Source organism: Gossypium raimondii, chromosome 6 (genome assembly GCF_025698545.1).
Source record: "Gossypium raimondii isolate GPD5lz chromosome 6, ASM2569854v1, whole genome shotgun sequence".
In the NCBI taxonomy this organism is placed as follows: Eukaryota; Viridiplantae; Streptophyta; class Magnoliopsida; order Malvales; family Malvaceae; genus Gossypium; species Gossypium raimondii.
This window is the reverse complement of record NC_068570.1, coordinates 37,176,563-37,248,651: the sequence shown is the minus strand read 5'-3', so window position 1 is coordinate 37,248,651 and position 72,089 is coordinate 37,176,563. Positions and strand designations below refer to the sequence as shown.

The window sequence follows — 72,089 nt, the reverse complement described above, 5'->3', positions numbered from 1 at the left end:
ATATCAAGATTGGGTGGAAATTGAGGAAAATAGTAAATTACTGAAATGTCCCTGAATTTTGGTATTTCTGTGATTTAGCAAGCTCGTGTAACTTGAATTATATTCTTAGATGATTGAAATATATATATTCGAATGAGAAATTGATTTGAATTGTGAACATGAGAAATTGTGAATTGAATGAAATGGAAATGAAGCTTTGAATTACATGAGTAAATATCAGGTCTCGTAGGCCCTATTTGTTATGAATATAATATTTCGAGGATATGTTGTAAAGAATTATAAAAGCATGTTTATAATTTAAAAGTTTTAATTCGGATGAAATTTTGTAACTCGGTTCAATACGTATGCAAATGTATGTCTTCTAGTAATGCCTCGTACCCTATTCCGGCGTCGAATACGGGTAAGGGGTGTTACAATGTGACATCGCCAGATTCGGTCATAGCATTTAGACCGGGTTTGGGGTGTTACATTTAGTGGTATCAGAGCATGGTTTAGTCAGTTCTTGGACTAACATAGTGTATGTGAGTTTAGCTATACATGCCATATTATTACTCGTGATAATGTAATATCTTCTGACTCCAATGAAATTGTTTTATAAGACAGAGATGACTTCTAATCGAGTTTTTTCCAATAATGCTAAAAAAAATTATGTTGAGGTGATTGAATGTGTTTATGATGAAATGAAATTTAGAAAGGTATGAATAGAAAATTCATGATAAGTATGTGTTAACGTGTGAAGTAAGACAACCATGAGTTGAGAAATGTAGAAACGTAGAATAAAATGAAAGTTTATATGATGATATGCTCATCCGCGTTTGCTTGGCGCGCATATGATGTTATGTGCTCAACATATTTGATTAAGTAAATATGGTAAGTAAATATACACAAATAGATGGAATGTATGTTTATGTACACTTGCTTGAATAAGTGTAATCAGTATGTTTATATGATAGAATATTATGTTTAATTGTTAAATTAGAAATAATATGATGTTTGTTTTATGTCTTTTCTATTGAACCATGAATATTATAATAGTATGAAAATTGAATTGAAAGATCAAATTGAGTAGAACACAAGAATTAGTACTTTTGTTTAATGATATATGATGAATTGACAGAAAAGACCATGGTTGGACAGTGGCAACATATGATATGTGATTTCCGTATAAGACCATATCTGGGATATGGCATCGCCGTGCGATCTCGTATAAGACCATGTCTAGGAAATGGCATCGACATCAATATGTAAGCCAGTGTAAGACCATGTCTGGGACATGGAATTGACATTATTGAAATTATGAGAGGTCCCATGTAAGACCATGTCTGGGACATGGCATTGGCACCGAGATGAGAGGTCCCATGTAAGACCATGTTTGGGACATGGCGTTGGCACCGAGATGAGAGGTCCCATGTAAGACCATGTCTGGGACATGGCGTTGGTACCGAGATGAGAGGTCCCATGTAAGACCATGTCTGGGACATGGCGTTGGCACCGAGATGAGAGGTCCCATGTAAGACCATGTCTGGGACATGGCGTTGGCATCGAGATGAGAGATCCCATGTAAGACCATGTCTGGGACATGGCATTGGCTCCGAGATAAGAGGTCCCCCGTAAGACCATGTCTGGGACATGGCATGGGCACCGATATGAGAACTCCCATGTAAGACCATATCTGGGATATGGCATTGGCAGTATAGGAAACATCCCATGTAAGATTATGTCTGGGACATAGCTTTGGCGTGTTATATTCAGATAAGAGACCTGAGTATCCTTAGTATTCCAAGTAATTTAACGGGCTAGTAAAGAAACTATCTTACATGAAAGTTCAGGTAAAAGTATGATAAATAGATTCAGGTGAGTATAAGGATTAAGAATATTTCAGTTATCAGTTGAGAAAAGAATTTCAATAAGGAAGGAGTAAGTTATAATCATGAGTTGTTTAAGCAAGCAAGTAAGTAAACAAGTAAGAGAGTAAATAAAGAATAAGTTAAATTTGATGAGACAAAATATTCAGGTATGATACCTAAAAGAATGTATGTATTAATTGGAAGTTTTTTTTAGTGAATGGAATAAAGTGAGGTTCGTGATAACAGAATTAGTCAGAGAAATGATAATTAAATGGTAAAGATGTATGTGTGTGAAGGTTACAATCGAAATGAACATGATGATCTTTTCTAGATATTATATATATTCTTTTATTCTCAGAGATATGTATGTGTAATTGTTCAGGTCTAATAGAGTTCTTATATTGTGAGAATGTTAGCTAATTATAATGTTAGACGAAAGCCCTGTTGGTCTGGTCGGTTTATGACGGGTTATTGTTCTATTTTGCATGCATATTTAGAAAGTGTATTGTTTTGCTACAAGAAATATTGTGCTGATGACTAAATTGCAAAACATGTAAATGTGATATGTGAAGTACATGATATGGATTATTACTAAATTACGGATGAATAATGAATTTTGAAATATAATACATGTATTAAAGGTAGAGAAGATATAAATATACGGATTATTGGTACAAGAATTAAATTGTAAAACATGTAAAAACATTATGAGAAAAGTGTAAAATTGATATGCATGCATGAAATAACTTGCCCAAGTAGATGAGATTAGAACTATTAGGATATTAAGGGAGTTTAGCGTGCTCTATGATTATTAGCACATCTATGTTCTCAGTATAATACTTTAGTGCGTTCTGTTTAATAGTGCATAATAATGCACCTCTGTATCAGTTTCGTATATCCTAAGTATTCTATTTAATCTACTGGACCTTTGTTAAAAAAGATAAATAATTTTCGTTACAAGGTAAATATTTACCTTTGATTCAGTTTGAAATATTGAATTAAAATAAATTGTGAAATGAAAGGATAGAGAATGAATACAAATACTAAGCTAGATAAATATGTACGAAGGAACTATAGAATGATAGAGATGGCTTTAAGAAAACTAAATGAAGAAAGGACTTCTAGTTATGAAGAAAGAGAGGAAATAAGAACTCAATAGTAAAAAGAAGAATATTATTGAAAAGGAAGTACAAAATGATATAAAACTAGAAATATTAGCGATAAGAATGGATAGAAAAGGATAATTGAAAGAATATAGAAATGATGAAGTTCATGATCAAAATAAAATAAGGAAATTTCGAGGACGAAATTTATTTTAAAGGGAGAGAAATGTAATACCGAAAATTACTACAAGAAGAAAGTAAGATAATATTATTGATATAGTAAAATAAGGAAAAATGATAAAAGGGTAATATTGAGTTATGTCAACATTGGGAAGTATATTATGACATATTAATTCAAGAAAGGATTAAATTGCAAAAGTGAGAAAAGTTTTGTTGCCCAAGAGTAAATACTCAAAATTTGAGTGGTTAAAGTGTAAATACGAAAAATTTGAAGGACCAATAGTGTAAATATTTTAAGGGTGGAATAATCTAGAAACTAAGGAAAATGGATGAATTAGGCCCAAATTGAAAAGGTGAAGAATTTTGATGGACTAAATTGTAATTTTACCAAATTACGTGATGACTCAAGGATGGAATTTCAAAAGATTATAAAGGGCAAAATGGTCAAATAGAGAGAGAGAATTCTAGAAGGTAATGATGATGTTTGTGATATTTTTAATTAAATATTTAGATAAATGTTATGTAATTAATATTTTATTAAGAATTTTAGTATTATTTTATTATTAAATGATTAATATAAAAGGGAGGAAAGATGATGAAAATTATCATCTTTCCATGCAACCAACGTTAGAAGAGAAGAGAAGAAAGAAAGTTTTGCTTTCTTTACAATTTGGTCCTTTCACCAAAAATTCACTATTTTCACCTAGAAATCAAAAGAATTTCCATAGCTTCCAAGAGAGAAAAATAGTAAGGAGATAATGGGGAGCTAGAATGTCAAGTTAGATTCAAGAAATAGAAGCTGGAGGAGAGAGAAAATCAAGTTAAAGATTGAAATCAATAGCACAATGAAAGAACATCAAGATTTCAATATATTTTTAAGTTTGTTATTGTTGAAAAAGCATGGAAATTATGTTATAGTAGAGTTTTCTTAAATAATGTCTTATGCTCTGGATATATTAGTGAAGGGAAATAAGTAAAATGATGGGAAATATTATAGAGAAAGGGAATTAGGGAGTTATAAACTTATTAATCAACATCTTGCACTAAAACAGTTTTGGAAAGAGAGTAGGTTAACTTTCAAAAAATCACCATAAATTGTGGAAATTGAATTAGAGGATGAAAAAATATGGAATTAAATCTTATTAAGTATAGTTTCTCATAGAAGAAACAGTGTAAGTAATTGACTTGTAAATCATGAGATATAATAAATTTTGTAAGACAATGTCGATTGAATTCGGGTTCCCCTATTTGGACTTTGGAAAATCATCAAAATTGAATAAAAATAATTAGAGGATTAAATTTATATTTTAAAATCTTGAATGATTATATTTTCTATAGAAACAAACAAAAACATCATCCAAATTCTGTACAAAGAGAAAATTAATTTTTAGTGAAGAGGGGTCAGAACTATCAAATAGTGAAACAGGGGAAACTTTAAAGAATAAACTGTACTTTTTAGCTAAACCAAAATTATGAAAATCTTATGGTAAGAAGATTTGTGAGTCTAGTTTCATAGGAATTTAGCGGATCTTAATTTGAAGTTTCGTAGCTCAAGATATAAATAATTTAGTGACTATGACTCAAGTGGACAGCTTTCAATTAATATATAAATAAATGGTGGAATTATATATAATGTTACATATAAGCATATTATACATTAAGGATGTGGAATGGAGAGGAGGAGGAGGAAAATAAATGATTATTCAACTAGCATGAGTTCTCATTAAAAATGACCAATTTGCATGTTTTAGGTTCAATGACTAGATTGAATAAAAGTAATATTTTAAGGGTAAATTGGTAAAAATGTCAAAAAGTGACCAAATTGCATGAAATGAATTGTTTAATTATTTAAATTAATAAATTTAATGAAATATTAATTTATATCAAGATTGGGTGGAAATCCGAGGTTGGTATTTCTGCAATTTAGCTTGGTAAGTTCGTGTAACTTGAATTATATTCTTAGATGATTGAAATATATATATTGGATTGAGAAATTGATTTGAATTGTGAACATGAGAAATTGTGAATTGAATGAAATGGAAATGAAACTTTGAATTACATGAGTAAATATCGGGTCTCGTAGGCCCTATTTGTTATGAATATAATATTTCGAGGATATGTTGTAAAGAATTATAAAAGCACGTTAATAATTAAAAGTTTTAATTCGGATGAAATTTTGTAACTTGGTTTAATATGTATGAAAATTTATGTCTTCTAGTAATGCCTCGTACCCTATTCCGGCGTTGAATACGGGTAAGGTGTGTTACAATGTGACATCGCCAGATTCGGTCATAACGTTTAGACCGGGTTTGGGGTGTTACAATTGTGATCCCATGTTCAATAATTACCTGAGAAGTTAAGTTAACGGGGTAAGCTTAACAAGCTTAGTGTGAGACAAAACAAGTATTAAGCATTCATATAGGCAATTTCATAGAGGTACCAATAGCACAATCAAATATTATGAATAATAATTTCAAATGCACATGATCGTGAAAACTGCACATGTGAGATCCTACCCATACAATCCGCTATACACCACTAGTTCCCCAGAACCCGTCTGCAAAACTCCAACGTATGTGAGCAAAATTCGATGTGGTAAAACCACCAATAATCAATAATGCAATGAAATTGCCAAATAAATAATGTGATATATTCACCAATCCAGTCGATACTCCAAATGCAGTGCACTGACTAAAAATATATGCGAACTTAATATGCCGCTAGTAGTCCACGAAATTCCTCTGTCAACAACAAAGTCTCATCCCAATGCACATGCAATATGTCATACAAATTCATACATGATCATATTTCAATACTTTTCACATTTATTCGAAATGTTCAACATGTCCACAATAATCACGTACTTTCAAAAAAAGGAAGCAGTGTTCAAATTTGAAAATTACCATTGAGATGGTATCTATCAATATCATTCAATTCACATACTTTACGCATTTCATTGTGCACCAATAGCAACCTCACGTATATATGTATCATAGTAAATATTTCATGCATTTAAATCATGCACAAACCTAATATCTCAACATTTCATACCATTCAATCAAACATTTTAATATCACATAATATAATTATGCATAACAATCTTAATTACATATTCATACAGTCAAACTAGCAATTTTGTCAACACATCAATCTTTTAAGGCTCAAACATACCTGGTTCGGCCACTCGCAAAACTAATATTTTGGCTACTATGCCAAACCAATCAGCAAGCTAATTTATCAAATATAACATGACATTTATCATTATCAAACAAATTTTACAAGTTTAAGATCCATACCTTATTTTTCGTTTTCTCGCAACACCCTAGTGAATCTTTCAATTTTCCATAATAAATCTTTATACAATCCTAAACCAAAATTTCAGTGTAAATTTAATGAATTTACCACTTAACCAACTCCAAATTACCCACTTATGGGTTCAGACCAATTGTCGAATTAATAACTATTTTATGAATTCAATTAATTTGACTCCTTAACTTGTATCGATGAGAACCGTACGTACGATTGTTCTTCAGCTTTACGATCGATTTGGGGAGTTTGGGTCAGCACCTAATTCCATAATATACTAGAAATTCAGTAGTTGATAATTATTAAATTTCTTCAATTAATCAATCCATAACATTTACCCTACAACTATGTCGAAACAACAATTAATTTTACATTTAACTGCACTTACGCTTCCTGATTTGTGAGTTTCGAATGCCCAAACGGTCAAGAACGGTTTTCCCTAATAGACATGGGTTTAATAACTGATTACGAGGATTCAAGAACACAAATTAAGGCTAGAATTAATTGGTCAAGATTCAAAGAAACAAAACAGGCCCATATACTACACATATGCACATGCACCACCACCCATGGTGGCCGAAATTCGGGCTGAATTTTAAAATGGTTTGAGACCTCATTGAAATTTGGAAAAATACCTTTAAAGACATTTAAAGTCCCCTAAATTTCAGATCTAGAATTTTAGGTTTTTAATGGACAAGATTAATTAAAAAATTGAAGAGAAAGTAAACTTTTCACAAGCTAGTTGAGAGAAACGGCAATGACACTTCCTAGGCGATGTTTGGAATCGCTCTTGGAGTTAAAAATTTTAGATTTTGGGCTGATTTTATTGAGGAAAAATTTCATCAATATAGTAAAGGAGATGGTGCACAATCTGGATGAAAAAAGAAGAAGATGATGGTAAAAGGAAAGGTGAAAACCTCCATCTATTTTATTGTAGTCTTCTCCCCATATAGAGAATATTTAACCTCCATCTATTTAATCTATTTTTGGTTCTCCAATTTAAAGAATGATTTTTCATTAGTAAGATTATAATTAATCTTGCATACCTGCTCCCATTATAATTAATTAAATAATAATTTGAAAACCTTAAATTAATTATCAAGTCATTTCTATACTCAGTGAGAAAACAAATACATTTGTGGATACAGGCCATTTCTTAAACTTCACCATTTCCATTCATTTTTTTTTCATTTGGTCCTACATGCAATTCATTTATGGTTTTAACGAGCTAGCAAAGAGACTGATTGAACATATATAATTAAAGATCAAACAATTTATAATTAAGTTCTAGCTTTTCGCCTATTAATTGTAAACTTATTTATTGACGAAGTCACTCTACTATAGTATCGTGAATAAGCTCTTCCTAATCACATATCATTTTGAAAGCTACTTAATAAGTGCACGTCTAATGACCTTGTCAAGTGTGTTTCCCTCATAGGATATCCTTAATCTCTTTGGGATAAATTTGCCTCCTAATATTTCCTATTTTCTCTCATGGAAACCATTACATATTTCTTCATGAAAAGTCAATTACTATTAGATAGTAATTAAGTCATTTATCACAAAGACAAATGACTAGTGGTCACATTTACTTTTTATTTATCATGCAATACCAATGAGAGGATATATTTACCCATTAGTTGGGCTATGAATTCCACTATTGTAAAATGTTGCTACATACTATCAAAATTGTATACCCAACGCATTAGCTTTTTGTAACACCCCGAATTTTGGGCCTAGAAAAAATAGGTTTTGAACAAGGGAACAATTAGGAGACTGCACATAAATATTTAGTTGTGCAAGGAAGTGACATAAATGAATGTCTGCTTTAGTGGTTAAGTGATTTAGGAGTGTTTGGAAGTGTCTGAGAAGACAGGGGTTCAAGCCTTAACTTATGCAAAATTTTTTATTTTGAGTGAATAGAATCCTTGGATCTAGATAGTAGGTTCTTAAATTATTGTTGTTAAAATATGATACGAAGGAGTAGTGGTAAGGGGCGTGTGGAGTGTACTTGGGGTCTAAGGTTTGAGTGGTGGCGCATCAAAAAAGAGAGTATTTATTTTGCTGCCTAATTCGTGTGGGTGGTAGAGTTGGATTGAAATACTGCTTAATGGAGTTTGAACTGGTCAAAGAGAGAATTGAAGAGGGATATTTGAAGAGATTTTAGGAGAAAAATGTGGGATTGAGGGAATATCTTATTTTAATTAAATTTTTTCCTAAATTCAGTTTCATCTTTTTCCTAGAATCCCTCCAACAATTCTTACGTTACTCTCTGCCTCCTCTACCATCTTTCCTTTTTGTTTTTTTCCTATGCCTCCATAGCCGAATTCTGTCCATTTTTTTTACCCATATCTTTTTTTCGTTTTCTCTTGACTTCAATCTCCCTATGTTGCTGCCAAAATCTCTTCTCTTCTCTATTGGCAATTGCTTCTCCTTGTTTCTACCGAAACTCCCCTCCATTCTTTCTTTTCCTTCGATTTCTTCCTTAAACGGTCTTTTGTCTTTTCAACTTTGGCTGCGTCGGTGGGTAAGTCTTTTGGTAAGAGGGCTATGTCTCACTTGATTTGGAGAAGTTTTCATTTTTTATTTATTTTTTGGAGGTTCCTAACTCTCTATTGTCTCGAATTTTGTTTTGGCAGCAACAAATCGTAATGAACAGGGTTTTGCTACGGGATAGTTGTTTTCATCTTTCAGAACGGTTGGGGTAAGCAATATATTTAGAGATCGTTTGTTGTTGGCTTAATGGCAGTAGTTTAAGTCATGATTGATTTTGGCATGGGATTGTCGTTCTCAGGTTCTATTCACATCAGGAGCGTTTGCGTAAAAAAATAGTGTCAGGTGTGTAAACACCCCACTGTATCTGTAGAGCGGTAAAAGTCAAAAAGCCGAAAAGCTGAAAATACAGCGTTTGCGATCGCTCGTGTGGTAAGCCAAACCGATGAACCATGGGCGATAGATTATAGAGGTCTCCATGAGCATTTTCATGGGCTTAGGTCGTAATGGGCCATGTTGGGCCGAAATGGGCCGTGTGGGCTCAATGGGCTTGTGGGCCCCATACGGATGAAATCCATGATTTGTGGCAAATACTGGATTGGGCTATGTAGATCTCATAGCTGTGGCGAACTCTGGGTTGAACGGACCACACAAGCGTACTTGGGCCGAGTAATGGTCCTTGGGCCCATTTTCACTGTTATGACCATTTAGGCTACCTGATCGCTTGAGGCGACTACGGACCTTTCAAGAGGTCGATATCTGCACCGAAACCCTAAAATAGGTAAAATGACCAAAATACCCTTATAGGATAAAATGATCGAAATACCCCCATAAGGTAGAATGACCGAAATACCCTCATAGGGTAGAATGACCTAAATACCCCATAGGGTAAAATGATCGAAATACCCCAATAGGGTAAAATGACCGAAATACCCCTAGGAGATGAAATGACTGTTATGGCCTTTTGTTATGACTGATTTGCTCTATAATATGTATGACTGTGGTTGAGCATGACATTTTGCATACACGTACGATATTATGTCACGACATATTACATGGGTATGGGTTGTTATATTTGGAGGAAGTGTACCGCACTGATAAGTTTGCACGGGTCGCCCAAGACAATTGTGGACCTACTGATGGGTATATGCCGTCTATTTTACTGGCTGGTTTGCTGTGATATTGGTGTGTTGGCTGGGTGGGTCGATTTTATCCCCACATGGTGTGTTGGCTGGATTGGGATGGATTGCATTATTGCACTGTACCGATACTGTATTGGGCTAAGGCCTACATTGTTACTATATTAGGCTAAGGCCACATTGTTACTGTATTAGGCTAGACCCACGTTGTTACTGTATTGAATTAAGGCCCACACTGTACTGTTACTGAATAGGGCTCAAGCCCAGACTGTCACTGCTTGTTGTATATCGATTGATTGATAGGGGATTACACATTGATTTTTGTAAACTCACTCTTTCCTTTTAACCATGCAGGTAATCCTCAGTCTTAGGCGATTTGGTGCTGCGAGGGACTCGGAAGTGGCCACACAACTGCAGTAATTCTACATTTGCTTTCATTTAAATTTAATGTTTATGTTGGGTTTTGTTTATGTAATAAGGTCTTTAAGTTTGTTTAAATTTTTAATTGGGTTCTTGCTTACTTATTTTAAAGTGCTAGTTTAGGATATGATGAATTTTTAAAATAATTATTGTTTTCAAAGACATGAAATTTAAACATTAGAGTTTTCAAAAGCTTCCACGATTTTAGATCAACCTTTTATATCAAAAGCAGAAAACAAGGCAAACGTTTTGGCTAGATGATTTGTTAAATAATAATTACAGAGTTTTTAAACCTAGAAACAAACTTTTACCAATGAGTCCATTCTTTCGAAAAACACTTCAATGTGACACGCCAGATCTGACCTTAACGTCCAGGCCGAGTTTGGGGTGTTGCACTTTTGGTTCCTAATCTATTTGAACTTAGCCTTTTACTACATCAAAGTATATAAGTCACACATACATAGTTCATTATCCACTCAGGATTAGGGTATCTCACACTATGAACATCATAAGTGAATAAATAAATAAATAGATCTATGAACTATTCTACTTGGAACCTGTTTGATGTACTGTTAATCTAGTCAGTCAAATCTATGTCTCTATATTTCAAGGGCCATTAACTCTGATGCTTAAGACAATTGGACTTGATAGATGACATATTAGTCTTTCAATCCGTTTGCTTAATTATGATTAGACTAAGAACATGTTTAGATTTATCTACTAATATAAGTTATCTTTTCGTATTATAATTCGACCACGTAATACCACTTAGTATTAATTAAATGTTAGATAACCAATGAGTCAATATTTGCTTCCATTTTTCTTTGTCTGCAAAAACATTATGGACAACACACAAAAGGTATTAATGTAATTAATGGATATTATATTAAACTAACTTGTTTGAAAAATAGAAGCATACTTAGACTAAGATACTACACTAAGGGCACTAGATCCCAAAAAATTTGTATTTTCATATTTAAATATTATTATTCTATTAATACTTGTTCGATTGAAATACTTGTTATTCTCTCTATAAATAGAGACTACGGGCTAAGTTAAAAATACACATTAAATACGTTAATATTCTCTCAAAATATAGAAGGATTATTTTCCCAAATAAATTCTATATTTTGACAATAATTCGTCTTCCGGTTACTAGCACCTTTTGAAGTTAATGATAGCAGAGAAGAACGAGTTGGTGAAAGCCAAGAACACTTTAGTCTCCTTCGTACAAAACATAAGTATGACTTATGTAAATAGATTTATGGCTATAAACATCACAACTAGTCAATTTTGAAAGAAAACAATACACTAATTCGTTGTTTTAGAATTGTTTTTTCCAACATAATCTTGTAGTCTTGTCCTCAAAGAAAGAAAATTTTACCTCCATCTATTTAATCACTACACCAAAACAGGCTTTTAGCGGTGTTTGGATAAAAAAACGCCGTTAAAGATCGAGCATTAGCGGCGCTTTTTGGAAAACGCCGTTAAAGATCTAGCATTAGCGGCGCATTATAAAAAACACTGCTAAAAGTAAGCATTATCGGCGTTTTCCAGAAAGCGCCGAAAAAAACCTAAGCCCAACGAGGCCGTTTTCTGAGGTTTCGGGGATTTAGTGGCGTTTTTAATAAAGCGCCGCTAATGCTCAGGGATTTAGCGGCGTTTTTGGAAAAGCGCCGCTAATGCTCGGGGCTATAGCGGCATTTTTGAGGAGGCGTCGCTAATGCTTGGGGCTTTAGCGGCGTTTTTGAGGAGGCGCCACTAATGCTCAAGGCTTTAACGGCGTTTTTTGAGAAAGCGCCGCTAATGCTCTAGTTTTAACGGCGTTTTCTAAAAAGCGCCACTAATGCTCAGGGATTTAAAATAATTTAAAATATTTGTTAAAAATGGAAAAATTAAAATACTATTATTTAAAATAATTTTAAAGTTTTTTGCATACATTACTTATTTTTAATTTATATATTAAATAATTTCTTATATAATCATAAAAGAGATAGTATTAATTTTAAAATATTGAATTAATTATCACTATAGTTTAGGGTTTTTGGTTTAGAGTATATGATTTAGAGTTTAAGGTTTAGGTGATACCATTTTAAGGTTTATGGATTATGGGTTTAGGGTTATAGTTTATTAGTTTGATATTTTGAAATTTAAAAAATTCATTTGGTAGACATGTAACAAAGACATTTACAAAAAAATTGTAATAGAAGAATTAAATTCATTGAAATAAAAATAAGGGTAAACTACACCCAATGTCACTATACAATTAGTGGATTTACATTTTGATCACTCAACTGCAAAAAAGTTACAAAATAGCCACTTAACTCTTTGAAAGTTTTCATGCAAATCAGCAGAATATTAAATTTTTTCCTTTATAAAGTCCGGCTAGTGAGTTCCAAGTAATGATTTGATAATTAGTATGGTGGATCAATACCCATTGTCAAGTAGAAGAATATACCTTAGATCCAAGTTGATCTGATAGTTGGTGTCAGAGATCAAAGAAAAAGTTGGTTGGATATTGGTTTGCAGGTTCATAATGTTCAAAGCTGTTTCATGAAAAAATTGAATTGTAGAAAAGGAGAAAAAGATTGGTACAGGTGACGCGAACAAAGAAGGTTATACAATAATGATTTTCAATCCCAGTGTTCTTTTTATAACTTCATTGCTTGTCTTATAGCAACAGATAGTAATTCAGGATCAATTAAAGCTTCAATGAAGATATTGAGCTACAATGTTCGGTTTATGGAAGATTTAGAGTTTCACAAGAGGATGAAAGCTATTGGTGACCTTATTCAACTTCATTCCCCTGATATCATTTGTTTTCAAGAGGTTACTCCGATGGTTTAGGTATTATGGTTTATGGTTTAAAGGTTGGGGTTTAAGGTTTAAGAGTTAGGGGTTAGGATTTATGTTTTATAATTTAGGGGTTAGGGGATAGGGGTTAAGGGTTAAGGGTTAAGGGTTTAGGGTTTAGGTTTTAGATTAATTAGTGTTTTTTAATTTATATATTAAATAATTTCTTTTATAATTGCAAAAGAGATAATATTAATTTTAATATATTAACATTATGATTATAGTTTAAATTATTTAAGAGATAATAGATAAACTTTATATATATATTAAATGGCTTAGGATTTAAGGTTTACTTGATATTTGTTAAATGATGAAATTTTATATAATTAATTAATGCTTTTGTATTTAAAAATATTTAATATAAACCATTTGATGTATTTAAATATTAGATTATAAAAAATTGATAAATAAATAAATAAAGTAACAGATTGATATGGATAAGTAATTATCTATTTTGGATAGGACCAAATTATAACAAATAAAAATGAAATACAAAAACTAAAAATTATAATTTTATCTAATTCTTTTAAATATTACTTAAAATTTAAAAAGTTATTTATTTAAAATTTATATGAAAGATACAATAATTTAATATAAAAATTGTAAAAAAGTTGAGCGTTAGCGGCGTTTATGAAAAAAATGCCGCAAAAGGTATACAATAGCGGCGTTTTTTGTCCAAGCGTCGTTAAAAGTCGAGCAATAGTGACGTTTTTTTCAAAACGCCACGAATATTTTTTGCGAAATGACGTCGTTTTGTATTTATATTTTTTTATCCCAAAATTTCAAATGAAATATTTTCTTTTTTTCCCCCTTTTTCCCAAAATCGATTCCCCCCACCCCCAGAAATCCCGCCTGAAATCTCTTCTTCTTTTTTCCCCATTTTATTTTTTCCCAAACTATATTGTTGCAAACTCGTAAGAAGATTCAAAAGAAATTGAAGATAAGAGGATACAGCTTGAAGACGGATGGTCTTGATGAGATTCTCTCCTTCGTCAATCGCTTCCAAGATGCTGAAGATGAGGCTATTGATCTCCTCCTCGACTAGCTCGATCACCAATCCTGTAATTTTCTTTATTTATGCTTTTCTAGGGTTTTCTTTATATTTTTAATATTCTATTAGTATTTTTTTAATTGTAAGCAGTGAATTCTTCCATAATCGACAAGGAGGCGGTGCACCAAGTAGTCAGTCTTCTATTGGATGCTGGAGCAGCTGAGGAAGAGATCTGTTTGTATATGCGGATGTAATTCTTGCAGAAATCTCCTTGTTGGAAATCCAGAGACTTAATTCGTTACGGAACACTTTGATAATTAGTAAAAGCAAGTAAGGAGGGAAAGACTAATGCTGGCTTTTTTTGTTTCTGACCACCTAAAATTTCATCCATGATCCTCAGTCAACGTTTGTTTCTATGTCTATACACCACTGTGTTACAATCTCCTTGGATAGTATTATTTTTCTAAAAAAGTATTGTAATCCTTATAACATCCATTCTATAGCTTTCTGTCTAATATGTTGGTCAGTTTCCTTTCTTTAGATCATGATTTATAAATGAAAAGCAATTCATTCTTGCTGAGGTGTGCTGATTTTCAGTGTTTGTTTACAAACCCTGGTTTTGATATATGGGGCATCAGTTAATTTGAATGTAAAGAAAACGGATCAACATAGGAAGTTTAAGACTTGTACTAGAGTTCTATTGGAGGTCTTGTAGATTCATTGATTTTAGATGATAAGAGTTGGACGCAGCTTGTAGAAGCTGCAGTTGAGAATGTTGATATTTTCTGGCTGATATTCTATCATTCTTACGATGAGAAGTCTGTTCCTGTCAGTATCATACATTTCATGCTACAGTCTAGCAGTAAACCATATATGCAAGCTAGTGATCAAGCCTATGTCAGTACTGTAGACACCTCTATTTGGAGGTTGCTAGAACTACATTGACAAATTGTTGATTGTCATCTGCTACAACTGCAAGAATAGAAATGTTTGTTTCTTGCACTGCATTTAATATTGGTTAAATTTGTCAAGTTGTCATTTAAAGCTTGTATTTCTTTGTCACTATATATTTCTACTTTCTCTTTTGTCACTTAGGTATAAAATTTCGGAGGAGCTTGGAGATGGTACCTGTGGTAGTGTGTTCAAAGCCTTCAATATAGAAACATTTGAGATTGTAAGGAACTTGATCCAGTAGTTGCTTTTTTTATCTTTCTGTTTACATAACTACATGATTTATTTTATTTATCATTAAGATATGTTCTTCTCATTTGTTCCTCATGTATGGTAGAACTTAATTTAATGATTAATATTATATACTTTGCTACAGTTAAAAAAATTCCTTTGACATGTAGGAAATTTAACTTAAGTCTTGTACCTCACCTATTTAAGTTAATTTAATGACTAATGTTGTATGCTTAGCTTCACTTCGAAGTTTTCTTTTAACATGAGGAAAGTCAGCACAAGTCTTATGTGATGATTGAAATGACCTCAATGCCTTGGAGATAGCAAATGATGAAATATAGGATCAATTTTGACCTCAATGCCTTGGAGATAGCAAATGATGAATATAGGATCAAATTTGAAGTCACTTTCTGAACCATTATGTGAATTCTTTGTTTTGAATTGGTCAGTCTTTCATGCACCTACTGCTAATTTCTGGAGGTTACTTTAAAGCTTATATCTGATTTCCTGTATACCTTTTTCTATATGTATATATATTTGAAATGAGATCCTGTTCGATTTCAACAATACAGTTTATGGTTGGACAGCTATCCTCTTTCTCTGCCTTATATCTGTCTTATTTTTATGTGTTGAAACTGCTTTGATCTTTCTTTTTATTGTATGTTAGACGGAGAAAGCAATTCTCAAACAACCCAAGGTGTTTTTAAGGTGAACTAGCTTATTCCATTGTTATATATGTTTTACTTTGTTGCTAATTCATCTTACTCAGACCATTGTTATAGAATGTGAAAAGCCAATGAAGCAAGGAGTTCTCACTACTGGACGTGTTCGTCTTCTGCTTCACAGAGGTCTGTGGACTTTGAAATATTTTTCAAAGGTATTAATTTTTCTCTTTTTCTTTTCTTCTTCGCTGAGTTTTTGAATTCTTCCTGTCTTTTCTTTTCTGTGAATCTGATGGAATGCAAGTGGTATTGGTCATGTAATTATGATTAGAAATATTTCTTGTGAATTGGATATTGAGGTGATTTTTCTCTGGTTTTTTATAGCTGAAAGTTTGGATTTAATTGGAATTAGGGTTTTTCTTTTAATCTTAAAATAATTTTAGTTAAAGAAAATCAGTATTTCATTTGTTAAGGAAGATTTTCGATGTTTAAATTTGGAATAGGATTTTCAAATTCTAGTTATTAAAAGGCCATGACTCTATTTTTTTTTGCTTGATTCTTTTTATTCATGGTTTTAAAATAAATCTTATTTTTTTAATTTTCAGTGTGTGGTTTTTCATTAATCTTAAGTTGCCTCTCGGGTTTAATCTCAAAATCCCTGAAATTCATTTGGTTTCTCGATGAATTTCTATATGTAAATTCTCCTGTTGCCTTGTAAATTCAGAATCTTTCTTATTTGTATGATTTAGGAACTCTGATTGCTGTTACTGTATTTTTATGATTTAGGAACTCTGATTTATACTTGATTAATGGTAGCTCGCTCAATTATTAAATAATTTCATAGGGAACTTTGGTTGGAACTTGGACACATCAAATTACAAATTTACAAGTTTGTTTCTAGTAGCACATGTGGATAATATAATTGCCGTAATTAAGTTCATGCACTTATAAAACCTTTGTATGGGTTGTTTCTCTCTCTTTTCCCTCCCAGCTTATGACTTGCAGTCTGTTTTGCCTACAAGAACATCTCTTTATCTTCTATAACAAACTGCTCACATTAATATTTTGATATTTTTTTGGTGATGATTACAGGCTATATATTATCTGGAAAAGGGGGAATCTGTTTTTGTGGCGACACATACATCTGCTGGAAAGACAGTTGTAGCAGAATATGCATTTGCTTTGGCATCAAAATTACATTAGTTATTTTGGTTTTTTGCTTGTAAATCTATAGATTTTTTGATTTTTTGTTAGCTGGAGATGTGACAAATTGCTCACATTGATTAAGAACCTCAGGCCATATCTTTTTTATTTTCAAGTTTCTGAATTTCTATGCTGAATTTGGTTTAGTTTCAAGATTTTTGATAAGTTTTCATGTTATGCAGCATTGCACTAGAGCTGTGTATACTGCTCCAATTAAAACAATCAGCAACCAGATGTATAGAGATTTCTGTGGGAAGTTTGATGTTGGCCTTCTCACAGGTGATGTTAGTTTGAGACCAGAGGCTTCTTGTCTCATCATGACAACTGAATTGTTAAGGTCAATGCTTTATATAGGTGCAGATATTATTCGCGATATTGAATGGGTGAAGGGGTTGCTTTTTGTAGCATTACTTTACATAGTAGTTTCATTACTTTTTCTGCTGAACGCTCTTGTTAGTTCTTTTGTCTCATTTGTGAACATGATATTTAAAATGTTTCTTTCTATTGTGACTATATGAATGTAGGTTATATTTGATGAGGTGCACTATGTGAATGATGTTCAAAGATGAGGTGCACATTTATTACCTTGCAATGTGTATAGTCATAGGCAGATTCAACTAGTTAGTTTGTTTCTCATATATATTATTTATTTTAGTTTTGATTCTAAATTTTTATTTTTATTTTAATATTTACGACAACTTGAGTTCTAACTTTTGAATTTTAATTGTGTTATTAACTTATTATTTTAAATTCTAAAACTAAATTCATTAATTTTATATTTAGTTTTAAAGTTAAAATTTCATAGAAAATTTAATTTAAATAATATTTTTATTTATCCTTGAAAGTATATTTAAAGTTTAAATTTAAAAATAAAACATAATATAATATTTATCATAAAAATAAATATTATTTGACTAAAATAATTTTTTAAATGTTAAGTTTTTAGTGGCGTTTTTGCGAAAAGTGTCGGTAAAGGTTTGTTCTATAGCGGCGTTTGTGGGAAAAGCGCCGCTAAAGGTCTCGAGCTAAAGCGGCGTTTGTGGGAAAAGCGTCACTAAAGGTCTCAAGCTATAGCGGCGTTTATGGAAAAAGCGCCGCTAAAGGTCTCGAGCTGTAGCTGCGTCTATGGAAAAAGCGCCTCTAAAGGTCTTGATCTATAGCGGCGTTTGTGGGAAAAGCGCCGCTAAAGGTCTTGATCTATAGCGGCGTTTGTGGAGAAAGCGCCGCTAAAGGTCCTGATCTATAGCGGCGTTGATAATAGCGGCATTTTTTGCGGCGCTTTCAAAAACGCCACTAAAGGCATAAAAAACGCCGCTAAAAGCCTGTTTTGGTGTAGTGAACCGGTTTTTAATTCTCCAATTTAAGGAATGAGTTTTCAATAGTAAGATTAGAATTAATCTTACATACTTGTTCCATTTGTCCAACATAGTCTTGTAGGTCTCCATGAGATCTCCATTGGGCTTTACCTTTAACATCATTAACTTTAACTAAAAAAAAAACGATGATGAGATCAAGATTTTGAAATAAAAAATATAAAGATTCAATGTCTCAAAATTGAAAGTATAGTAACTAAATTTTAAAATTTGAAAGAGTATAAAAACATTTGGCATATTTAAGATTATAAATTATGTACAACAGATGATGCATAAAATACAAATCCGAATAATGAAACAATGTATCAAGTAGCTTAAAATGGATTAAAATGGCATATAAATGTTTTTTTAAAAATTGAAACTAAAAAGCAAGTAATGAATCCTCAAATGGTTGGGGCAGCCATTGTAAATAGAGATTAGAGGTTAGAAAATGGAGATGCAACCATAGTAGATGCAGTTCAAGTTATCTGCACCATTGGGAGTCCACGGTCATTTATTTATTTTTTCTAAAATAGATATTATTATTTGCCTTTGGAGTTAATACTTCTAATATATATAACTTTAGTAAAAAATGGAAGATATTATTCTTTGGATTAAAATTTATGCGCAATGGAAATCAAGTTTTAAAATACTATTTATACCATGTGGGAGTCTAAGCTCATTTAATTGATATTATCTGTACAACTTTTATCAATTTAGCTTTTACTGTTTAAAAGTACATAAATAATTTTAATAAATTTTAAAATTAATTTTCATATTTGAAATAAAAACATAAAATTTTAAAATTAATAAATTTAAAAAATTAAAATCATATTTTAAAAAAATAAAATTATAATAAGTAAACTCTTTAAAATTAAAAATATAATTTAAAAAATTAAAAATTAAAATTTTGACATGACAAGCCATCGGAAACTCAAACTGTCATATCGGCTACTAATTTAGGATTATAAGGATTCCATGTCTCTTTGACACAATTATTGCATCTTAGTCACCCCAAATTGTCAACTGTTTGGGGTTTTCATGCACAATCCATATTAGTCTAGTAATTAAATAATTTTTATATTATTCTAGTAAATAATTTTTCTATATTATTGAAGAAAAAAAGCTAAAAAGAAAAGTCACAAATATGAATATATATGGAAATTTTAAATTTTATATAATATAAATTATTAATGTATCACAACTATATTTATCTATATTTACTATTATTAAATATTTTATTAAATTAGTTACGTGAACTAACTAGATACAAATTTAATTAGAAAAAATTAAAACAATTCTTTAAAAAAGAAATACTAGTATACGACTGTAAGAAATTTTTGTTATTGTTCTATATAAAATTTATAAAAATAATTTATTCTCAAAATAAAACTTAAAAAAAATTGCATATCATAGAACTTAAACATAGAATACCAAGATCAGTGTTAGTGCCATAATTTAGTAAAATATTAAACCCCTTAAAATGGTTATAACATGAGAAAAAACGCAAAGTTCGAATATAATTATACGTGACATGTTCCGCAAACGGGAATTTGAGGTAGCGAAGATGCCTGCCAGCGTGGTATATTTGATAATGCTCAAAATTTTGTCATAGAAGATGGGAATTTGCTGATGGGCCGTTAGTCAAATGAGCCTATTGATCTGTCCGCCTAAGTTACCGGCTGGAAATTGTAATAGACCTTTAGCTTTCAAATTTAACTCAGCTGCCTGTTCAAATGACAAATTATTTACCAGCAAAGGTTTATAACAATCAACAAAATCTTATCAACGCTTCCAAGTATTTTGGCTTTGTAACTGAGAGTGATCAATGGCTGCTTTCTCATCAATGAATGGAGGTTGCTTTGGTGCTGGAAGATTTTCTATCTCACTACTAAGCATCGAAGTCACCGTTGACATGGTTGGCCTATCTTTCGCAAAGTTTTGCACACATAGTAGTCCAACATGTATGGATTTCAGGATTTCCCTGTCAAAACTTGAATCTGATATAGCTGGATCTATGAAGGCCAAGATGTTGTCCTCATTCCACAGTTTCCATGCCTGATATCAATTGATTCAACTGTTAGGCATATTCGATTATTATTGGGATTCAATCAAGTTTTACTGCAACTTACGTATCCCAAAAGGCTCAATGAATGCTCATCCTCATGAAAACTTGAGTTTCTTCTTCCACTGATAATCTCTAATGTCAATACCCCAAAGCTAAACACATCAGATTTTTCTGAAAATTGTCCTCTCATTGCATATTCGGGTGCCATATAACCGCTGTGAATTTCATCAATCAAATGCAAAAATGGTTAATCTTGCTTGAAGAGTGGTGTTTTTTAAAATTTTTACACTTGGTTAAGAAACAATAGCTTACTATGTACCAAATATCCTTTTAGTAGTGGCTTGGCTTTCATTGTCAAAAAAAATCTTTGCTAACCCAAAATCTGAAATTTTAGGGTTTAGTTCTTCATCTAATAAAATATTATTTGCTTTTAAGTCTCTATGTACAATTCGTAATCTTGAATCCCTGTGAAGATATAAAAGACCTCGACTGATCCCTTCTATAATGTTGAAACGCTTTCTCCAATCAAGAAGTTTTGCATTTTGTGAATCTAACACAATTTCACTCAAAATAATAACAAAACAACATTAGTATGCATTTCGTAATGGATTATGGGATTAATGTGACAATTGAAAATGATAGAGAAAAGGCTGCGAACAAGCTCTAACCAAAGAGTAAAATATCCAAGCTCTTGTTTGGCATGTACTCATATACTAACATCTTCTCTTCCCCATCAATGCAGCTTCCGAGAAGCCTCACGAGATTCCGGTGTTGAAGTTGAGAAATCACAGTCGCCTCGTTCGTGAATTCTTCTATCCCTTGTCTAGATGCTCTTGAAAGTCTTTTCACTGCTACTTCCTGCCCATCTCGAAGCTTTCCCTAGAAGCAGGGGCGAAGCCAAAATAAATTTTTAGGGGGGACGAATGAAATTTTAATTTTTTATAGTCTATATCTTTATAATTTTTAAAAGATTAAACTGAATTTTTATAATTTTAGGGGGGCCGAAGTACAATTTTACCTTTATTAATTTAATTTTTTTAAATTTTAAGGACTTAAATAATAATTTTACATTTTAAGGGGTCGGGCCCTGCAAGCCCCTAAATTCGCAGAAGGACGAATTAACTTAACAACTATAAAAGTCAACGGATGAATACATTGTAATAGCCATTACCTTGTAAACTACACCAAAACCACCGTTGCCAAGCTTATTGGCAGGATCGAAGTTGTTTGTTGCAGCCGCCAGGTTCTCAAAATCTAACACTTGAAGCTCTTGAAGTTGGACTCCTCTTTGGCATTTCCTCGAAACATTGCGAGACAAAATTCCTGGACATCTTTCCTCTTCACATTGTCCCTTCATTACTGAATCAAAATGCAGTTATCAACAGTGCATAGTTAGGTAACTTTTTCCCAAGAAGCTAAAAGTGGTATATACCTTTATTCAGAAGTCTCCTTCCAATGAATAATATGATAATAATCATAAGTGTTACTAGAATTGTTGCTACCATGGCAATTACTTCTATAACTCTACTTTTCTCTGTAAACTCAAACATGGTATAAACGAGATGGAACTTAAAAATACAACTGCTTTGTCAACTTATAATTTACTCTTACGTGAGCTTGTTGACTTATAGGGGGCGATTTTGGTGGTTAGTAGCCCAATGGTTGAATTTTCGTTTTCTAAAAAATTAAGGCTGTCATTGACTTTTGATAACATCAATGTACTTTCTTTGTCACTTCAATCTTGCTGCCCAAATAAAGGATTGTCGGCTATTTCAATATACCTTTTGGCTTGTGAACGATTTTGATTAAATACGGAATAAAACTCTCTCAATACCATATTTTCTATTAACTAGGCTCCATACCAAAACTTTATTTGAAAAAAGATAGAAGGCTTAAGCACTTACCCGACTATTATTCGCCATTTCAATAAACCTTCATATATGCTGTTGTTGGGAATTCCTATTAATTAAAGTTTTACATCACTTCTTCAATTGACATAGTCTGACTTGAGTGTCATTTGACTTTGGTTGATTGAGTCAAACAAGGAAATTATCAAGGACAAATCGACCAAGTTGTTTTTATCACTACATTTAGAAATCCAGTTAGCTTTGCTTTTCGTGTACTATATAATTACCAAAAATGGTGTTTAAATTTACTATAACATGCCTAACACCCTAAAATGATAATAGTATTATTTCGAGATTCGCATGTATTAGAATTTTGACAGTAAATAAAATAGGAATCATGAGTATTAGTAGAGAAGATAGTTAAATATTGTAGGAAATTAAAAACACTTTTGAATTAAGAGAAATTAATTCGAGGTACTGACTAAATCACAATCGCCAAAAGAGTTGGGAAAAAGTGTGAAAATTTCAAGTACAAATGATTGAATTAGATTGATGGGAAAAAAAGGAAGGATTAGAAGTGCAATTTAACCAAGAGAGTGTTATGAATTATGGATGAGATTGAAATTAATTGTGGGTCACTAGAAGTATATGATGACGTTTAGACTTTTTTAATTAAATATTATTAATAATTTAAAATATTAAATCAAATAGATTTAATTTGTAGAAACATATAGAGACTTCCCCATCATCACCATTCTTCACGTCACCCTCTATCTCCTTTTTTAGTCAGTTTCTGTTTTGTTTCATTTTAGTCCTTTCTACCATTTTCAACCACCTCAAGCTTAAAAACTTCAAATTCTTCAAATGGATTCTTAGTGAAATCAATAGAGCAACCTCATAGTATGCTTAGTTTCTTGTAATGTTAACTAGTGATCACTTTGGAGGAGAGAAAAAGTGAAGTTAAGGATTTGGGTAAAAGTTCAAGGTAAGGATGATGAGGTTTCTGTAAGTATTCCATGTTTATTTCATTAAAAATGAATGGAAATGATACGTGATTATTGTTTTGATATTAAATCATGCATATGTGTGCTATGTTAATGAAGAGAAAGAGAAGAGAGGTGATCAACAAGGTCTTTATAAGGTCTTTATAAGGGGAAAGAAGTACCAAAAGAGTGAAGGAAGAAGAAAGAAGCTCATCCAAGCACTTGGTTGTAAGTACTTCAAGAATTTTACTTTACCTAACTTAACCTAAGTGTAAGTCAAATTAAAATGGTTATATGATTAATTTATATGTGAATATGTCAATATTATATATAAAAGTTGATGAATGAGTAATGAAAATATGAATTGGATTTTAATTACAAAATGAATAGATTTGGTATATTGAAATAGTAGTAAAATAAATAAATTGTAAAGTGTACAAAGTTAGACGTGAACTAAAATATTGAGAAATAGGGTTTGAATGAAGTGTGATGTAATAGCGAATAGAGAAAATGTGATATTATAGTGGAGTTATAGAGTATGGTGAATTTTAATGTTAATAAGGACTAAATTGTAAAAGGTGTAAAGTTTAAATTGTCTTTAATGGTTGAGTAAATGTAATGAATTTAAAGTATAAATGTCCATATAGACAAGATGTGAACAAGTAGGATATAGATGACATGTCATTAGGAAATTTTCATGCGTGCTAGTGATAGTGGCACTTTAATGCAATTCAGTGATTTTGCATTTCGGTGTTAGTGAAAGTGACACTTTGGAGCAGTTCACTAATTTTACACTTCTATATAAGATAGTGTATGCACATTTTTGAAAATGATTCTATCACACCCCAAAATTGGGCCTAGAAGTTTTGAGGGTAAAATAGGGATTTTAACTCTAGTGAGCTCGGGAATTTCGTTAGCATGGTATTAAAAATGTTTGTCTATGAAAATTTTGAAATTAAAATAATTTTTGAAAATAATTTTCAAAAGACTTTCAAATTTGAAATAAGGACTAATTTGTAAAAGGGTCTAAATTATGAGTTTTAAAAGACAATTAAACCAAAATTTAATTTTCACCCTATTTTCCCCTTTCATCTTTATAAAACCCATGTTAGTCTTTTCTCCATATTTTTCTTTTGTCATCCATTGCATTCCAAAGCTCCTCTCATTCAATTTTGATCCCCAAACTTAATTCCTTAAATTTCTATCATTCACCAAGCCATAAATCTCCATAGTATTTCAAGAAAAACATCTAAGAACACCATAGATTTCTCCATTGAATTTTTGGGTTTTTCGAGTTTTCGATTAAACGTTCAATTTTTTGTCAACTAAGGTAAAGATTTGATTCCTTAATAGGTTTTGATGTTATTTGATCCTTTAAATTGAGTTTTTAACTATTAAATCGCATGTTTTAAATAAAAGCCGAAAATTAGGTCGTTAATGGTGGATTTCGAGAATTTGGGTAAAAATGTAGATTTAAAGAGGTTTTCAATTAGTTTTAACTTGATTAGAAGGTTTCTAAACTTACTTTAAAGTTTTGCTAAAGATTTCCAAAGTTTTAATAAATTTTCATGAAAATTGCCATGAACATGTTGAAAATTTCGATACCAGGAATTGGGTATTTTGAGTAGTTTAAAGGTTCAGAATCAGTCATAGGTGAATAATTAGATGATCAGAATCAGTTTTAGGTAAAAATATTAAGTATAGACCGAGATAATTAAAATTCAAGTTTGTTGTGTCGAAGGTTTTGATTACAAGAGAATTTAGTTGAATCTGGTGTTTTAATTATTTGTAGTGAGTCTTTGGCTAATTGTTGAGTGTGTATATTGTTTGGTTATTATGCGTGAAGTATCGGAATAATTGGAGCCTTCTACTTGCAAGGCGGAAGGTAAGGAAAAGCTAGTTCAAGCTTTCGGTAATTAGGTGAAAGCGTGATCGGTGAGTGTTCGGAATTTTTACTTGTAGACACAATTATTAGTGTTAATTGGGAACTTAGGAATAGCCTAAACCCCTATCCTAAATTTTGAGTGTAAACTTTTTATTCCCCTTGCCTTATTTTGGAAAATTTTGTGATTATGTGAATAATTGTGGATTAATTATTATGGTACGATATTGTGATATGAGACATGTGTGATGACTATTGTGAATTGTGTTGTGTTGTGGGCATGATATACATGTCAGATGACAGTAATAATGATATGCTAATAATGCAAATATGTAGCGAAAGCGAGCATAATTTCGGTAAGTATATATGTGTTGAATTATGGAATATGATATTATTATGACAAGTAATATGTGATAGTACTTGTATGCGATGTATGATGTACTAATTGTAATGCACACATATGTGGTAGGATATGTGATGGCTCAATGAGCATTATTGTGGCACTTAAAGTGCAAGTAAATGTGAATCCGATAAGAATGCATTGTGTAAAAGTTGTGATGTAAATTGGTGAATATGAACAGAGATGATGTACATTAAATTAGAAATTAAAAATGTGTAATTATTGATATTTTGACCTTGTGATCTCTTGAAACCGTTGGATATAGTTGGCATGTCCTAAGATTGTGAGTACACACCTATATGTATTATGTTTTTGGGCATTGAGGCCCTGGGACAAGTTAGAGAGATAAGGGAATGTGAGCTAAGCTCCATTCAACGGGACTTGTTTGGTGTGTTACAAAGTGTTAGCTTTCTGCTTCATTTTTGGGATATGTTCGACTCAATAAGTCATTTGGTGTGTTGGAGATCCGTGTATCCGATGTGTGGTGGTAGAGCCCGCCTTTATGTTTCATAGCTCAAATTTCAAATTATAGTTTAAATGTCATCTTATATATTATGATAATACGATGTGAGACGAATGCATAAACATATGAATAATATGCTAAATGAGTTTATTTAAGTTTCATGAAAATGTTAGTATGTTCTCATGGTAAATTGTGTATGTAATTGTAGTTTAGGTCGTTACCATTTAACATGTGAATGCATGTGAATATATAAGCTAGACTTGTGAGTTATAAAAGAATGTATACATTTTAGTCTTAATGAATTATTGTAAAATCAGTTATTTGAATATGAGTTGAATGTAGTCGTACGTGAGAGTATATGCTAGTTTTATGGTTTAATGAAGTGTGAATATGTTATCGTGACATGATTAGAATATGGTTGTGAACATATTGTAGTATGCTCTTGTTTAACCTTTGATGTTCTGTATACTTTGTGGTTATTTTGATATTCACTGAGCTTGTTTAAGCTCACTCGATCTCTCTAACCATTGAAAATATTTAGCGTTTGTGGTGTGGGCAGTGTGGGGATACCAAGGAAGTGATCCAAGTTAGGGTTTAGTATTTGCGTAGATGGTATTAATATTATTTTTTTAAACTGTGGGGATAAGATAATGTGGTTAGACTTTGATTGATTATTATTGTCGTCCTCATGATATTTTATGGGTTTAGTTCTCTAGCACTTTTGATGGATGTTATAATTATTTCATTGATATTGTTCTGGTTTAAATATTTGCTATGTTTAAGTGCCACTAACTGTATGTATGGTCAATGGACGAAGAATAATGTGGTAGAATTGTTGCATGAACTTTGGCATAATGTTTGGATTACTTTCATAGCTTATTTGTTCGCTTACTCTGACATGTTTTTGGTGATTGAATCATTTTTGTAGTCATTTTGGTGATTACTTGATAAGGTAAAAGTTACATGTTGAGTAGTATTATTTTGAATGGATTATATGCCTTAAACTGCTGATAACTCTTGAATAGAGTTATATTTCAAACCTCTAAGCCTGATTAAATGCTTTTACTTAAGTAAATATATTTGCATTTTTTAGGTTATTTTTTAGGACATTGTATAGTAACACTTGGATTGTGCCTTAAATGTCATTTCATGTTAATTTTACTATTGAGAAAAAAGGAATTGGTTGTTGTATGCAGGAGGTTCAGGAAAGATGAAGAAAAGGAGAAAAAGGAGGAAGAGAATGAAAGAAGTGAAATATTACCATGGCAAAAGGTTGGATGGATTGCCAATACAAATGCCATGGCAATTCCAGGAAAATGATGATGCAGCACTCAGTCCTCATCACTCTCAGCCAGCTATACGTGCACCAGATAAATCCACTTGAAAAAGAGGGAGAAAAGTGTAAGCTGAGAGAGGGAGACCAACCAAATAAAAGAGGAAAGAGAAAAGAAAGAAAAGAAGAGGATTTTTGGAGGGGGATTTGGAGAGCAGTTTTCTCTCTGGAAAAACTCGTGAAAAATTTCAGAGAAAAGGGAGAGGGTAACAGCTTAAGAAGAGACATAAGGAAAAGGATGAGCAATCAGCCCTGGGTTTTGCACAATTCAGCAGCGTTGAAGTGAAAGCTGGAGTGACGAAAGTTTTTTGCAGTTCTACCTTCATTCTGTTGACTAGTTTCTATGATTTCTAATTTGTTAATGATGATGTTGAATGTTATCCTGATTTTGGATTTTAAATCCCATCCCATGAACTAATTTCATTTGGGTTGGAATTATTGGATCTATCTTGATATATTGATGATCATGGTGATATTTTGGCTAGATCTATTGTTTTATTCAGTTTGGGTTATTTTAAATTTATGTATTCAAGATCTAGACATAGATAAATTCATATATCCTTAGACTTGATTTAATTTTGAAAAGGTTAAATATGTTGGATCGTAATCGAATGATACAAGCGAGTACTTCAACGAAAACCCGTAGCACTCTAGACATAGAGTTGTGTTTGATGCAAAGTAAGGAAGAATATTGTTAGGTATTATTCTTAAGAGTTGTAGACATACAAAGATTTAGAATGATAGCCTTAATTCTAGCTCTCAAAAGAAGCAGAATGCGGTAGTTACACTCTGAACAGTAATTTGGTCAAGATTTTTCCATGACATTATTATGTTATTAAGATATAATCCAAGTAATTCCAACCTTCCCACTTAACAGCTTCAATCCTCTCAACTTTGTCTCGTAGAATTGCCATAGCATTTTTTTCATTATTTGATTTTTATATTTCATATATTAATACTTCAAATCAAATCATTATTTTGTTTACTTTTCCATAAGCCTAATTAGTATAGCTTATAGTAATAACTCAACTATATTTTTACCTATCCTGATCCTTGTGGAGACGTTCTTACTTATTACTTTATTACTTGATTCGACGTGTATACTTGCATATTCACACGCGACAAGTTTTTGGTGAAATTTTGGTTTGTTATTATCGATTTAATTTTGTTAGTTTGAGCTTACTTAGTTGCTTTTGACTTAGTTGCTTTTGATTCTTTTTCATGTTTGTTGTTAATTTATTAGTAGTGGTATTCCCAAGAACGAAAAGTATTATTTTGCTCTGGATGACGAGATTTAGAGTATTTTACACCAGTGTCATTCAACACTATATGGAGGACACTTTAGGGTTATGTGAACTGCTGCAAAAATTCTACAATCTAGCTTTTATTGTCCAAGCATGTTTAAAAATGCACATGAATTTTGCCAAGCTTGCGATCATTGTCAATGAACTAGGAACTTATCAAAGAGGTTTCTTACACGATATATGGGGTTAATGAACTAGGAACTTATCAATGAAGGCTTCCATTTCGACTGCAAATTAGTTGCTACTACCTTGAATAGATATGGGGCCAAACATAAAATTGACACGATATATCATCCCCAGACAAATGGACAAGCTGAAGTCTCAAATAGAGAAATTAAGTAAATTTTGGAGAAAGGGGTCAATCCTACTTGCAATGATTGGTCATCCAGATTAGATGAAGCTTTTTGGGTATATCGTACTGCAATTTAAGACACCATTAGGAATGTCGCCTTTCAAGCTCGTCTATAAGAAGCCTTACCATTTTCCTGTTGAACTTGAACATAATGCATTTTAGGCAATTAAGAAATTGAACATGGATTGGATTAATGCTGATAATAACTGACTACTGGAGCTGAATAAGATGGAGGAATTCAGAGCTCAAGCTTATGACAATGCCAAACTGTACAAAGAAAAGACAAAGTGATGGCATGATAGGAAGATTTTGTCATGGCAATTTGAACCTGGACAACAAGTGTTGTTGTTCAATTTCAGGCTAAAATTGTTTCCTGGCAAATTGAAGTCTCGTTGGTTTGGCCTTTTCGAGATAGTGCATGTTTACCCTATTGGAATTGTAGAAGTCAAAGATGGCAAGGTTGACTTTAATTTCAAAGTCAATGGAAAACGTTTGAAGCATTATTGGCGGGCTCCCATACTTCGTGATAAACATTCTATTGCTCTTCAAACCGCGTAGTGTTTTATTTTGCTTGATTTTATTTAATTAATTTGCTTTTGATTTCTTTTTTTATCGGTTTAATTAATTTTTATTTCTTTCTTTTGTTGCAGGTAATTTTGGCCCAGGCTTTGTAATAGTTATCCCACTTAGCATACTTGCAAATTTTTAGCTTCATTTTTATATTATTCTTTTTTCTTTTCCCGCCTAATTCTTACTTTACCATTGTAGGCCATAAATTCAGGCTAATCTTATTCCCCACGTCACTGTTATATTCTCTCTCAATTTTACCTTATTCGATGCATTTTCTTTCTCCAAGTTATTTTCAATTTCTTCTTTTTCACCATTTTCAGCTTTCCAACAATAACTATAAAGGTCTTAACTTTTTCTTTTTATAGTTACTATTTCTTCCCAAATGGCTCGATGTATGCCACTATAATCAACCTCTATGCCACAAAGGACATTTCTTCGCAAAGCTGTTGAAGAAAAGTACAATAGGAACACATCAAAGTAACCCTTTTGTATGGAAAAAAAGGCTTTCTTTTTCAAGACGCAACCTTTATGGGATACACTAAAGAAATTTTTTCCGTGGTAGAGAAACATGGATGGCAACTCTTTTTCCTTCATCTTGACGATGTTCACACGAAACTTGTAAAGGAATTTTATGCCCATTTAACCTCTCCAGATAATGCTTTCATCTATGTCTGCGGTGCTTCGGTGTTATTCATTGAATACACCATCAACGCATAATATGGTTTACTTGAAGGCATTGATGAACATTTTCAATTTGTCAAGACAATAACAACAAAAGGACTCAATCAAGTTCTTGAGGATTTATGCGTGGAAGGGACCAAATGGACAGTGTCTCGAAATGATTGCTACACCATCGATCGTGTTTCTTTGAAGCCTCATTTTAGGGTATGGTATCATTTTCTTAAATCTTCCCTTAGCCCTTCAACACATAACTCTACTATTTCTAAGGAACACATGTTGTTACTGCACTCTATTATGACTGTAAGAAAGATAAATTTTGGAAAAGTTATTTTTCGAGAAATTTATCGTTGTGCACAAAAGAATGTAGGCACCTTGAATTTTCAATCTCCCATTATTACACTTTTTCAACAGGTCAGTGTCCCTATCAAAAGCAAATGAAGACAAAATCCCTAACAAATAAGCCATCACCAAACAGATTGCCATTAAATTTTCAGGGGAAGAAGTGCCACGGCATCCTGGCTCTGCATCAACCCCTTCTCCACCTACTGGTACTATGCCACTCCATCCACATCTCACAATGTTTTCAAGTAGCAAGTGCTTGATTCTCTTGAGATGTTGAAACAACAGTTTAATTTGATGGAGAACCAAAAACTGAGGACAACTAATGATCTAAGCAAGGATTAAGAAGAAATGGCTTTATTTTGGGGTTATGTTAGAAGAAGAGATAATGCTATCAAGAAACCTTTTCAGAAAAACTTTACTAGGCCCATGCATGCATTCCTTACTTTTCCAAAAGAGTTGTTATCAGATTCAGAGGATGAAGATGAGGATAAAGTTGAAGTCGCTATGACGAACACTACAACACATCCAGCCACTGCAGAAAAGAACAAAGAAATAGAGAGAGAGAGGAAGAGAAAACAACATCTGTGAAAATTGACTCAGATAAGGAAGGAGATAACATGAATCAAACTTCTGCACTACAGGAACCTGCTACTGCACCTCAAACCACTGCACCCATATCAAAGTAAGATCGCGAGATAAATCAGCTGATTGATGATCTCACGAAATCAGATAATGATGAAAAGGAGGTGCCAATCAATCTGCTCAAACGAAATCAGTGCTACAAGCATGCTGCCAGTAAATCCACCTGAACCAACTAAGTAACCCAAATTTTTGAAATGAATAAAGAAAATAAATTTTAAAAAGACACTATAAAACACTCAACTGTTTGAAATCGTTGAGTAGGCTAGTAATACTCTATTTGCTGCATTGTATTATTGATAAAAAAAAAGAAAGATCAAATAAGAGTGAGTAAAAAAATAGTTTAGGGGGGCAGTCCATTGTAGTAGTAGGCTGAGTAGCTAAGGGGGTAGTTGTTTGCTCCATCCATCTTTCTAGTCAAAATTCTTAGCTTCATGAGTGAATTACATGCATATTGTGGTGTGATGTAATACCTAGCAATCTAGTTTATTCTCCATTAATATTTTCAAGTAAAGAAATCATGTGACAAGATGAATTCCCTAGAGAAAATTTTATATAATGCAATGACAGTATAAGTATGAAAATAAAAAATGATTTTAGTGGAAAGATAAACTAAGTACATTAGGAGGTGTTCGCTATAGTTAGAATTGAATGAATATTTAGGAGATTGTACTTTTAGGTAACATTTTCTGCACTTAGTATGCTAAACAAACCTATAAAATTTGAACTAATTTTTTTTAGACACAAGACTACTGAGAATGAAGGTATAAAATATGTTTCGTTTGATTCAGCAGTAGAAGAGGAAATTGTGTAGTTATGGTAAATTCATGCATTGTTACAAATTTTGCTTGAGGACAAGCAAAAATTCAGGTTCGGGGGTGTATTAACTCTGAAAAGGAGTTATATTTCAAACATCTAAGCTTGATTAAATCCCTGTACTTAAGTAGATATATTTTTATTTTTAGGTTATTTTTTTAGAACATTGCATAATAGCGCTTGGATTGTGCCTTAAATGTAACATTTCATGTTACTTTTACTGTTCGGAAGAAGGGAATTGGTTGTTGTATGCAGTAGGTGCAGGAAGGATGAAGAATAGGAGAAAAAAGAGGAAGATAATGAAGGAAGTGAAATATTATCATGGAAAAAGGTTGGATGGATTGCCAACACAAATGCCATGGCAATTCCAGGAACATGCTGATGCAACACTCAGTCCTCATCACTTTCAACCAGCTGAACATGTAATAGATAAATCCACCTAAAAAGAGGGAGAAAAGTGTGTGCTAATAGAGGGGGACCTACCTTATAAAAGAGGAAGAGAAAAGAAAGAAAAGAAGAGGATTTTTGGAAAGAAATTTTCTCTCTGGAAAAAGTCATGAAAAATTCCAAAGAAAAGGGATAGGGTAGCAACATAAGAGGAGAACAGAGACGCAAGGAAAGGGATGAGCAACTAGCCTTGGGTTCTAAACGATTCAACAGTATCAAAGTGAAAGTTGGAGTGACAAAAGTTTCCTACAGTTTTACCTTCATTTTGTTAACTAGTTTTTGTGACTTCTAAACTATTCATGGTAATGTTGAATGTTATTCTAATTTTTTATTTTAAATCCCAACCCATGAGCTAATTTCACTTGGGTTGGAATTACTGGATCTATCTTGATATATTGATGATCATGGTGATATTTTGTATAGATCTACTGTTTTATTCGGTTTGGATTATTTTCAATATATGCATGCAAGCTCTAGACAAAGATGAATGCGTGATATATCCTTAGACTTGATTTAATTCTAACAATGTTAAATAAGTTGGATCGTAATCAAATGATACGAGCAAGTACTCGAACAAATACCCGTAGCACTCTAGATATTGAGTTGTGATTGATACAGAGTAAGAGAGTTGTGATCGATACAAAATAAGGAAGAATATTGTTAGGTATTGTTCTTAAGACTTTTAGACATACAAATATTTAGAGTGATAGCTTTAATTCTAGCTCTCAAAAGAAGTAGAATGCAGTAGTTACACTCTGAACAGTAATTTGGTCAAGATTTTGCCATGACATTATTATGTTATTATGATATAATCCAAGTAATTCCAACCTTCCCACTTAACAGTTTCAATCCTCTCAACTTTTTCTCGAAGAATTGCCAGAACATTTTATTCATTATTTGATTTTTATATTTCATAAATCAATACTTAACTTCAAATCATTATTCTTTTTACTTTGCCATAAGTCTAATTAGTATAGTTTATAGTAATAACACAACTATATTTTTACCGATTCTGATCCGTTTGGAGATGATCTCATTTATCACTTTATTACTTGATTTGATGTGTTTACTTGCACCTTCGCATTGCATATTCACAAGCGACAACTATTGAATTTTTGTGGTCTGAAGCAGAAACATCGATATTCGTCTTTTAAAAATGATACCTCCATGATTTTTCGAATGTCCAGGAAGTCAGTAATGAAATTTGGTATCGATACCATATCACAAGTATCGATACTCAGGGTAAAATAATCGATACTTTATGAAAGGTACTGATAATTTCTGGGGTTTGGTATCAATTTTCCAAGCTGTATAAATACCATTTGAGAGAAATATCGATACATTTGATACAGTATCAATACCTACATGATTTGTTTCAAAATTTTGCTATGTGGTTCTAATGCATGTTTAATGCATGTTCTAAGTCTGTCTTGATGAATGTTTAGCATGTGTTAACAATGACTGGAATTTGTATGACTTGTGAATATTAAGAAAGCTAAAATGAAATATGTTTACTTAATAGTGAGACCATTTGGATTGCATGTGATGTGTGACGATGGTGTGGCATCTGGAACGATGAAAATGTGAAAGTGTACGCAATCGCAACAAGTAATAAAGTGACAAGTAAATGTCGAGTTATCGTACCCATAGGGACTGTGAAAAGAAAATGAAATGCAATTAAAAACACTTTGGTGATTAAAAATTTTTGATTTTAAGGAAGTGGTTAAAAACTAAAAATTTAACTAAGTAAAATAAAATAAAATAAAAGTTCCAATGCACGATTTCAAAAGATGATTTTAATCAAGATGACATAATTGTGTTAGATTAATTACATTTCTTAACTTAGAATTAATAAAATTATGTTCATGTTGTTACGAATGAATTCACGACAACTTGGTAATTTGCTAACTACTGCTCATACATACTTATGAGTTATTGCAAAGCTTGATATTATTAATGTTAAGGTCAATGGTAAAGTTTGAATGATGTTAAACAAATGAATTAGTTTGTGGTATGAAGTGGTTAAGGGTTTAGTTTGAATCATAATGACATGAGTTTAATGTTTTGTTGGTGTCAATGAGGGCATATTGGTTGTATGCTAAGATCATTATATGAATTGTAGTTTTAGTTTTGACATGTTTTGAGATAGGTTTGAATAGCTTGAAATGGCATTGGAGGTCACCTTGTAGGAATGGTATGTAATATTCTTAAAAAGGGTTAATTATGCTACACACGGGCTAACAAACAGCCGTGTGCCACACACCAACAAGTGACACGACCATGTGCCTTGTATGATTAAGGTAGTTTTTATTAAACATGGTCACAATCTCTCACATGATCTGGTGACACGACCGTGTGAATGTTTTGTAAATTTTATAATTAGGTCCACATGACCACAATTAGTTACAAGACTTGAGGGCACGACTGTGTGACTTAGTTTTACATGGCACCAGTCTGTTACACAATTTTAGGACACAATTGTATGATATATAGCACCACACGACCTCAGCCTGTCACATGTTATGGCCACACGGTCGTGTGACCCCTATTTTGCCATTTTACCTATCTTTTTTGTAATTTTTTCAAAATGATCCTGAATTGGTTCCCAGCCCATTTTAGAGCTTTCGTAAATTCGATTAAGACTCGAACTTTTTTGAAATGCATGTTAAACATAAGACTTGACTTATACTTAATGAATTATTGAATATTATTGATAAAAATGTAAGTGATTATTTATGTTTACTGTTGTAGCATCCTATAGCTCGAGCCCTACGATTGGACCCAGTAAGGGATGTTACAACAACTCAACAAGGGCTCTACCTTCTATTCTTATAAATAGATGGTATCAGTAAGACATTACATACAAATTTGAGAGATTGTTACTTTGTTGAAAATAGAAAGAAGTTCTTCTCAACTATTAAATATATTTTTCTAGAATAACAATTCTAACGGTTTCTATTAAAGAAAAGAGAATTTTCGTTTTCACCCAAAATAAAAGAGAGAAAATATTTTCTAGTTCTATGTTTTGATTCAATTGGTTCGAGCCAAACTCAAAGCAGTTCATGGTACAAGAATAGCAGAGAAGATTGTTTGGTTGAAAGTTGGGAACAAAAAAGTCCACTAAGCCAAAAACACAGGTATGAGTTCGGTTAGGGTTTATTATTATAAATATAACCAATCAGGTAGATTTTAAAAATTTTATTTTTCTGCTATGAAAGAAAGCCATTTTCAAACTGAGTTTTTTCCAACACTGTTAGTTTGCTTGAACTTTCGATTGGATGGTTTAGTAGTTTGTACTTCCTCCATATCATGCACTTTTGCATTTTCAGAATCTAGGTTCTAATCATGTTTTCAATATTCTTCATTAGTACGAAGATGATTTACCGAAGCCTTAACAGATATTTCCTTTTTCTTATATTTTAGACTTCTTTTAAAGTCTTTCCAAGATGGAGGAAGTTTATCTATAATGGAGGATACAACAATCATTTCATCCATTTTCATATCATATTGCTTAAATTGATTCAACATTTTTTTGGTATCACAAAATTGTTCCATAACAAAACGATCATCAATCATTTGATAATTATTGAATCGACTAAAAAGAAATTTATTACTTGTAGCATCTTCAATCATGTATCTTGTCTCCCATTTGTCCCATAATTCCTTAGCGGTGACCTTATTTTGGTAGTGTCGAAACCATTTTTTATTTTTGAAGAAAAAGAAAAAATTAGTTGTCGATGAAAATTGGAGTCGCCACCAATCTTTTATTATGGAGTGATTGGATCACCTAAAAACGACTTTGGTCTACGAGTTTTAGAAAAACGGGTTCGGGAGTCAGTTACGTACGAGGTAGGATTAGCACCCTCGTAACGCCCAAAAATTGGTACTAAGTTGATTAATCAATGTCTTAATGTCGAGAGTTTGAAAAATACGATCCTTAGCTAAATTAAGTTATTTATTGAGACTCTCTCATTTTGAAAAAGAAAATGTCACACCCAATGCGTTAGGGCACGGAATTTTATTTCTTCAAGATGAGTTTGTCCAAAAGACTCGTGTAATAAAATTTAAAAGAATATTCAATTGTTTAAGATTTATGAAGAAATTGCAGCCCAATGCATTAGGGCAGAATTTCTCAAAATCCCAATCATTGATCCTGCATTTCTTTTTGGAACTGTTCTATCCTTTCTAATCTTTGATCCATGTCTTTGATTTTCGCCTGAGTACTGTAACAATGTTTGGTTGATTGGTTGGTTTCCAGGTTAACTGAAGAATGATTTTAATCGATTAGGCCCTCTTAGTGGATTTAAATGTGTATGATGACATGTAATGTGAATGCATGAAATGAATGCATAAAGAGATGTTGTTTCTGATTCAATTCCATTTAGAAAACTTTACTAGAAGACAAATTTCTTTACATAAGGCAGATATATATATACGGCTTTTCCCTCATACTCTAGGCAAAGACATTTTCTCCTTCTTCATCCGGATGCTAAGATAAACCTCGCGAATTTCCAATGGATATCACTACTAGCTCTTTTTGCTTGATTCTGGTTGCAATCCATTGTCTGCCTATCCTTGCAAAGAGTTGGAATGTTGAAGGCTCTTAGACAATTATCTTGAATCCTCGAGCCACGAAGTAAAGTCACGAATTCTTCTATCGCCCTTCTTGTGTTTCTAGGAATATATTCAGGCAGCCGTATTATTTTCTATTTTATCAAGAAATCCGTTTTCTTATGACAAGCTTTCTAAGTTAGTAATCGAATGTGAATCAACACCTCTTTTATAATGAAATGCCATGTCATGCAATCAAAATAAAACACGAAAAGTCAGTATCATGCATAAATATTGAAAGCAATCAAGAAACAGTAAAAACACCTATTACGGTATTTACTAGGGGTTTAATGTAGCTCTACCTAGTGTGGATTCCTAGGGTTCATTATATGAGGTTCGGCTTCTTGGGCAAAGGTACCCGAACTAGCAGATTCCTCGATCTTCACCCATTATAGGCTCATATAGATCAAGTTCGGTTCAGGGGAATACATTTTCCCTATGACTATACAGAGATGAAAATCTCATGAAGGCATAGGTACAGATGTATCCCGAAAGCGATCCGCTATCCTATACGGAGGTGAAAACCTCACGAAGGAATAATTTCTCACTCCCACTTAGAAGGGTAAAGTCATTCAATTCATGTAATGTATAATGCAAAGATCAATTAAGCAAGAAAATGAATGAATGCAAAAGGATCTCATGATTTATTTTCTTGACAATAAGACAGAAATTAATCAACTTTGTGGCTCGACTCTCGTATTTTCCCCAGCGGAGTCACCAGGCTGTCGAAACCATTTTTTATTTTTGAAGAAAAACAAAAATTAGTTGTAGTTGAAAATTGGAGTCGCCACCAATCTTTTATTATGGTGTGATTGGATCACCTAAAAACGACTTTGGTCTACGAGTTTTAGAAAAACGGGTTCGGGAGTCAGTTACGTACGAGGAAGGATTAGCACCATCGTAACGCCCAAAAATTGGTACCAAGTTGATTAATCAATGTCTTAATGTCTAGAGTTTGAAAAATACGATCCTTAGCTAAATTAAGTTATTTATTGAGACTCTCTCATTTTGAAAAAGAAAATGTCACACCCAATGCGTTAGGGCACGGAATTTTATTTCTTCAAGATGAGTTTGTCCAAAAGACTTGTGTAATAAAATTTAAAAGAATATTCAATTGTTTAAGATTTATGAAGAAATTGCAGCCCAATGCATTAGGGAACAATTTCTCAAAATCCCAATCATTGAACATTTCCTTTATTAATTTTTAAAAAATCTTTGTCTTGAGAAATCAACACGTCACATCCAATGCATTAGGACACAACATATTGAATTCCCGACAACATGATTTTTATTTTGTTTGTTTAAAGAGCAATTCTCGATTGTTAGATTTAACGAAGAAAATTGGAACCCAATACGTTAGGGCTTAATTTTCTTGAAAATCCTAAATACGAGTATTATCTCTATTTTGAAAATTTCTATTTTAAAATCAAGTAAAAGATGATGTAATGTTATATTGAATGTATGTATAAGTGTCGCAAGAATAAATACAACAATTGTATAGAAATAATATAAATAGTAAATAAAAGAAATTAATATAAATAATAATAAACAATGACCTACGAAATATCGAATAAATGAACAAAATAATAAAAAACATAAATCAATAAACAAATGAATGAAATAAACAAAAAATATAAAGAAAAAAGTACAAAATATATATACATTGAAATTATGAAGAATAAAATACGTAAACATAACTTACACATAAAATTTTGGGTTATAAAACTTATATATATAAAATACACAATGCATTTATAAAAACAAAGAAAAAATATACATATATACATAAATTATAAAATATGTGTTAAAATATAAGTAGGTAGTTAAACATTTTGAAAAAAAAAAAAAACATAGGTATATACGTATATATATATATATATATATATATATATATATATATATAAATATAAAAGAATATTCATTAGAAAAAAGATATATATATACATGTGCATATGAAAAAATATAAATTAAAAATAATTAAATAATAACTACATTATCGAAATTAATTAATTTTAAATAAATAAATAAATAAATAAATATATATATATATATATATATATAAGTATGAAAAAAACTTGTTAGAAAAAAAATATGTACATAAAAAACATGGATATATAGGTTTAAAAAAATAATTACGTATGAAAATTATAAAAATAAAATAACAATTACATTATTAAAATTAATTAATTTTAAGAAAAATATAAAAAAAGACTAAATTGAATTGCAAATAAAAAATCGAGGCAAATCTGCAAATAACTGAAATCACAAGGACCAAATTGAATGCGCGAATTACATAGAGGGACTGAAAGGGAAATTTTCCCTTCTCCTCTAAACGGCGTTGTTCAATCAGGGTCAAATTGAAATTGAAAATAAATTAGAGGGATAAATTTAAAAATAAAAAACTTAATTGTAACATATTAAAAGGCGGAGGGGCTAAAAGCGTAATTTACCTCTCTGCTCAAAAACACGTGGATCCTAGGCCGGGTCGAGTCGGTGTCAGGTCGACCCATGCCAAAACGACGCCGTTTTGAAGGGCTATTTAAGCCAAATTTACTTCAAAAAAAATTTCATTTTTCATTCTCTTTTAAAAAAAAAACAAAAAAACTTTCAAAAAACTCTCCCCTCTCTTCAGTCGTCCGGCCTAAGTTCGGTCATCGACCGATCGTCGGCCACCTTGCCGGCCGCCGACCTCCGGCGGCGGCACCACCGTCTACGGTGGCCGAAAAAGGAAAAAATCCCCTATTCGGCTTTTTCGGCCCCTCTAAGCCCGAATCCGGGTTCAAATCTTTCAAAATATGGCCGAAAAGTACTCCAAATTTTGAGAAACTTTTCGGCTTCCGACCGTCTGTCTTTGAAGATGGTTACCTCGGCCGCCCACAGCGTTTCAGAAGCAAACCATGGTAAGTTTCCACTTTTTGTTTTATTCTATTTCAGTATGCAAGAAAGACAAAAAAAAATCAATAACGAATAGAAACAGATATCAACCTTTCTCTTTTTCGATTGAGTTTTTTTATTTTCTTTATATTCTGTGGCTCTTGCGTTGTAAAAAAAACTTGTTTTCTATTGATTTTTCCATCTGTATTACAGTATTTCAATGGTCCTTTTATAACCTTAATAATAAAAAAAGATAAAGAAACAAATCTGCTTAATATCTATTTGATTTGCAATCTTGATTTTCTTGCCATTTTTGTGGTTTATATGCTGTGTTTCCTTTCTTTAGTGCAGGTGAAGATCGTGCGGGGTTGCGGCGCGAACGTGGAAGGATCCCAAGGGTTTCCTCTGTGCTGGAAATGTTGGGCTCCTGTCCTGTTTTGGGGTTTGGGCCCTATAGGCCCGTTATAGTTTGGGCCTTTTAGACCCGGGCCAAAATAGGGTATTACAGGTAGGTGTCAAACAAACCATCAGTAAACCATTCAATATGTGGCCTATGCACATCTAATCAGCATTGTCCCATTTTCGCATTTCTCCAGTTGCAACAAGAGATTGGTTTTCATTCTCTTCCAATCTTGGAGTATCCAAAACATATGCAATCTTCAAAGTTGATGATAAGAAGTGTATCTTTTTTCTGCCATCATTAGAAATTTTCATTATCAAACCGATCAAGCTTGACAAAGTTGGAAGCCAACTCCCTCAGTGTTCCACGTTCATGTGTTTTAGTTGCCATCATGAAAGTTAGACCTTTAAAATTGTTAGTACAAAACTTCGGTGAGGAAAATATTGAACACATAAACAAAAATTCGAGCAAAAAAAATGAAGAAATAAGACAAGGCTCCAAGGCATGGTCAAGCCACTATCTTTAAGGTTTGATTCACCCCTACCTATACTTAGTGTTAAAATGAGTTTCAAGCAAATGAACCTCGAGGATACAATAAAGCCCGATAACTAGTTGTGTTTTGCACTAGAGAAAATAGTCCACTAAGCACTAAACAATGTATAACAAGAAAATCAATTTCTATAACGAATTTTTATAGTAATTCTTTTTAGAACAATCTAATAATAGAAGAAGATGGAGGAAGAATAGAAATAACTTTTGAGAACTTTTGTTATGTTTTCCAAGTGAAATCTCACTCCTATTTATAGGAATTTTCTGTCTCTTCATAAAGACATCTTTTATATGTGTCTTTTGAATAATTACATATCTAAAAGATACATAATTATTCATCTAATATCTCTTAATTAAACATAACTATTCAAATAATATTGTTTGAATAGTTATAATTCTTCAAGAACCAAAGTATATAACTTTTGATTAATTACAACCTTTCATTTATAGTTATTAGAACACTATAAATATTTGAAAATGTTCCAATAGAAAGTGACTCTCAAAACCATTTCAAGGTCAAATCTCGATGAATATTGAAGTCGATCACATTTATGTAAGATCAAATCTAGATGGCTCGATTTTAAAACTAAGTCTTATCGGTGCACATTTAGCCATCCCTGATCAAAACTTGAAGACCATTGGTTCAAGCCCTCTCCCATCCAATCATATTAACACATCAGAGATAAAGCTCATTTTTTAAGATAAATTCTTGACAAGCCTTGAACCAATCCTCATCTACCTTTGGATAAGTGTTCAAATAATTTAAAGAAAAGTGAGTCTCCGGACTTATTTTCAAGGTAAAATTTTAACGACCCTTGAAAGGGATCACATTTATCTAAAATTAAGTTTTGATGACTTTGAATTGAAGCTTGTTGAAGAAAAGAATAAAAAAAATTATTCAAGAAACTTATAGAGATTGTAATTTTTATAGTTTGGTAAAAAATTAAAATAAAAAATAGTTGCCTCAAATTTTTTCTAGACACGTTTTCAACATAAAATTAGCTTATATAACATGATTTTAGAAAATATTATTAGTGGTTAAAATTATTTAGCTTGTTTGTAATTGTGAGTAATCCACCACAATTTTCTCATCAAATAAAGGTGGTTGTTTTGGTGTAGGAAGTTTTCTATCTCGCTGTTAAGCATGGAAGGCACAACCATCATAGTTGGTCTATCTTTCACAAAGTTTTGCACACATAACAATCCCACATGATAGCATCTCAACATTTCCCTGTGACAACTTAGATCTGATGAGATCATTGGATCTATTAATTCTGAAATGTTGCCTAAAAAAGCACAAATGTTAAGGTATTGTAATCTAGAGATTTTATTACTACTTTGAGCAATTTTAATAATAGCTAATACTTACCTATCCCACAAGGCTCAGTGAATGCTCATCATCTTCGAAACTCAAGTTTCTTCTTCCACTAACAATTTCCAATGTCAATACCCCAAAGCTAAAAACATTTGATTTTTCTGAAAATTGTCCTTTCATTGCATATTCAGGGGATGTAATAGGCCCAATTTGCCCAGCCCGTAATAAAAAATATAAACCAAAAAAAAAATTAATAACAGTCCAAAATAGTCTATTTACATGGCCCAGTAAACTAAACCCTATTGGCCTAAACCAAAACCATTAACCCCAGCCCCAAATTACCAACTCGATGGCCCAAAACAAAGATCAAAAGCAAGGAACCCTAGAAGATCTAGGCGCTGTAGCCAAGCCTTCCGCGACCAGCCTCCGTACGCTCCGCGCCACGTCACCCCAGCCACATCCACTGCTCCGTACATTGTACCTGCATCACGACAAACTAGCAACAGAAGCAAGAAAAGCAAGAAAACGAAAGAAAAAAGAAAAGAACAGAATAACAAGGACGGGGCAATTTTCCTTTTATTTATTTTTATTTTCTTTTTCCTGTGTAAAAATCAGGCTATAAAAAAGCCAAGAATACACTGTACGCAGACACAGATATTGAATACCAAAATCAAAAAAGAGATTCCAAAAAAATTAAGTTTCGTAAGGTTTTTTCCATTCTTCATTTTTTATTTTTCTTTCGTTCTTTCGTCCATTACCAGTATAGAAATATAAGAGAAAGTAAGTTTAGAGAATGAAAACGTACCTGGTGACCGGTCTCGAGCTCGCTCCGCCACAATCAGAGTCGTGCATGGGATTCGGAAAGCCCCTGTTTTGAGGCGATAAGTAGCGCAGCCATAAACAAAAGGGCTTAGGGTTTTTTTTTCTTTTTAACTTTTGTTTTAAAAATAGAGAAGGTTGCTAATTAGGTTTTAATGGTGGGATTTGTATGCGTTGAAAAACGACACTGTTTGGAAGCTCAGACCCACGCGGTGACCCGACCCGGGGCAGGATCCGCGTGCTTCTGTTCGTTGGTCTATTTGCATGACGAGTCCCTCTTGTTTTGTGGTGTTTCGATTTGATTCTCTTCAATCTTTTTAATTTGAATCGCTTTTTTATTTTGATTTCGATTTGATCCATATTTGTGCGACGTTGTTTTCGTTGTTTGGATTTAAATGTTGAATTTGCGTGTCTAATTGCAGCTATGGTCCCTTTAATGTTTAGCGTTGCTCAACTCAGTCGTTTGTTTTTTTGTTTCAAATTCGCCCCTAGGATTTGGTTTTATTTCTAAATTAATCCATTGTTTTTTTACTAAATAAACGGGTTTATTATTATTATTATTACTTGTCACTATTAATTATTTTTATTATTCATCAATTTACTTAATCGTTATATACATCTATTTTATTTTTTATATAGTATTATTTTGACTTTTCCTATATTATTATTTAATTTTTGTAATATATTATTTTATAGATTTTATGTTTGACTAGTATAATTTGTACACATTTTATGATTATTTTTTTAACCATATATGTGTATATTTTAACTTTAAAAATTTTATACAATAATATTTCATAATTCTAATTCTATTTTATATGTGTATATACAATTTATACTATTTTTTTCGTATGTATATAATATACCACTAATTTCAAATTGTAAATTTTTCCTATTTTCTCTATATAAATATTTTTTATTATTTTACTTATTTCAACCTCTTTTACATATATTGTTATATAAATACGTATATTATTTATATTAAATATTTCATTTCATATATTCCTTATTTAATTTAAAACATATACTAATTTTGTGATTTATTCATTTTTATTTATTTCATTTCCTTCTTATAATTCTTTCTTTAGAACTCATTTAAACATTTTATTCATTTTTATTACAAAATCATTTCAAATCTTCGTAAATTACCCTTTTTTTAAAATGTATAATTTTGTGTAAATACTTTGCTAAATTCAAATTTATTTTCTCACTTGTTTTCTCTTTTTAAATTAGTTACATTGCATCTTCCTTTTAAATTAATAACTTTTGAATGTTGATGTTGATTGTGGCATAATGCATGATTGGAACTATTGTCATTGTATTTATTGATTTATCGTTCATCACTCATTGGTGTATATTTACTATCCAAATTTTGCATGATTCATTGTTCATTTAATCAATGCGTTTTTTACCGTGTTTCAATAAAAGCATTAGAATCATCTTATTTCACAATTTGTCAAAATACATGTTATTCATGATTCTCGAGAGAATTGTGCCCTAACTTACTGGGCCTCAATTTCTACGATGAATTTAGATAGCCGAGTATCTCTTTTGTAATAAAACCTATGATTTTTAGATAAAAGCTCATTTTTGGGAATTCGATATGTGGTGTCCTAACGCATTGGATATGACATATTGTTTTCTCGAAACGAGGATTTTTCTAACGAATGAAAATAAAGGCAATATTCGATATTTAGGATTTTATGAGATCGAACCCTAACTTACTGGGTTTCGATCTTCTCATCTGACCTAAAGAATCAAATATCCTTCTCAAAATGTACAGGTTTTAAAAGTCAAACTTAATTTTGAGGATTTGAAACGTTGCACTCTAACTCACTGAGTGTGACAATTTATTTCCTTGAAGTAAGTGAGTCTTATTATCCAATTCATTTTATTCAAGATAAAAGGATCGTATTTCAAAATCTTTGCTAAATTTCAACGTTAAGACATTAAACAATCAATTCGGTACCAATTTTGGGCGTCACGAGGGTGCTAACCCTTCCTTGTGAGTAACCGACTCCCGGATCTATTTTCTCAAATTCGTAGACCTAATATTATTTTCAAGGTGATCCGATCACACCTCAATAAAAGATCGGTGGCGACTCCCATTTTAAAAGTCGATCCCCGTTTCATTTTTTTTCAAATAAAAAAATGGTTTCGACAGGGGACATATAGCCACGATATTTAATTCATCAATGCAAAGAAAACCATTTTAGCCGATGTGATATATGCATATATTATATATTTAAATCTAAGATTTCAATAGAAAAATGAAGGATAACTTACCATGTTCCGAAAACCCACCTAGTATTTGCTTGGCTCTCATTTCCACAAAATATTTTTTCTATACCAAAATCTGAAATTTTTGGATTTAGTTCGACATCTAATAAAATATTACTTGCTTTTAGATCTCTATGAAAAAATTTGCAATCTTGAGTCCCTATGAAGATAGAGAAGTCCTCGACTAATTCCTTCTATAATATTGAAACATTTTTTCCAATCAAGAAGTTTTTGTTTTTCTGCATCTAAATATATTTTTAAAAGTATTCAATTAGTGTTAGCTAGAGTTGCTTTAGGTTTAATAATAATATTTTCCATAAGTAATAGATAAAATGTATTTAACCGAAGAGGAAAACGTCCAAGCTCTTGTTCGGCATGTATTCATAGACTAACATATTTTCTTCCCCATCAACACAACAACCAAGAAGCCTTACAAGATTTCGATGTTGGAGTCTTGAAATCAACATTTCCTCATTCCTAAATTCTTCTAGCCCCTGCCCTGAAGCTCTGGAAAGTCTTTTCACTGCTATTTCTTACCTGTCTTGGAGTTTCCCCTACAATATTCAAATATCATTTTAGAATCTAAAATTTCAACCATATAGGTTGGTTAATAACTTTAATCTTATTGATACCCAATTGAAAATATGAAGAAGTCATCTTACAGGTAGCATGTTACCTTGTATACTAGTCTAAAACCTCCCTTTCCAAGCATATTTGTTGGATGAAAATTATTTGTTGCGCTTAATTTATATATATATTTTAAAACAATCAATTTTGTCTTATATTAATTTAAAAAGTATACCATATTCAATAAAAGTGTGTTATGCATCACGTTCTTATTGGTTAGTATTTTTAAAAATTTTGATAGCTTACATATCAATTCTTACCTTAAAAGAAACCTTTTTGTGAATTGGGATATATTTTAAGGAAAATTTGTGAATAAAATCCTTTTATCAAGGATAGGAAAGGGATTATCCAAGTTTGATCCAAATACCTATGTCAACAAAGACTTAAGACAAATCACTTATCACTACATCAGTGAGTAGTTAATGTTGTTATACATGTATGAATATATAATGTGTCAATATTTCTTGATATTGACATCATCATACCTACAGTACTAATTATCCTCCTTCCAACGAAAATACAGAAGATGACACCAACAATTATTCCCACAACTATTCCTGGTATGCCTCTTTTTTGCCCTGTAAATTGAAACATGGTATAAATATTGTAAGCTAAGATCGCTAGCTAGGTAAAGTAAAAATAAATTACTTTATGGAAACTAGAGAAGTATGATGATCCTCATGTTGTCAGAGGATAAGGGCAATCACAATCTGCCACGCACGAAAGGGCTTGAATAAAATCATATGTTCACTACAAATCGAAGTAGACAAGCCATACCTTCTAGAGGGAAATTATATGTGTTGCCTATTGTTGTACTAGGAAATAGTAAGTCATTTTCGCTAGTTATTAGATTTACTGATGGTGCAAAAGTAAGGATAATCCCAGAGAGATTGTTATTGGAAACATCCAGACTTCAAGGTTAGGTAACTTCACCAAGCTCTTAGGGATAGGAGCCGTCAAGTTATTGTCATTTAGATCAAGATACCGTAACATAGTTAGATAAGCAAATGATAGGGAAATTATTCCTTGCAATCGTTGCTTCTAAAGATAGATTACTATAATACTTTTCTCTGATTCGCATGTCACAAATGATGGATTTCTACATGCATCATTTCCTTCCCAAGCTACAGATAACTCAAAAGGATACATCCAAGCCCTCGCAACCTCAAGCAATATTGTAACTTGACTATCACACGAGTCTGCTGTGTTGTGCAGAAATTATTATTGTCAACACTAGCAAACTTATGGAGGAACATATAAATAGGGAAACGGCCCTGCAACTTGTTATCATCGAAGAAGATGACTACTAAACTAGGATGAAAAGCTAGAGATGGGGGGAAAACTCTTGTGAGATTATTGTTACGAAAGTCTAATAATTCCAAACCTCTGCAATTAGATAAATCAAGGATGGGGCCAGTAAATTGATTAAATCCTAGGTTAACACTGTAAGTCATGCTTAAGAATAGATCAATGGTTCTTGTAAGCCTTACCTTCTGATTTTTGTGCTGCAAATCTTCAATCTAGGATATTGAAAAAGAGGGTGGCAAAGATCTAGTCAGGTTATTGTCATGAAGGCTTAGATTTTTTAAAGCTAGAGAATGGAAAATGTCTAGAATAGAACCTCCCAAATTTGTATTATAAGTAGAGAATGCTATAAGATTGTTTAAGAAACTGTTTCAAGATTGAAATATATCCACGTTTATTTCATTTTTTTTAGTAGTTAGTTATTTTTCATGTTGCTTAAGTTTAGGAGAAAGTGGGATGTTGATGTTGGTTTTATTTTGTTATAAATGTTGTATGTTTGTTGAATGAAATACAATGAACTTCATCCATTTGTCTGGTTTTATGTTTTTATTTCCTTTGAATTGTTACAATTGGTACTAGAGCTTTATTCTTAAGGGATCTATGTGTGTGTAAGGGTACTGTGTTATGGATGTTGAAGCAGGTTCTAATTTTTCTTCAATCTCTCCACCAATGTTTGATGGAGACAACTACCAGGTTTGGGCAGTTTGTATGGAGGCATATATGGAAGCTTTGGATATTTGGGAAGCAGTAGAAGAAGATTATGAAATTCCTGTTCTCCCAGCTAATCCTACTATGGCATAAATGAAATTGTAGAAGGAGAAGAAAATAAAGAAATCCAAGGAAAAGGCTTGTTTGTTTGTTGCAGTCTCGTCTATATTCTTCACTCAGATAATGACTCTGAAGTCAGAATATGAGATATGAAATTATCTCAAGTCAGAATATGAGGGAGATGAAAGAATCAAAGGGATGCGTGTGCTAAACTTGATTCGAGAATTTGAACTGCAAAAGATGAAGGAAACATAATCAATTAAAGAGTATTCTAATAGGTTATTGGATGTTACAAACCGAATCAGATTACTTGGTTCTCAGTTCAAGGACTCAAGAATTGTTGAAAAAATTCTTGTAACTGTGCTTGAAAAATTTGAGGCATCCATTTCATCCTTGGAAAATACCAAAGATCTGACTCAAATAACACTTGCAAAGATTCTTAATGCTTTGCAAGCACAAGAGCATAGAAGAACTATGAGACAAGAAGGTGCTATTAAAGGAGCCTTACCAATTAAGCATCATGAAAATACAAGAAACAATAAGAAGAAATTTGTTAAGAAGAAACAAAATTCTACTTGTGAATCTTCAACTAACAACAAAGTAGGAGTCAAGAAGGTATCCTACTCTTCATGCAAACATTGCAATAGAAAGGGTCATCCTCCTTACAAATGTTAGAGAAGACTAGATGCCAAGTGTAATCAAGCTAGGCATGAAGCTGTAATTTGCAGGAATAAGTTTCAACAGCAAGATGAAAAGGCTAAGATTGCTGATCAAGAAGATGAGGATCAATTGTTTGTGGCTACATGCTTTGTGGGTAGTGAGTCAAATGAAAGCTGGTTGATTGACAGTAGTTGTACCCACCATATAACTCATGACAAGAAGTTGTTTAAAGATTTGGAGCCAACTAGCATCACCAAAGCTAGAATTGGCAATGGAGATTATATCTCTGTCAAATGAAAAGGAACAGTTGCAATTGCAAGTTGTACAAGTACAAAACATATACAGGATGTTCTTTTTGTTCCTAACATTGATCAAAATTTGTTGAGTGTGGGGTAGCTTATTGAAAAAGGTTTCAAAGTTATTTTTGAAGATGAATATTTTCTGATTAAGGATGCAACTAATCAAGATATCTTCAAAGTGAAAATGAAAGGAAAGAGTTTTGCACTCAATCCTTTAGAGGAAGAGCAATCTACCTTTATTCTCAAAGAAGATGTTACATAGATCTGGCACAAAAGAGTTGGGCACTATCATCACCAAGGGTTAATACAACTAAGAGAAAAGGGGTTGGCACTTAATATTCCGAAGTTGAGTGATACAGTCTCAAGCTACAAAGCATATCGGTTTGGAAAGAAAAGTAGTACATCATTTCCTAAGTCAACCTAGAGAGCTACTTACAAATTACAGCTCATTCATACTTATGTAGCAAGCCCTCAAATTACACATTCTTTAAAAGGTAGTCGCTATTATATTGTTTTTATTAATGACTTCACCAGAATGTGCTCGATTTTTTTCTTGATGTTCAAATCGGAATTTGCTCAAGTTTTTTGGATGTTTTAAAGCAAGAGTAGAAAATGAAAGTGGCTGCAAAATTTAGAGTATAAGGTTTGACAATGGGAAGAGTATACTTCAACAAATTTCAACAAGTTTTGTGAAGATTCTGGCGTAGAGCATCAGTTTGGAGCTCCTTATTCTCCTCAAAAAATGGAGTTAGTGAAAGAAGAAATAGATACATCATAGAAATGTTGAGATGTATGTTGCATGAGAAGAATTTGCCAAAGAAGTTTTGGGCAGAGGTAGCAAATACTGCTGTGTTTCTACAGAATATACTTCCAACAAAGGCAGTGAAAGATCAGACACCATTTGAGGCATGGTATGGTTACAAACCATCTTTGAAATTACTTAAAGTATTTGGCTGCTTGTGTTTTACTCATGTTTCACAAAGAAAATGTGACAGACTTGATAGAAGAGCCTCACCAGGTATTTTTATTGGTTATAGTATGGTTAGCAAGGCCTATAAAATTTTTTAGCCACAAACTAGAAAAGTTGTTATTAGTAGGGATGTTCATTTTATGGAGGATGGAGAATGGAGCTGGGACAGTGTAGTGAAGAAGGCTCAGACTTTGACATCTCTGAAACTTAATTTTTTTGAGTCTAGCATTGAAGAAAAGAACGACTAGCAAAATGAAAAAATAGATGATGCTTCTGTGAGAGGAACAAGGTTGTTCTCAGATATTTATGAAAGATGGAATGTTTCTGTGTGTGAACCTGTTGACTTTGCAGAAGCAAAAAAGGATCAAAAGTGGATAGCTACAATGGAGGAGGAGCTGTGGATGATAGAGAAGAACAAAACTTGTATTCTTATGGACAGACCTCAAGATAGAAATGTGATTGGAGTTAAGTGGGTAATTAGACCCAAGCTTAATGCTGATGGCTCACTCAACAAGCACAAAGCCAATCAAGTGGTTAAAGGATATGCTCAAATTTTTGGTGTTGATTATTCAGACACTTTTGCTGATGTTGCTAGATTAGACACTATCAAGCTACTGCTCGCAATAGCTGCACAAAAAGGTCTGAAATTATTCCAATTGGATGTCAAATCAACCTTTTTAAATGGTCTTTTACAGGAAGAAATCTATGTTGAGCAGCCCCAAGGATTTGGGAAGAAAGGTGAAGAAGACAAAGTTTATCTTCTCAAGAAGACCCTTTATGGTCTAAAACAAGCTCCAAGATCTTGGTATAGAAAAATTGATGAACACTTGTTGGACTTGGGATTCGTAAAAAATCTGTCTGAAACAACTTTGTATGTTAAGCACAATGATTCAGACATTTTTATTGTCTCACTATATGTTGATGACCTACTGGTTACAGGAAACAATATAGGTCATATTAAAAATTTCAAACAGGAGATAATGAAGGTGTTCGAAATGACTGATCTTGGGTTCATGACCTATTTCCTTATCATGGAGATCAAGCAAGGGCAAGATGAAGTTTTTATTTTCTAGATGAAGTATGAAAATGAGATATTAAAGAATTTTTAGATAGAGGAATGTAAGGCTGTCAGCACTCCAATGAATCAGAAAGAGAGGTTGTGCAAAGAAGATGATACTAACAAAGTTTATGAGAGATATTGTAGGAGATTGATTGGTTACTTAATGTACCTCACACCAACAAGACCTGATATTTTGAATGCTATAAGTATTTTATCTTGTATCATGCATTGTGCTAGTGAATTACATCTCAAGGCTACCTAAAGAGTGATACGATATGCCAAAGGTACAAGTGATTTTGGTGTCAAGTTCACAAGAAGCATTGAGTTCAAGCTAGTTGGTTTTTCTAACAGTGACTGGGGAGGTTCTATAGATGATATGAGGAGCATTTCAGGCTACTGTTTTACTTTTGGTTCTGGTGTTTTTTCATGGAGCTCAAAGAAGCAAGAAATTGTAGCTCAATTTTCTGCTGAAGCAGAGTTTATTACTGCTACAACTACTGCTAATCAAGCTTTATGGCTGAGAAAAATTTTGCTTGATCTTGATCTGGAGCAGAAGGATAGCACAGAAATTCTTATTGACAATCAAGCTGCTATTGATATCTCTCATAATCTTGTGTTTCATGGGAAGACTAAACACTTTAATATCAGGCTATTTTTTCTCAGGGAAGTCTAGAAGCATGGAGATGTGGTTCTTGTCTATTGCAAAACAGAAAATCAAATTGCAGATATGTTAAGAAACTGCTTCAGGATTGAAATATATCCACGTTTATTTAAGTTTTTTTAGTAGTTAGTTATTTTTCATGTTGCTTAAGTTTAGGAGAAAGTGGGATGTTGATGTTGGTTTTATTTTGTTATAAATGTTGTATGTTTGCTGAATGAAATACAATAACCTTCATCCATTAGTCTGGTTTTATGTTTTTATTTCCTTTTAATTGTTACAGATTGCCCAACTTGGTAAATTCAAGGGGTATCATCCAGGTACTGAGAAAGGGATTACCACCAAGCATCAAGAGTTGCAAATTGCTAGAAAGTCATTGAAAAAAGCCTGGTGGGATTGTTGTGAAGTTGTTGATATTTAGGTAAAGTCTCTTCAAGAAAGGGAGTTTGTTTAAAGAAGGAAGAGAACCAATTAACTTATTCTTTGAAAGATCAAGGATTTAAAGGAAAGGGAAAGGAGGGAATTGAGATGGCAAAGAACCATTGAGAGTCCTAACTTTGAGTTCAATCTCTACAATGTTCTTGGAACTATCGCATTTGACATAATTCTATTCACAATAAGAAGAAGATGAATTGGTTGACCAAGTCCATGGCAAAGGATTAAGAGCCGCCGCAAGTTTGGCCATAGAAGTGGAGTCATCGTCGTCGTCATCATCATTGTAACTCGTTGAGTGAAACAAAAGGAGAGAAAACAGTAGGAAGAGGAGGGATGAACCTGAGAATTTTATGAAACCCATGATGATGATGAAATTGGATTTCAGAACCTCCCAAATGAGCTTTGTATTTACATACAGTAACTATTATTTTGTTTCATGGATTTTTTTACAGCTATGTCATTGATATTAAACCTCTTACTCGTGGTCTCCCATTCCTAATTTTATAAGATATATTAATGATGAATTATAATTATAATATATATTTAGAAAAATAATTTGATATGGAATTAATTTTTTATTACTTTACTACAATCTATAATACACTCGATCAAACCATCTACTTACTCATAGAGTCTAAAATATCTTCTTGACATTGTATCAAATAATTTCCATATATATATTTTGAAAAAAGGATGTAAGTCATGAAAACCAAAATGAGAGTTGATTTATTATTTAAAACATTGTTAAGATCAAATAAGTGTTGTAGTAAATACATTGTAATCCTAATACGATATTATTGAGAAGGTCAAGCACAAACTTTGAAAATTTAAGTTTCATAAACAATAAAATGGTATAAAAGAATACATTCGTTATAAAAACAAATAATGTGTTGAAAATATTGATTTACTCAATTTAATCGGAGCTCATCTAACCTATACAATTTGATACATTTTAGATAATTCAAATAAATAACTAAAATTTGAAATTAAAATGATTTTTTGATATAAATAGTAAAATTTAAAATTTAAAATAAATTTAATTCTTTTGGTACTAAATGATACATTATACTACATCGTGAATTTTATGCATCGGTAGTTAAATTAAATTAAAGTAGATAAAGGTAACTTTTAAGTACAAAAATTCAATGTAAGATTTCTTAATGGTGACTAACGTGCAGTTGAAATTGTATATTGAAGCCCAACCAAGTATTGTGCTTTGATAAGTAGACTTTGTAACATCCTTAACTTGTTTCCTTGCCGGAATAAGATATAGAATGTTATCAGTCAAGTTGGTACAATTTATAATGGTTTAAATTCAATAATCAATTAAATTCCATAATTACATGTAATTTTCATTATGAAAGAGAACATTTAGTTTTGAATCTTAAATTGAGTTTTCGAAGCTTTAGAAATAAGTTACGAATATTTAGGGACCAAATCGAAACAAATAAGAACATTTAGGAAAATTTGAAAATTTCAAAACAGGGGTCACATGGCCGTGTGACACAGCCCAGGCCGTGTGGTGCAAGGCACGACCGTGTAGCCAACCGTGTACTAGGTGATGTACCTTTCGAAACACTTTCACACGGTCGTGTGCTAGCCCATGTTCAATTGATATTGAGTCACACGGTCATGTCGCAGCCGTGTGTCAACCTATGTAAAAATTGCACCTATTCTCTTTTGAAACACGTCCTAGGCACACGCTCGTGTGGATTGCCCATATGTATCACACGGCTGTTTGACAGGCCGTGTATGCCCAAAAATGACCAAGTTCAAGTTCAAAATTCACCCATTTGCTTAGGTACCTAAAAACACCCAAATACACAATTTTATAAGACAAAAACCATCTTCAAAAACACCCAAATACACAATTTTATAAGACAAAAACCATCTTCAAATACACTCAAAAATGTCAAGGAAAATCAACCTAAATTCCTAACCAATATGCCATCATTGACACCACAATACATTCCAAAACAATTCACATCCAAATTTGCAACCACTTCTCACAATATATATACACCAAGCATTCATATCATTGACTACCACACTTCAATGTAATGTCATTGTAATTCATTTAAATCAACCAATTCAACTTAAGCACAACATGCATACTTCCTTAAGCTATTCATCACAACAACATAAGTTAAGGATTTATCTTACACAACTAAGTACTAGTACATCATATTTCAAAAGGAGTCCTATTACATGCCATATGAACCAATAAAAATTAAAGTCTACCAAGATCCCCGGATAGTGTGATTTCCATGTTGATCCGACCTTTGGAGCCCACAAAAATGTAATCTACAAAATAAACCAACAACATGTAATCTTATGTAAAGCTTAGTAAGTTCATTTCAATAAACATTAAATTGATTCCTCAACAATCACTACTTCTATTAAATAAATATTATTCGTAGCATTATTTTCGTATTCATTTCCAAACATCAATATAAATGATCTCATTCAGTAAAATCAGTGGATAACGCTCGTTTGAGCAATACTTACTATAGTCAGTGAATTTTTGCTTGATTGAACAACATTTAATATATTTTAGTAGGTTTTACTCGATTGAGAAACATTCGGTATATTTGATAGGTTTCGCTCGATTGAGCAACATTTAGTGTGCTCAGTAGATTTTTCTCGATTCAACGGCATTCAGTATATTTAGTAGATTTTGTTCGATTAGCAACATTCGATATATTCTATAGGTTTTGCTCGATTGAGCAACATTTAGTGTGTTTAGTAGATTTTGCTCGATTGAGCGACATTCAGTAGATTTTACTCCATTGAGCAACATTCAATATATTTGGTATTTCATTTTCGTTCCAAGATTATATAAAAATTCAAAATAACATCTGATAAGATTATATTAACATAGAATGTATATAAGAATCATTAGTAGTATAAGTAATATACAAACTTATAGGACTGATTTGTAGAATTGCCTAAGTACTGGGACTACTCCGCAATTTACCCTTTTCCACGATCGTCCACACTTTCTCAATCTGACGCAATAGTTTCACTCAATTAACAAATTCAACAGTAAAAATTAATAACTTAATATATCAATTCCTTTTTTGAAAATTTATAAAATTACCCACAACTTTTCATTTTTACTCAATTTAGTCCCTAAGCCCTAATGATATAAATTTACCATTTTCCTTAAACCCAATTTCAACCAAACATTCTTTGGTCTTCTAGAGTCCTTATTTACTATTATTTCATACTAAATACAAACAATTTTATCATTTTATCAATTTAGACTTTAAATGTTAAAATCAAGCATAAAATTACTAAAAGCAAGCATCAAAACACTTACCAATTAAAGCTTCAATTCAAAACTATGAAAACCCTAGGTTTTCTTGGCTATGTTGTGACGAAGATGGTAAGATTAAAAAACCATCATATTTCTTTGGTTTAATTTAATATATATGCTATGGTGTTTTGTAATTTTGATAACTTTCTTAATTAACTTTAATTAATTTATGTTTAAGCCTAATTAAGCCATCCAATTATGCAAATCATCATTCAATTACACTAGCTAAGCTCCCATGCATTATATTAACCATTTAGCCCCTTTAATTTAACTACTCAACTTTTGCAGTTTTTATGATTCAGTTCTTTTTACTTATTAAACTATCTAAACAATAAAATGTCCCAACCAAAGTTTAATATGAACCTAAAGACCTTGTAAATATATTAGTTCAATAAATTTACGAATTATTACATCAAAATTATGGTCTCAAAACCACTATTTTCGATACCACTAAATATCAGGCTGTTACAACTCTCCCCTCTTAAGGAATTTCGTCCCCGAAATTTCTCACTAGTAAATAGATTCAGATACTGTGATCTTATTGAGTCTTTAGTTCCCCATGTAGCTTCTTCTGCCCCATGACGATTCCATAAGACTTTAACTAATGGTACTAACTTATTTCGAAGTTCTTTTACTTTTGGTGCCAAAACTCTAATCAGTTCTTTAGAATACGGTAAGTTCAACTATATTTCAATCTCACAAGGAGTGATTACGTGTGAAGGGTCTGACCTATATCATCTCAGTATCAAAACATGAAAAACATTATGAATCCTTTCGAGTTCTGGAGGTAAAGCTAATCTGTAAGCTACAGGATCAATTCTCTCTAGAATTTTGTATGGCTAGATGAATCTTGGACTCAATTTTACCTTTCTATCGAATCGAAGCACTTTCTTCCATAGTGAGACTTTTAAGAATACTCAATCACAAATGAAAAACTCTATATCTTTTCTCTTTATATCTATATACAGTTTTTGACGATCTTATGCTCCTTTTAGATAGTCACGGATTACCCATAGTTTATCCTCTATTTCTCGTATCAAATCTGTACCAACGAGCGTAGATTAGCTCAACTCTGACCAATACAGTGGCATTCTTTATTTTCTTCCGTACAGAGCCTCGAACTGTGACATTTTAATACTAGATTAATAGTTGTTGTTATAAGCAAACTCTACCAATGGTAGATACCTTTACCAACTACCTTTAAACTCAAGAATGCAACATTGTAACATATCTTCTAGAATTTGAATTACCCAATCCGACTGCTCATTTGTTTGTGGATTATGTACTAAAATTATGTTTAGTGCCTAGAGATTCATGAAGCTTACCCCAAAATCTTGAGGTAAATCTCGAATCTCTATCAAAGATAATAGATAAGGTCACTCCGTGCAATCTAACAATCTCTTATACATATAATTACTCTAACTTCTCAAGCAAATAATCAGTACAGATGGGATAAAATGAGCTAATTTAGTCAATCTATAAACAATAACTTAGATCGAGTCATTCTTTCTCGGTGTCACTGGTAGTCCCAATACAAAATCTATCGAAACTCACTCCCATTTCCACTCAGGAATAGCAATAGGTTATAGTAATCTAGATGACACCTGATGTTTAGCTTTTACCTGTTGGCACACCAGACATTTAGTCACGAACTCAGAAATCTCACGTTTCATTCCTAACCACCAGTACATTCTCTTTAGATCATTAAACATCTTAGTACTACCCAGATGGATGGAATATGTACTACTATGAGCCTCTGATAGAATATCCTGCTTTAAGTCTAAATTGTTTTGTACACATAACCTGTTATGGAAATACATCATACCATTACCATCAAGAGTAAATCCTATAGTCAAATCATTGTGAACCGATTCTCGTTTGGCTAACAACTTTGGGTCTTCAATCTACAAATCTCGAATCTGTTGAAGAAATAACGGTCTAGTCCTAAGTTCAGCTGCAACAGAATCATCACTTTGGAAAGCTAAATGTGCATTTATAGCTCTCAAAGAAAATAGTGATTTTTTTACTAAAAGCATCTGCAACCACATTAGCTTTTCTGGGATGATAGCTAATCACAAGATCATAGTCTTTTAGTAACTCTAACCACCGTCGTCATCTCAGATTCAGTTCGTTTTGAGTCATCAAATATTTTAGACTTTTATGATCTGTAAATATGTGACAGTTTTCATCATAAATGTAGTGATATCAAATCTTCAAAGTAAAAACAATAGCAGCTAACTCCAAGTCATGTGTTGGATATTTTCTTTCATAAGGCTTTAACTGTCGAGAAGCAGATGCTATTACTTTTCCAGTTTGCATCAATACACACCCCAATCCACTAAGGGACGCATCACTATTAACAATAAATTCATTCCCATATTCAGGTTGTTTCAGTATCGGAGCTTCTGTTAACATTTTCTTCAATTGATCAAAACTCTGCTGGCATTCATCTGACCAAACAAACTGAACATTCTTCTGTAGTAACTTGGTCATCAGTAAGGATATTATAAAGAAGTTTTTAACAAGATGTCGATAATATCCTGCTAACCCCAAAAAGGTTCGTATCGTACAAACATTTTTCAAAGCTTTCCAGTTAATAACAGTTGAGACCTTAATTTGATGAACCTGTATTCCATCTGTAGAAACCACATGTCCTAGATATCCAACATCTAGAAGCCAGAACTCACACTTGCTGAATTTTGCATACAACTGTTTCTCACGCTAAATCTGTAATACGGTATACACCAAACATTCATATCATTGACTACAACACTTCAATGTAATGTCATTTTAATTTTTTTTAAATCAACCAATTCAACTTAAGCACAACATGCATACTTCCTTAAGCTATTCATCACAACAACACAAGTTAAGGATTTATCTTACACAACTAAGTATTAATACATCATATTTCAAAATGAGTCCTATTACATGCCACATAAACCAACAAAAATTATAAAGTCTACCAAGATCCCCAGATAGTGTGATTTTCATGTTGGTCCAACCTTTCGAGCCCACAAAAATGTAATCTACAAAATAAACCAACAACAGGTAAGCTTATGTAAAGCTTAGTAAGTTCGTTTGAATAATCATTAAATTGATTCCTTAACAATCACTAGTTCTATTAAATAAATATTATTCGTAGCATTATTTTAGTATTCATTTCCAAACATCAATACAAATGATATCATTCTGTAAAATCAGTGATTTTTTTCTCGGTTGAAGAACATTCAGTATATTTTAGTAGATTTTACTTGATTGAGCAATATTCGGTATATTCAGTAGGTTATTCTCGATTGAGCAACATTCAGTATATTAAGTAGATTTTTCTTGATGAGAAACATTTGGTATATTAAGTAGGTTTTGCTCCATTGAGCATCACACAGTGTGTTCAATAGATTTTGCTCGATTGAGCAACATTCAGTATATTTGGTATTTCATTTTCGTTCCAAGATTATATAAAAATTCAAACAAACATTTGATAATATTATATTAACATAGAATATATATAAGAATTATTAGTAGTATAAGTAAGTATACAAACTTACAGGACTGATTTGTATAATTGCCAAAGTACATACAACTCCGTAATTTCCCTTTTCTGCGATCGTCTACTTGTTCTCAACCTAACACAATAGTTTGATCCAATTAACCAATTCAACAATTAAAATTAATCACTTAATGCTATTAATTCCTTTTTTTGAAAATTTACAAAATTACCCACAACTTTTCACTTTTACTCAATTTAGTCCCTAAGCCCTAATCATGTAAATTTACCATCTTTCCTTAAACCCAATTTCAACCGAACATTATATGGTATTCTATAAGTCCTTATTTACTATTATTTTATACTAAATACAAACAATTTTATCATTTTATCAATTTAGTCCTTAAACGTTAAAATCACTAAAAATCATTTTACAAAATAGTCCACTTAAATAATACAACTTCATATTCCATCATAAACATTAAGAAATAACTCAACTAATCAATGGACACATTTATAATATTTACCAATTTCATAAATTAGTCCTCAAAATAGCTAGATTAAGCTAATACGAGTTCAAAAACTTAAAAAATACTAAAATGGGCAATTAAGGCTTGCCAATTAAGGCTTCAATTGAAAAACTATGAAAACCCCAGGTTTTCTTGGCTATATCGTGAGGAAGAGGGTAAGATTGCAAAAAATATAATCTTTCTTTGGTTTAATTTAATATATATACTATTGTATTTTTGTAATTTTGACAACTTTCTTAATTAACTTTAGTTAATCTATGTTTAACCCTAATTAAGTCATCCAGTTATGCAAATCATCGTCCAATTCCACTAACTAAATTCCCATGGGTTATATTACCTCTTTATCCCTTTAATTTAACTACTCAATTTTTACGCTTTTATGATTCAAGATTTTTACTTATTAAACTATCTAAACGATAAAATTTTCCAACCAAAATTTAATATGACCCTAAAGACCCCATAAATATATTAATTAAATAATATTTACAAATTTTTACGTCAGAATTATGGTCTCAAAACCACTATTTCTGACACTATTAAAAATCGAGCTATTGCAGGCTTCATATAATCTCATCCCAATCTAAAATTAAGATAGGCTAATCTTCAAAATAAAATAAAAATATCCCTAATAATATTATCTCTTCATTGTTCAAATAAGCCTTCCATTCCAAAGAAATCTGCTCAGCTCCAAGAATTTTTTGATGAAAAATAGTTAAATCAAATTTTAACTCTTTCCTTCTCTTCATAATTATCACCCAATAGATAAGATATTAATCCTTCTTTTATCTAGTTCCATTTGCACATAAGAAGTCCTACATTTGCTACCTAATTAACACATTAATTAAATATATTAATTACATACAAGTCAAAATTACAAACACATGTTAGAAAGATGGATTACTAATTCCTAATAAACAAGAGGAAATTGATTTAGCAATAAGGATGGTGTTTGTTTGACTTGGAATGGTGATTTTATTTTATTTTTCCTCATTTTATCTCTAGAGTGAATATTAAGTTCATTGTAGATGATCTTCATAAACCTATTTAAGGAGTCTATTTCTTTTTTTTATTGGTGTGTCTCATTTTAGGTGTCGTAAAAGTCATGACAATTCATTATATATTATGTTATTCATATTTAATTTATTGAGAAAAATCAAACCTAAAATATTAACAATAAATCTAGTCATTGTAAAAATTACACATGAAATTATTTTCTTCAATAACAAGTTAGAAGGATCTTAAATCAAATCCATCTATCTTAGATCAAAAATCATAGATCCTTGGACCAAAAATTTTCTAACATGATTACATCAACATAAAGAAGAAAAATTCTAAGTCTAATTTTAAGACTAAGTTTCGATTACGCAGATTCAACCATCCCTAATCAAAACTTGAAGACCATTAGTCCAAACTCTCTCCAAGTTGTTCCTATCAACACATAAGAGAAGAAACTCATTCTTCAAGATTAAGCCTTGACAACCCTTGGATCAATTCTCAAATAATTTCATGAAAGTATTTGTACAAAACTTCGGTGAGGAAAATCTTGAACATATGAACAAAACAAGAACAACTCAAACAGGAAATGAAGAAATATGACAAGGCCCCAAGGCATGTATCAAGTCACTATCTTTAAGGTTGTATTCACTCCCACCTATACTCGGTGTGCAAATAAGTATCAAGAAAATGAACCTCGAGGATACAATGAAGCCCAATAACTCTTTGCATTTTGCACTGACGAAAATAGTCCACTAAGCACTACATAATGTATAATAAGAAAATGAATTTCTATTCAAAATTTCTATAGTAATTCTTTATAGAAAAATCTAATAATAGAAGAAGATTTAGGAAGGATAGAAAGAATTCTTGATAATTTGTGGTATGTTTTCCAAATGAAATCTCTGTCCTATTTATTGGAACTTTCTTATCTCTTCATAAAGAAATCTTTCAATACGTGTCTTTTCTAAATAATCACATATCTAAAAGAGACAAAATTATTCATCTAATATCTCTTTATTAAACATAACTATTCAAATAATATTGTTTGAAGAGTTATAATTCTTTATCAATAACAAAAGATATAACTTTGATTAATTACACCCTTTCATTTCTAGTTATTGGAACACTATAAATATTTCAAAATGGTCCAACAATATCCCCCCATTTTCAAAATATTTTAGGTTTTGATATTCTTGGAAATCAATTTGCATAAATGAAGGTGTCTTAGATTGAACCTTGTAACATCCCGAAATAGGGCCTAAACGGAACAGTGCTTGCAAAACCATGAATTCGAGATAGAAATGTTTATTGTGATTAATTTTTATGATTTATCGATTGATTGGATGCATGTGTTAGAATACCGATAAGAAATTTCAGCGATTGCATGTCTGAATTGCATATTAAGGTTTAATTGCAAAAGTGGGTAAATATGAGTTTTAGATGATAAAGGATTTAATAGAAGTGCATAATTGAAGTAGAAGTTCTTAAATGGTAATTAGACCATTATATTTTCAAGGACAAAAATGGGCATGCATAGATAAAAATAACTAAAATTTAATGAAGGGCATTTTAGTCATTTGGTAATAAAAAGAATTAAAAGGGAAAAAGATGGTGCTCATCTTCTTCCATAAGGGCCGAAACTTCAAGGGACTCCATAGCTAGGGTTTCTTCACTTTCTCAAGCTCATAGTAAGTGCATCCAAGCCCCATTTTTAATTTTTTTTACGTTTTTGGAGTCCTCATAGGTCAGTTTAGCTTATTCTACCATTAATTTATGTTAGGGTTCATATTTGGAAAAATACCCATAGGTGAAATGTGTTTATTTCAATGTATTATGATAGAATATGAAGCTTGAAATTATTTTAAATAACTTTTGCTAGGCGATTTTATATGAAAACGAGTAAAGCGGCATAATCGGTAAAAATACCTAATGTTCATAAGTAAATGTTGCCATAGAAGGGAAAGATGTTTAGCATATCATAACACATAAGAATAAGGGATGAAGTTTAATTTCTGAGCTTTGGGGAAAAAGTGTAAATATGCAAAAGTTTAAGGGCAAAATTGTAATTTTGCCAAAGTTCGAGTCAAGGCTGTTTTGATGAATGTGATTATTAAATAAGCTAAATTTGCTATTATAGATCAAGAGGAAAGAAATTCGGAGTTAGACCGGGGAAAGAAAAAGGTTGAGGATTAAGTTACTAGAGTTGATTGTATTTTGAATCGAGGTAAGTTTATGGTAAATAAATGCAATATTTAAATATTTATTATTAATGTTGTTATTTTTTAGCAATTATTGACTTATTTCATGAAATTATTTAATGTTGACTCAAGTATGAGATGATAGAGAATCAGTGTTAAAAAGTCCCGTTGAAACATTAGGAATGTATCAGATACAAATGTCATGACATTAGGGGGATGGGACCCCATGTAAGACCATGTCTGGGACATGGCATTGGCATTATTGAGGTTATGAGAGGTCTCATATAAGACCATGTCTGGGACATGGCGTTGGTACCGAGATGAGAGGTCCCCTGTAAGACCATGTATGGGACATGGCATGGGCACTAATATGAGAACTCCCATGTAAGACCATATTTGGGATATGGCATTGGCAGTACAGGAAACATCTCATATAAGACCATGTCTGGGACATGGCTTTGGAATGTTATTATTAGACAGGAGACCCGAGTATCCTTAGTATTTCAAGTGGTTCAACGGGCTAGTAAATAGACTATGTTACATGAAAGTTCAGGTAAAAGCATAATAAATAGATTTAGGTGAGTTTTTAAGGGTTAAGAATATCTCAGTTATTAGTTGAGAAAAAAAATTTCAGCAAGGGAGGAGTAAGTTATAATCATGAGTTATTTAAGTAAGCAAGTAATTAAACAAGTAAGAGAGTAAGTAAAGAAGAAAGTAAAGATCATGATACTTTATGATAATTTATGAGTATAATTATTTATTATAAATGTTGTTATTTATTTGCTTATAAACTTACTAGGCTTTATGCTTACCCATTTTATTTTCCTTCTCTTTATGGTATCGCCAAGCGAATTTGGGAATCGTAAGGGCGTCAGAGATCGTTTCACACTATCAACAGACCATCTCGGTATTTTGTGATTCGAAACATTTTAAGTTATGGCATGTATAAGGACTTAGTCATTTTGTGTGTGCGTCCTTATGATATGGCTAATGAATAGCTTGTAAATACTTGATAATGATTAGCTATTGAAATGGCTATTTAAGAACATGTTTTGGTGTTATGTATGCCTAAATGATAGTTAATACAAAGAAATTATAAAAGAGTAAAAATTTGCAATGGAACAGTTTTTGGACAGCAGCATTGACGTGATTTTGAAAAATCACCAAGGATAGTAGAAATGAAATTAGAGAGTGAATGAGATATAGAATTAAAGTTTATCGAGTGTATTTTCACATGAAATAAACGATACAGGCAAAGGAATTTAATATTTTCTAATATTTGAATTTTAGTGAGACCGGATTAGAATGATTTTTGAAGTCCCCTGTTCTAATTTTAAGAAATCATTGAAAATTGTACAGAAAGAATTATGAGTCATAATTCATATTTTTAGATTCCTTAGTGAGTCTATTTTCAATAGAAACAAGCGTAAGCACCATATGAAGTCCGTACAATGATATAATTTATTTCTAGTGAATAGAGGTTAGAACCGACAGATAGTGAAACAACGGAGATTTTAACAAATTAACTGTACTATTTGGCTAACCAAAAAATTCTGGAAATTTTATGATAAGAAGACATTTGAACTTAGTTTTAGGAAAAATTTATGGATCTAAAATTTGAGTTTCGTAACTTGAGTTATAATTAAATTAGTGACTGACACGCAAGTGGATAGTTTTATTGTGAATAGTGAAATAAATTATTTTGATTTATTTAAGTATTCAGAAAATTTTTAATGTTCCCGGTTTGGACCTGAACCGTTTTTGTTGCATGTTTTAGGGTCTCGAGGCCCTTTTTAGGGACATATTGATTGAACGTGAGCGAATTAATTTTAAAAGTAAATTTTTATGCTCCGAATTAGTAAGTTAAGTCAGGTAACGCCTCGTGCTCGACTCTGACAACTGTCTTGGGTAAGGTGTGTTACAAACCTTCACTTAGTGAAAACATATTAAAGTTAATTGAAATGGCATGGTAGACTAAGCTTTGAACTAGCTATTCCATTTGATTGACTGAACACGTCTCACACAATGATTTGAACATCACTCAATGAATAGTATCAATGGACACTATTATGGCCATGTGTCTATGTCCTCCTTTCATGAGTATTGTTAGAGCCAAGCCTTTAAGCTCTTAGAAGGGACCACACTTCACACTGACATAGGTACATCCCATCTAGAATGTTCTCATAATTATAAGAGTATGTTACTCATCCTTCCCTAATCATTACGAGTACCTAGAATTAATCTTAGGATGGATTATTTATAGTGCTAACAGTCACATAATAATGATGTACTTTGTCTCATTGAACTCAAGACTTGATGTTATATCAAGTGTTGAGTCAATTTTCCATCATGAGTGACTCTAATTAATGGGCTTGAGTCCCATCCCTTTTGAGGTATTGTTGACTACATCTCTAGCAAGAATTTTTGTCAAAGGCTCTGCCAAATTTTCACTTGACCACACATAATTAATAGTGATCACTCCATCAGAGATTAATTATCGACCTACCTATGTCTTAATCCAATTTTTCTAGAATTTCCATTATGTACTTGGTTATATGCCTTTGTTAGAGTAGCCTCACTATCACAATGGATGGAAATAGGTGAAATTGGTGAAATTGGTTTAGGTCGTAGAGGTACATCATAAAGCAAATTTCTTAACCATTTTGCTTCTTTAGATGCAGCGACTAATGTAATAAATTCGGCTATCATGGTGGAGTAATACATGTTTGTTTCTTGGATCCCAAGAAATGGCTCCTTCACTAAGAATGAAGATCTATCCCCTAGTAGAAGCATAATCTTCCAAACTACTAATCCAACTAGCATCTAAAGACCTTTCTAAAACTGAAAGATATCCATTATAACACAACACATAGTTAATAGTTTTCTTTAAATACCAAAGTACTCTATTCAAAGCTTGTCAATGCAAACTATTTGGATTACTTGTGTACCTACTCAATTTCGCAACATCATATGCAATATCTATTGGAAAAAACTGGTTTGAAAAATACAACAAAAAATAAATTTAGGGAAAACAAAGTTTTAAAAAAAATTTCAAAACAAAGTAATAAAAACTTAATGAAAATTGTACATTTTCGATTCGTCTAGATTGAGTGTTTCGACCAAGTAGTCTTCTCCGCTATCCTCAAGCTCGCGTATGTCGAGTGTGGACTTGCTTCGAATTAGAAAAAATTTTCACAAAAATTACCAGTGGGGTAATTTCACAGTTTCTTTAAAATTTTAGTTCAAGTTGTAAAAGAAAAAAATATCTTTAGAAATTTTTTGAAATAATATCTTTAGAAAATTCTCTCTACAACTTTCTCTTGAATTCAAGTGTGTGTGTAATAATGACTCAGGCTCTCTTTATATAGGGAGAGTTTAGAGAGTTCAACTATGATTAAACCTAATCACTTTACTATTAAATTAATATAATATTTATCAAGATAAGTATTAGATTAAATCTAATATTAAATCTTATTAAAATAATAGAATTTTTATCTACAGGATAAAAATTAAATTATATTTAATATTAACATAATTAATTTAATATTAAATTAATAAAATATTATTAAGAGAAATATTAAATTAAATTTAATATTAAACTATTAAAATAATATTGTTTTTGGAATAGTTAATTTGAAATCAAATTCTCTGGTAGAGTCCCAACAGAAGTGTAACTCTTCCATTGCTCAACTACCAAAGACCAACCACCGTCGGTGATTCGAATGTTGCCATCGCAGCCATCGGCATTTTCATGTCGGGTGATGCAGGTGCAACTGTAACACCTTATACCCAGCCTAGTCACCAAGCCTAGATATCGGATGCCACACAACCGTCTCGTCTCATGTACATCAATTAGGAAACTAAGTCCAAGAAAAACGATCGTCTTTTGTTAAACCAAATAATTTTTAAGTCGTCCAAATAGTTAATTAACATTGTTACATGCAAATCATTCATTAATCAGTCTTACATACAGTTAGAAACATGCATAAGGGCTATTTAGTAAAAATTCAATAAAATGTCCGTAGGTATCGACACTGATAGTAAGGTATCGATATTTTCCTTAAGTGGTATCGATAGCACTTGGAAAAATGATACCAAATGAGCATACTGTTTCTTGGCCAAAAACCCAATTGTCGAAAATTATCGGTATCTGCCATGAAATATCGATACTTTAGCCCCGAGTAACGATACTCGAGATAGGGTACCGATATCAAATCTCTATTTTGACTTCATGTACATTTTAAAACACATAGGTAGCAATTGGAAATCTCGTATATCGATACCTCTACTATTGAACATCAAAATGCAGCATACATATGCAATGAACTCACTCCAAATCAGATTCTAAGTATCATTCATCACCTACTTCGATAAATAATCATCCTCTGACTAAATTTATCTATTCGAATTGTCCAAATGAGTCCCAACATGATACATTAAGCCATCATTAAAATTCCTGAACATAAGCAAACATATAAACTCGCAAATTTTCAAAAACGAAATAACAAAGTCGGTAAATAACCCAAAAATATCATGGCACTAAACAAGTCTACCACGTTGCCTTATTTCCCAATATGAATAAAATTAATAGTTCACCTACGATAAATAACTAGTCTTCCTTGGATCACTCCTTTGGAAACCACATTGCCCAGACCGTGATGTCACTGATCTGTATATGTTGAAATGAGTGGGTGAGCTTTAACAAGCTTAGTGAGTGCAAGAATTTCAACAAAGCAAACATATCGTCATGCAACACAACCAGCCATTTGCTCACAAGTACTGCATTCTTAATTCTAGCATCATACAATATTAAATCATGCATCATCTAATAGTTCATTCTTGCAACGCATACATACTCATTTAAGCATACATCACATAACACATAGATGCATATTTCCACAATTATAAAAGACAAGATAGATTGGCACCTGAGTTATGAAACATATAGTGAGCTCTATCATCACTCATCGGATACATGGATCTCCAACACACCAAACATAGACTCATACAGTCAAGCATGTCCTAGAAGTGAAGCATGTAGCTAACACTCTCCTTATTCCACCTTACATGTCTTGTTGAATGGAGCTTAGCTCACTTTCCCTTATCCCTCCAACATGTCCCAGGGCCTCAATGCCCAAAATCACTATACATATGAGTGAGTACTCACAATCCTATGGTATGCCAACCATATCCAATGATTCCAAAATCATAAGGCCAAAATATCCTAAAAACAACACATATTACTTATCGATTAACTGTGCAGTATCACTGCATATTAGCATCTTTCGTAGAACACTAGCAAAGTCATATAACCTATATATTACAAATTTATTTCATGTATATGATTGCACTTTATGCAATAGTCACTATATTCACATACCACTTTTCATGCACAATACATAATCACAAAATCCGAAGATAATTATGGATTTCAAGGAAACTTACACTTAGAACTTAGAGTAGGGGTTTAGGCTACATATAAATTCCCAATTAACACATGACCCATGTTTATGAGTAGTAATCCCATACACTCACCACTTTGTGCTTTTCCTGAAAAATTGAAAGCTCAACTAACTCTTCCCTAGCTCGTAGCAAGCTCTAACGAATTTGAAGCTTTACACACATAAATCATATAATAACCATAGTCAAATAAGCATGTGATTGAGGGCTAATAATTTAGTTTTAGAGTCTAAATAACCTTAAAAACCAATGGATACATGAAGGATTACTTTTGTTGAAAAAATGAACAAGTTTTGACATAAATTCAGAAACCCCATGTTTGAAGAAGATGATGAAATCTATGGAGTTTTGGGTGTTTTCCTTGGAGATATATGGTAATAAATGACTTAAAAATGATAGAAAATCAAGGTATTGTGATTTGGGAATAAAAAATCAATGGAAATAGCTAGAGATATGGCAATGGACGGCACAAGCTTAAAAGAAAATAAAGAAATCGTGAAAATTGTAGGTTGAGGGTGGCTTTAGGTTCAATTTTAAAAATTAGTTTAATTTCCACATAAATTCTCACGGTTTTGACTATGTTATAAATCATTCATTTCTCTAAAATTAAGGGGTTCTAGAACACTTTTTAAAAATTGATTTAATAGTTAAGATGCCAAAGTTGAAAACATTATCGACTACTAACCTTATGAAATTCTGAGCTCATATAGGCCAAAATTCTTAAAATACCCCTAAAACTCTTAGGCTATATTTTTGGGTGTTACAGTGACACTTTTACGACACCCCGAGCCGGTTCGATTACTATTGGTTTGGTTCGGGTCAATGATGACTCAATCGATTCGGTCTTGCCACCGGTTGGACTGTTAGCTCGATTGAAATAATTTTTGGGTTTGGGTCTCAATTTTGCGCTTCCATGCCCAATTTAGGATCTCAGGTCCAATTTTCAACTTCAATTACCATTGAGCCAATTTTCTGACTCAAAAATTAATTTCTAAAAATATCATATCAATTTGATTAATCTAATTTTACTTGACCAAAATTAATTTTCCCAAAAATCACTTAGATTTTCCAAATTAATTTTTCAAGAAAATTTTGTAATAAAATTCTCTAGTTGAACAATTCTTAAGACCACCTAGTTTAATTCCACATGGAATAATTGACTCCATTAAATTATTTCCAAAATTGTAGAATTTTCTCCTGATTCAAATGCAGTCCGATCGAGCTTTTGTTGAGCTAGCGGAGGGACCAATCAAACATATACAATTAGGCTCTAGTAATTACAATTATGTCTAGAAGCATTGTTCCAATAATTCACAAATACTTAACCATGGAGTTAGTCCACAAGAAGTATCATGATTGAAAACTCTTTATTGTATACTCTTTACAAAAACATTTCATCCAATTGTTTTGCCCAATGATCTCGTCATGTGTGTGTTACCTGCATATGATATCTTTGATTCCTTTGAGTTAAATTTGTTTAGTCAATACAATCCTATTTTATCTCATTTTCACCATTGTGTCTTCTTAATGATTAATATTATCACTTTAAAAAAATGACTATGATAAATTGATCGTTCGAGAACTAGCAACCCATGGCCACGTTCCATATTTATCCATCCATACAATGACAATGAGAGGATATCATTAACTATTTAATTGAGCTATGAATTCCACTATTTCTAATAATTTCATGCCATACACAAGTCATGTACCCGACATACTAGATATGGGCTTGGTCATCTTTAGAGCATAAGCCTCCACTTACATAAAAGCACATGAGTTGCATACGCATAGTTAGTGACTAACTCAAAATTTAGGTAAATCACACCATGAACATCACAAGTAAATTAATTCACAAACAGATTCAGAATTAATTCATCTTAGGTCCAGTCCAATGTATCATTCTACTAATAAATACATATATGTATATACTCGTGGAGTCAACTGCTCCGATAGCCAACACTAGCCATCTCCTAAATTGGAATTGTAGACGACATAATAATCCTTCTCAGTATTTAAAGCAAATGCTCACTTTGATTCTTTTATGAGATTACGGGCTCATTCAGATTATCTATTGAAGTATGTTGTCTTTCTCGTAATGTAAACATTTTTACAATGCCAGCTATCTTCAATTTGAACTTAGACAATCAATGAGCTAATATTTGCTTGTCACAATTTTGCTATGCATGAAAAATATAAAAGACAGAAATAAAAAATACATAATATTGAAATGTGAAATTAACTTTATTTATTTATTCATCATTCAAATAAATAAAAAATAGTTACATGTTTACTACAATCTGGGCACATTTCCCAATAACCTCTCACTTGCCCTAGTGAAGTAAATGTGTCATTTTTCGCATTCTCATATCCTCGACGTGTTTTTTAAAACTCCTTGTTACAAGAGTCTTAGTAAAAGTGTGACAACCCGTTTTTCAGTGGTGCCGATAATAGTGGTTTTGGGGCCACAAATTTGACAAGTTTGTAAATATTATTGTTTAAATATTTACGATTCAAATATGATTTTAAAAAGGTTTTTCATATGATAATTTTATTTATATAGATGATTAATTAAGTTCAAGTGGTAAGACCCTAAGGTCAAGTGGTTTTACAAAATGAGGTATCGAGACCTCGTTTCTATAAATTGAGCCGTAAATATTTTTATAAATATTTACAGAGTGTTATTAAGGTTGTATTAAAGTTTCAGTGAGAAACTTTAATGCTTAGATAGTTAATTAATTAAAAGGACTAAATCGTGAAAGATGTAAAATTTGATCACTATTTGATTTGAGTGATTAAATGGCATCTTGAATAAAGGTAAATGGAATTAAATGGTAAATAAATCATTTATGGAATTAGTGGACAAATCTGGTCATGGATTTGGTGTTTGATTTAATTATTAACCAATGTTAAAATGGTAATTTGATAATTAAATTAAATTAAATTACATCAAAATGCTTTATCATCTTTTACAACTCTACTTCACCAAAATTGAATGGATTAAGAAGCCATCTTTAAACCTTGGAATTTAGGAAACTTCAAAAGCTAGATTGGTATGTGATTTTAGCCCTATTTCTAATAATTTTTATGTTTTTAAGATCGTTGCAACTAGGTCCAGCTAGTTCGTACCTTCATTTTTGAAACTGTTAAAGATTTTGAATGTTTCCATGGATGAACCTTTGTGATTTTAGATGTGAATAGTGGATTTGAGTTATTAGTTATTATTTATAAGTATTTTTTTAAGTAATTTTGATGAATTTAATGATTAGAGATTAAATTGTTAAAATAGTAAATATATAAGGACTTGATGTGCAATTTTTGAAAAAATGGGCTGAAATGGAGGCTATGAATATTTGGCTAGTATGAATTTGCAATAAAATGGTTAATTTGCATGTTTTAGGCTTAGAGACTAAATTGAATAAAAGTAAAATGTTAGGGTATATTTGTAAAATGTCAAAATGAATAAATTACATAAAATAAATTTTTTTACTATCTAAATAAATTACATAAAATAAATTTTTTTACTATCTAAATTAATAAATTGAATTAAATTATTAATTTAGATCAATATCGAGTGAAAATTTGAGGAGAATGAAAAATTACCAAAAAGC

The 72,089-nt window shown here is 31.9% G+C and overlaps 1 protein-coding gene, 1 non-coding gene and 1 pseudogene across 3 annotated transcripts; 1 reads left to right on the top strand and 2 right to left on the bottom strand.

Moving 5' to 3' along the window:
* Nucleotides 1-14,157: 14,157 nt before the first annotated feature.
* LOC105774774 (uncharacterized) lies at nucleotides 14,158-17,752 on the top strand. Of its 2 annotated transcripts, none has more exons than XR_008196688.1 (6): nucleotides 14,158-14,402; nucleotides 14,483-14,662; nucleotides 15,428-15,506; nucleotides 16,182-16,222; nucleotides 16,297-16,391; nucleotides 17,269-17,752. It is a non-coding gene; the product is annotated as an uncharacterized LOC105774774 (transcript). The 2 variants fall into 2 exon arrangements; XR_008196689.1 differs by having other exon boundaries at nucleotides 14,462-14,662.
* A 2,591-nt stretch (nucleotides 17,753-20,343) lies between these two features.
* Nucleotides 20,344-22,341, bottom strand: LOC105771952 (G-type lectin S-receptor-like serine/threonine-protein kinase SD1-13). Its single transcript, XM_012593326.2, has 6 exons — nucleotides 22,232-22,341; nucleotides 21,971-22,158; nucleotides 21,468-21,678; nucleotides 21,112-21,349; nucleotides 20,864-21,014; nucleotides 20,344-20,789 (listed from the first exon to the last, which is right to left on the bottom strand). The coding sequence occupies exons 1-6, from the start codon at nucleotides 22,302-22,304 to the stop codon at nucleotides 20,517-20,519; spliced, it is 1,134 nt and encodes a 377-aa protein (XP_012448780.2). The 5' UTR covers nucleotides 22,305-22,341; the 3' UTR covers nucleotides 20,344-20,516.
* A 20,320-nt stretch (nucleotides 22,342-42,661) lies between these two features.
* LOC105771951 (G-type lectin S-receptor-like serine/threonine-protein kinase B120) lies at nucleotides 42,662-47,326 on the bottom strand (annotated as a pseudogene).
* Between the last annotated feature and the right edge of the window lie 24,763 nt (nucleotides 47,327-72,089).

What these genes read in the sequence shown, in the direction of transcription:
- LOC105771952 (XM_012593326.2), bottom strand. Translation starts at nt 22,304, where the DNA reads ATGGTAGCAACAATTCTAGTAACACTTATGATTATTATCATATTATTC. An exon ending in AAGGAGACTTCTGAATAAAG is followed by an intron (nt 22,159 to 22,231) that starts GTATATACCACT and finishes ATTTTGATTCAG; the next exon opens with TAATGAAGGGACAATGTGAA. An exon ending in CATTGAGCCTTTTGGGATAC is followed by an intron (nt 20,790 to 20,863) that starts GTAAGTTGCAGT and finishes AATTGATATCAG; the next exon opens with GCATGGAAACTGTGGAATGA.